Consider the following 72,089-nt stretch of genomic DNA (forward strand, 5'->3'; position numbering starts at 1 on the left):
ACTTTTCTTGGTAGTGATTTAATGGATTCTCTTTCTTTCACAGAAATTAAGAGAATAATAAGTTTGTTAAAGGACAAGGAACACTGCCACAAGGGCATGGAGATCAGTTATAGCTGAGTGGTTGATTGAAAGGGAAGAAACAAGAAAAAGGAATGAAGTTGAAGCTGAAGAGAGAAGAAGAAAGTATGATGAAGAAATCGAGATGTTTATAAAAAGATTAGAAGAGCTTAAGTCAAAAGAAATGAGCAGAATCTCTAAGGATGGGAAATTTCTAAACATCAAAACTGGTGGATTCTCAAGATTTATAATAGATTTTCTAGACAGTGGTTATCCCAAGGTAGCAAGACAAAAACTTATAGAAGCTCTAAGTGGAACACCTATTATAAAAGAATTGGAAATTCTTGATCACTTGAAGGATGTTCTTAGGGAAGAAGCAAATACAAAAATTGTCTTTACCTGATACTTGTAACCATTGAACTTTGTAAATCTTATGTTGTACAAAAGTTGTAATTCTATCAAGCTTTATGTATTAATTTTATTTTTCATCATTTTAAACTTGGGGTTAGTCTTGTTAACAGGCATGAATTTGTGTTAAGCAATCTTCTCACAAATTGGGGGAGATTGTTGTGCAAGACATGCCTGTACTTTAACAAGACTAAGACAATTTGTCAACCCTAAGTAAGTTGTATTGTTATCTTAATCTGTATTTTGTATTTGTAACACTTAAAGTCTGTAAAAATGTCAAAGGAGCAGACTGGAGTCTTTTTCTATAAACAGTGTCAAGCCTAAAAATTCTATCTAGAAGAAGAACAAGAAGATCATGCCTCAGAAGAATTATGAAGAAGCTTGGAGTTGAATAAATCTATTTTAGGAAAAATATTCTAAGTCAAGATCTCTACAAGTCACGGATTTAGTGTTATAGAGAAGTCATTCGAGAACTCAAGAATGACTTATAGAGAACTTAGGAAAGCTTATAGAGAACTCAGAGATATTGACAAGCCAAATTGAAGACATGAAGATTGGAGATATCGACAAGTCATTTCTTTACTAGAGAACTTAGAGTTATCGACAAGTCAATATTCATTAGAGAACTATGAGTTATCGATAAGTCAAATACCACTAAAGAACTCAGAGATATCGACAAGTCATTTCTTCACTAAAGAACTCAGAGTTATCGACAAGTCAACATTCATTAGAGAACTCCGAGTTATCGATAACTCAAATTCCACTAAAGAACTCAGAGATATCGATAAGTCAAAATTCACTACAGAACTCTGAGATATTGACAAGTCAAAATTTGACTAGAGAACTCTGAGATATCTAAAAGTTAAGAAGCCACTAGAGAATTCAGAGATATCGATAAATCAAAGTGAAGATATGAAGACTAGAGATCTCGACAAGCCAAATTTTCTTATAGAGAACTGGGAGATCTCTACAAGTCAAATTAACTATAGAGTACTAGAGATCTCGATAAACCAATATACTTATCGAGATGTCAAGTTCTCTAGACCAAACTGGAGATCTTGAGGTAAAATCTCAAAGTACAAAATTGCAGATCAGTTCAATATCCAAGATTAACAATCAACAAAACAATCCAACCAGCTGGATTGACAAGTCTACAAAAAGCAGCTTGAAGGATGTGCAAGATCACTGGTGAAGATTAACTGACAAAGGAAGATCAAAGTAAACACAGGATGCTAAGATATGCTAAGCCAGAAATGAAAGATACATTTTTCTTAAAATGGAAATGACACGTGACAGTTTACTAAAGTTAATAGCATGTCTTATTGTACACTGTGTAAACCGGCAGTTAACCGAATTATAAAGTTAACACCGGTCCATTAGTCAGTTGTAACAATTTAGATAGAAAATCTTGTAACTCTCTCAAGAAGAAGCTAAGCTCTTTATCAACAAAGAGCCTAGAAATTTTGTAGCAAAACATTCTTAATTTTAATATAAAATTAAGTGAGTTTTGAAGATCTGTGTTCTTTATTCTTGCAAGTTTAATTTCTGCTTGAACACAGTTTCACTAAAAGATTTAATTTACTTTGTTCAACCATAAAAGATTCAAGAAAAGCCTAAAAAACAGTAAAACACATTCACCCCCCTCTTTGTTTGTAATTCATTACCTAACAAGCATAATTTCTAACTTCCTCATCTTCATCATTATCAGAATCATCCCAAATCTTTCCCTCTGCAATATAGGTTTTGCTTTGCTGTTTATTCAGAAGAGCTTCATACTATACTTCTAGTTCAAGATAAGCTTTGTCTTTCTTTGCTTTCTTGGGTTTCCTGCATTCTGTAGCAAAATGGCCTAGCTCATCATAGTTATAGTATCTTATCTTTGATCTGCCAACAGAGTCAGTTTTGTAATCATTTTTGCTATTAGATGTGGACTTCCCTTTTCCTTTCCAGTCGTTGTTTTTGTTGAATGACTGTCCTTTACCCTTGAAAAATCTTGGCTTCTTTACTCTAATGTTAGAGAACTTTGTTGCCAGATAGGCCATTGACTGATCAAGATCATCAAGTTCATCCAGGGTGTAGAATTCATCTTCTTCCAATTCCAGTATGACTTGTTCCTGTGAATTATTATTTCTTTGCTCACTAGCTGAGGCAACTGGAGTCTGGGATCTTGGCTCATCATTAGTGGTCTGGATTTCATTGACAATTAGAGCACTTGAACCATCTACAACATGCCCTGACCAGCTCTTAATGATTTCCTTTGAATCATCTCTAATACCTATATTTTCAAGATACCATATAGAATTTCCAGAGTTATTCTACTCAAATCTCTCACTTATCTGATTGCTGAAATTTTCTGTTCCAAATGGTCAGGGAGTGTGAGTAAAAACTTCAAGTTTACTTCTTCAGCTTCATAGTATTTGTCATGCAGCTGCAAGTCATTTATCAGCACGTTAAACCTTTCAAACACATCAGTGATACTTTCTTTTGGCTTATCCATGAAGCCCTCATACTGTGAAATCAGTATCCTTCTTTGATTAGATCTAACTTCCTCGGTTCCTTCACAGAGTATTTCAATCTTTTCCCATATCTGCTTAGCAGTGTCATAGTTGACAATGTTTTTGTACATTACATTGTCAAGTGACTCTATCAGGATCAGCTGCAAGCCACTATTTAGGGAAACTTTTTCTTTCTCAGGCTCAGTGTACTCAGAAGGGTCTTTAGGAGCATAATGAGCTGGGATGACCATATATCCATCTGTAGATTCCTCAACTCTAACCATAGGAGTGAAGGGCCGATTTTTGAGAATCTGAATGTATAGTGGATTGGCCATCCTGATTAACAAAAACATTTTCTTCTTCCAAAGAGTATAGTTAGTTTTATCAAAAGTAGGGATTTTAATGCTACTGATTTTATGTGTATTCATTCTTCCAAGATCTTGAATCCGTTTACTTTCAGATTTTGCTTTGATACCACTTGTTAGATAATGAATTACACACAGAGGGGGGGGGGGTGAATATGTTTTTGTGTTTTTATGCTTTTCTTGAAGTGTTTATGGTTATGAACAAAGTAAATTAAATCTTGCATTGAGATATGTTAATACTGAAATTAAACAAGCAATAACAGTGAACACAAATATTTCAAAACTCACTTAATTTTACATTAAAATTAAGAATATTTTGCTACAAATTTTCTAGGCTCTTTGTTGATAAAGAGCTTAGCTTCTTCCTTGAGAGAATACAAGATTTTTCTGATCTTAATGTTACTTCTAACAAAGGACCAGTGTTAACTTTATATGATAGTTAACTACTGGTTTACACATTGTATAATAAGAGATGTTATTCACTTTAGTAAACTGTCACTAATCATTCCATTTTAGGAAAATTATATCTTCCAATTCTGGCTTAGCAAATCTTTGCATACTGTGTTAACTTTGATCTTCCTTTGTCAGTTAATCTTCACCCTTGATCTTGCACTCTTCAAGCTGCTTTTTGTATACTTATCAATCCAACTAAGTGGATTATTTGTTGATTGTTAATCTTGGATATTGAACTGGTCTGCACTTTGTACTTTGAGTTTTACCTCGAGATCTCCGGTTTGATATATAGAGAACTTGACATCTCGATAAGTATATTGGCTTATCGATATCTCTCATTACTCTATAGTTGCTTTGACTTGTAGAGTTCTCTGAGTTCTCTATAAGAGAATTTAGCTTGTCGAGATCTCTTCACTTCATGTCTTCACTTTGGCTTATAGACATCTATGAGTTCTCTAGTGACTAATTGACTTGTAGATAACTCAGAGTTCTCTAGTGGTTTTTGACTTGTCGATAACTCAAACTTCTCTAGTGATTTTTGACTTGTCGATAACTCAGAGTTCTCTAGTGATATTTGATAACTCAGATTTCTCTAGTGATATTTGACGTGTCGATAACTCTGAGTTCTCTAATAGCTTTCCTGACTTCTCTATAAGTCATTCTGGAGTTCTCGAATGACTTCTCTATAACACTAAATTTGTGACTTGTAGAGATCTTGACTTAGAACATTTTTCTCAAAACAGATTTATCAACTTCAAGCTTCTTCACAATTCTTCTAAGACATGATCTTCTTGATCTTCTTCCAGATAAAATTCTTAGGCTTTATACTGTTTAGTCTGCTCTTTGCCATTTTTACAGACTTTAATGTTACAATACAAAATACAAACTAAGATTACAATACAACTTACTTAGGGTTATCAATTTGACTTAGTCTTGTTATTGTACATGCATGTCTTGCACAATATAAACAATCTGGTCGTATGTGGTATAACAGACTTAGTCGTTATTTACAAAAGTATGGGTATATTAGTAATCAAATTTCTCCATGTGTTTTTATCAAAAAATCACAATCTGGTTTTGTGATTATTGTCGTATATGTGGATGATTTAAACCTTGTAGGAACGGCTACAGAGGTTGATGAAGCTGCCATATATCTAAAGATAGAGTTTGAAATGAAAGATCTTGGAAGGACAATATATTGCCTTGGTATACAAGTTAAGCACTTGTCATCAGGAATTTTCCTCCACCAATCTACATATACAGAAAAGGTTTTGGACAGATTTTACATGCATAAATCTCATTCGTTGACTATTTCAATGGTGGTTAGATTTTTAGAACCTGATAAAGATCCATTTCGACAACGAGAAGACGGTGAAGAGATTTTGGTCATGAAATCCCATATCTTGGAGCAATTGGTGCACTTATGTATCTGACAAATAATACAATACCAGATACTGTATTTGCTATAAATTTATCAGCTAGATTTAGCTCTGCTCCGATGGACAGACAGTGGAATGGGATCAAGCATATATTTCGTTATCTTCGTGGAATAATTGATTTTGGGTTATTCTTCGCGAAAAACTCAACATCTCAGCTGATCGGATATGCAGATGCCGGATATTTGTCAGATCCTTATTTAGACAAATCACAAACTGGATATGTGTTTACATATTGCGGTGCAGCCATTTCCTGAAAATCCACGAAGCAAACTACAGTGGCAACCTCAACAAATCACTCGTAAGTCATTGCAATTCATGAAGCCAATTGAGAATGTGTTTGGTTGCGATTTATCATCAAGAATATTCAAGAATCATGTGAATTATCGGACATCACAAGAAGTCATACTGTCATGTTTGAGGACAATACTGTATGCATTGATCAACTCAAGGAAGGATATATCAAAGGAGATAGGACGAAGCACATTTCACCAAAATTCTTCTACACTCATGAGCTTCAAAAGAATGGTAAAATTGATATACAACAAATTCGATCATGCGACAATCTTGCAGATTTATTCACGAAATCATTACTGAATTCAACATTTTGGAAGTTGCAACATAGTATTGGAATGCGACGACTTAAAGATTTGTTACAACAAAACTTCAGAGAATGATTAGTTTTTCCAAGGGGGGATTGTACTCTTTTTATTTCGTCAAAGTTTTTATCTCACTGGGTTTTTTTGACAAAGATTTTAATGAGGCAATCTATGATCCATAATGACAATTAAATGGGAGTGTTATAATGTGATTGTCACACATGGTCAATATTGTGAGTTTGTAATAGTAGGGTTATGAACTAGCATTTGAAATTGTATACATGCAATTAATATCTTGTTCCTTGCCTTGCCTATAAAAGCCATGCACTTGTGAATGAAAAATACACCAGCAGCAATCTTTTCTTTGCTTCCATTTTTCTTTATCACCTCTCCGCCCATTTTACTTAATCCAGCTATCGTTATAATATAGTTAGTATTTTACAACACATGAACTTTTTTCAAACTTGCAGAATGCAAAATGAATTTAAAAAAATATCTCTTATATAATAGGAGAATAAGGGTATAATATTCATGAGATTAAAAAGTCTCATTGAAAAGACTAAATTACCCATGTTTTTAATATTTATATAAAAGATGTGGTTTGTGAGAATCGGACTCGAGTTATTTCATTCAACTATACAATCTCTTACCACTACACCATATTGTCACATGTGTTTTTTATCATACACATAATATGTAAGTGTGCTAAATGAATATTTTAATTAACTTTAAAGATACTTACTTAAATTTCGCAAAAAAAAAGATAGTTAGTTGAATATTTGTACAGTTAATTTTAAAGAATTAAATTCCATATATAAAATTAGGCATAGTACATAAATGGATTATTATTATATTTATTAGTCATTTTTTAGTTTGAAAATATATCTCATATATTTTTAACATATTTTTTATCATAAAAAGTAATTAAAATGTACATATATAATTTTAAAAAAATATTGAAAATAGAATCGCTTATATATAAATAATCTATATTGGTATTACATATTTAGATAAGTTCGAATTATGAGTCAATGCATTTTAGAATTTGGCCCATTATTCAAAAAATACTAGAAATTTGACTAAATGACCCGGCCGAAAAACATCATCACACTCAACGTTTAGTAAATTTAAATTACAAGCTCGGCGAGAATATCTTACCAATAATGTGAAATTTTTTAATATCTTGCTAACTTATAACCCATGCAATGCACGGTTTCTTTTTAACACTCGATAATTTTTAATAATATATTTTATAATATAATTTTCAATAATTGAAAAATAAATTGAAGAACATAATAAGTTATAACAATATATGTTTTATAATAATTTGAGACTTGACTGAAAATAAATAATATAATATGTTGTTCACCGGATTCGAACCTTAAACATGTAGAAATTGTTAAAAATGAAGAATATAAAAGTTTAAATATAATAAGTTGTTGACGGGATTCGAACCCTGAACTTATGAGAGCAGTTTAAATATTAATATAATATTATTTTATTATTATATCTAACGGTTCCCATCTATCTGTTTTTCCATCTGATGGTTATTATTTACCGTATCAAACAACTGTACTGAGCAACCAACCAATTAAATAGAGGGTGTTCTGCTTATAATAGTATAATATAGATGTTAAATATAAATTAATGTGTTTGAGGTCTTTATAGGATCAAGTCAATTAATTATTTATATTAATATTACCAACTTCACTGGTAACGCATTATTATTTTTGGGATTTGTCCGGATTTTAAGAATATTTGAACTTTGAAATGAGATCTCACGAGACTTGTTAAACTACGATGATATATTAAATCGATTTATTTTTCATTTTTCACTTTTAAAAAAACTTGTTTTTTAAAAAGAATTCTTTTAGATCAGTAATATTCATCGATCAAGATAAGATTGTACAAATATTTTAAATTATTCAAATAAAAGTTATATTTATATTATACTGTAGAATTTGATTCAATGCATTTTATATTATTTTAGGAAAAAAATCATATATTGTTCAATAATTTGAAGGAATTAACCAGTTCAACTTATATTTATAAAATTTTATCGAACTGAATTTTTTTAATTTTAGGAGAATAATATACAATGTTATCAAATTATTATATGAAGAAATATTAGAGTCTTAATGAAAGAAACTTAAAACGGTTTAAATAACGATATAATTACAATTTTTCTATCAAAATCTTGGAAAAAATCATGAATATCAATAATAAGTCTTAAAAATATATAATTCATTTTTATGTTACAACCATGATTGATACCCGGTTGCGTAAAAAATAGATATGGATTGTTTGTCAGTGATTACGTGAATACTATACATAAATTATAGGAATGTATTTATTACATAATTTTAATTTTTAAATATTATAAATGCATGTTATGTAAGTAATCGATTGTCTTACTAGATGTTAATAATGATTATACATGTACATAAATCAGATATTTAGCATATAAATAATTGAAACAATCATAATTTAATAAGAGATGTAACATACAATAATTTACATGCTAACACACACATACATATAACTTAATCTTACTTTGTTAACATTAGTATAAATAAAAAACTAACATTTTCCCATACATACATACATTAAATTTCAAAAACTAATATTCTTCTTTAAAATCAACTTTAAAATTAACAATAATGTAAATTTTACATTATTGTATATTATGATTGCAAGTCATTCTGATTTCAGTTATGTATTTTTTTATCTTTTTAAATTGAATAATTTAATTGTAAGTTAGTAGTGAACTCGGTAATAATATAGAGCAGTACATATAATTTATTTAAATAAAATTCAAAATTTTTGGTCATCTCTGTATTCAACATATATGTTAATTTTTAGTTTTTTATTCGTAAATATACTAACTGCATTCTACAGATTAAGTTTAATCGTTTCGTTTTAAATGTACACTTACTACCCTGTTTATATTTATTCACTAAATATAAATTAACGGGTAAGAAAAATATAATATAATAGTTGAGGGGATATTTACTCCTAAAAGTTAGTAAAAATTCGAAACCCCTAATGTTAGAGAGGGGACATGGAGCTTGTTTTAAAATTTAACTCAAGAGCCTTATTGTTGGAGTTTCTCTAAAAACATTATAATTGCATGATATATAAAAAAAATTCATTCTAACCCACGGGTTATTATGCTAGTTATATACGAAATTTAATTATTTTACTAAAAATAATTTAATATTGTTTTTACATATGAATATTTTTAATATACGTAATTTTTTTATTATTTTAAGTACACAAAAATTATTATTCTTATATATTTATACAAATATATTCAAAATATACAATATTATTAAAGTAAATATATTTTTAACTGATTAACCCGATTTTGACCGAATAATATGATTTTCGCCAATTTTTATCGACTTTTATAAGAAAACGATTTTGACCCGCTTTTAGATTAAACGAGTCGATCACAACAATTAATTGGCGATTAATCCCAATTAACTTAATCGCAGCTTTTAAAACAGTTATAATGCCTCTCCGGGTGAATTTCTAAAATTAAAAGACCTCCCAAACACGGAAGAAGGAAAAATTGAGGATAGGCAACTGTATACATACATATAAGATCGTTTCTATTCTAAAAGGGAAACTAGGCAACTGTAAATACCTAATTATTGGTTATGCAGGGGAATTTTGTAAACACTGTGTAATATGCAACTCGTTCAGGCAAACAAGATTTTGGCTGTATAGTTTCTACCTCCAATAGATGAGTTGAGCCTTGTCTGATGCATAGCAAAACTCAACAGACAAGATGACTGAGACCCTTTCTGTTTTTTATTTATTTTTACACCTTTAATATCCATTCTATTAACTACCAAAGAAAACAATATAAACATTACGGGAAAAAATGGTCCCCGACTCTTAAACAGAAAATAATAAATTTAAACCTCTACATAACACTCTCAAATAGTAGCCAGACATGTTTCTTTCTTATTCATCCACCTCTGCAAGTACGATCTATTCAGCCCATTGTCTACACTAGGGTGTAATAAACACAGGGGTGATGAGTTGGATTGATGTGGGGTTAAACCTGTCAAAATTCCGTGCCAGTTTGAATATGATCCAGATCAAAACTACTAATGTGTAGGCATTATGTTTGATATGTAACTTATTTGACTCGATCAGGCATGATTTTAAGTTGATGGTTCACCTCTGCCCACTCAATCAGCTAACAAGTTGTGTCTAGAAATTAAACATTTTTTACTAAATCACAAAACCAGATTAACATGTCTAACCTTAAACACTCTGCGGAAACACAATCTAACCTATTTCACTCAATCGGACATGATTTTACGTTTATGGTTCAACTCTGCTCACTGCCTCACTCAATCAACTAACAAGTTGTGTATAAATGCAGCATTTTCTACTACATCACTAAACCGGATTAAGATGTCTAACCTGAAACACTAAGGTTTGCGTACATATTACCCTCCGAGACCCTCTGCTCTTTGTGTGGGATACACAGCGCGTGTTTGGTATGGTTACCTAAAACACTTTAATTAACAAACTCGACTTGTTCGGACCGAATCAACACGTTAAACCTACAATTTAAACTTGAAATAGATGTAAATGTATACAAGAAAGATACACAGAGGATCTCTTTCCCAACCCCTTCTCAGCAATTAATTCATAACCTGATTTTGTTCATTTTCGATTACAGTTGCTTTTAACATACTGGATGACGACATGAATCTTCTAGATATCTATATCCGAGCATTTTAGCGAATTAAAATCTATAAGCGAGACCCAAGGGGGATACGGGACGAACTCTTGCAATCGTCACAGCTGTAGAGTTTGTATCATCAGAAATCTCCGGAGATAACCTGCAAAATATGACCCATTATTATAAATCTTATACTATGTTACTTGGACTCTTCATTTTACCTTCGAGTCCCTGTGTCGGACACTCGGACTTGGACACTTGTTTTAGGCTAAAAACATGTATATTTTTCAAAATGTAGCCGAGTCCGATACTTGGACACGTATCCATGTCGGACACTTCTATTTGAGTCCGAGTAACATAGATCTTATATATTGAAACATAAAGAAAGCTGAAGTAAAGAAGTTGAACTTACCTTAGCTATTAAGGGCATTGCATTTGCTTCCCACTCTGTTTCCCAACTCACAGAAGACCTTGTTTCTTGTACACCTCTTTTCAACAACTTCAAAGCATCACATTCATCTGGAAACCCCTTAAATAGCATCTGCATGGTGTTTCTAAACTCATTAGACATCACAAACACAAATTTAAACAGCACCACCTGAAACTGTAGAGAAACCAATTCAAAATTTTACAGAAATTTTTGGAATACAATATATCATTATCCGATCTTACCATTAGCTCATCAGCTAGCTCTGACGAGGATGAAAAAAGCAGACCATTTTTTTCAGCCTTTACCAGCTCCTTGATGCTTCAGATTATTAAAAAAACGGATATAATGAAAAGAAGAATTGATATGTAGTTTATCATTCATGAAATCTGTTGCAAAACTGGCAAACTGCACATATCAACAACTTTACCATGAGTATGAAACGGCACAAACAGGCAGCCCACAACCAAACATATCCACAACCTGATAAAGGAAATTAACAATGATAAGAAATTGTTATAGACTTATACTGGTGAATACTGAATTGTATCACTCATAAATTTCAAGTACCAAGAGGAATCAGAAATTAACAAAATTTTACCTTCATTGGAAGATCCAGCCCGGATGATGAGGTATGCAGGCAAACACCCAGATCTGCCGATCCTACACATAATGCAAGGTAGAAGGGTAAAGAAGCAGTTACCAGATGATCGGACACATATTTAATAAAATACTTACCAAGAAGCAATGGGTAATCTTCAGCTGACAGCCACATAGTACGAAATGCTACACGCTTGAGTTTTAACTTCCGTAATTTTCCTTCGTATTTTTGTTTCTCAGGTCCTTTACCTACATAATACTCCAAAAGAGTTACTTCCAAGACTAGCAAACAGGATACATTATCAATACCATGAATGACATATAACACACGAAACAAAATCATATACCAGTTATAATGAATAGCAACCTAGGGTACAAGAATTGCTTTCCCTCACAATATTCCCTGGAAAGTACATCCTCTGGGGTTGAGTCATCCTCGTTTAATATTGCAGCAACACGTCTATCATACATAAGTGCTGCTTCGAGAAGTATATTAAAATCTTCATCCGGCGTCCTGAAACGAGCATCATTTTTACCGTAGTTTAGTTGTGTAAAAAAAGTAGATACTAATCAGCAGTCTACATAGAGGTATCATGGTAAATAGCTACAACATTTAATGTTGAAAATTTACAACATAAAATCGAGAGGGAGCAAAAGCTCAAAACTTGTTAAAATTTACAAAATCTGATACAACAGAACAAAGTAAAAGAAAAACATAAAACTGCAACCTAAAATCATAATGAGAAAATTGATATGGTCATAGGCCAAAAGAAAATATTTACAAAAACAATTTAACTTTCGAATTTTGGCTCCAAAATTGATGTGGTTTACAACTTTACATAGAACATAATACTCCCATCATAGCAAGACACCGTAATATAGGGCTGTCAAAAAAATTCAAAAAATCCGATATTCGTCCGAAAAATTCGCATTGGTATCCGAAATAAAACGGATATTATCCGTATCCGAAACAAAGCGGATATTATCCGTATTCAAATCCGACGACTGCGGATACGGATATAGCCCATATTCGTATCCGATAATATCCTAATCCGAATAAATATATTTTATTTTTAAATATTTAAATAATTTAAAATATATTATATTAAATTTATAGTGTGTGTGTATATATATTAAATATTATGTTTATACAAATTTTATAGACATATAGAAAAAATCATTTGAGTTCAACAATTTAAAGATAACGATTATATTGAAAAGATAAATAAAATTAATTTTTTGAAAAATTTAAGTATAATTAAATTAGTTTATCTCTTATTTTAATTTTTAAAAATGAATTTTTAATTTTTACTATTTTTTTCAATTTTTTTTCAATTTTTTTCAATTCTTAATATAAAATAAGAAATCTGATTGAAAATCGGATTCGGATCCGGATATTATCCGTATCCGAATAGTATCCGTCGGATCATTCAGATATTATTCTCTAAATATTTCCGGATTCGGATACGGATACGGCTATAGGCAGATCCGTATCCGAATTATCCGTTTGACAGCCCTACCGTAATATCCTGTACAAGAGTTTGAAAGTAATTATTTTCCATCTATTACCAACAATTCTTATTTCTTTTTCTCCTCATTATATCACAACACTCTTACTATATGTCGTTGGACAATACTGCCTCCATCCCATTTCTACATGTCCTTTTGACTTTCTTCATTTTTTTTAAAAAAAAATCATTTTATAAATAAAAGTTTATAATTTATACTTTATTCAAAAAAATAAAAATTTGAAATTAGATGAAAGTGTGGTTTTTAAGCATCTTCAATTACATGCAAAAAGTCGAAGAAATATGTAAAATGGGATGGAGGGAGTAATTAGTTAACATTAATTTACATTGTTTTTGTACTCGGTAATTGCAGAAATTTAAAACTCAGACACAAATGACACCATTAAGGCTTGAACCTTCAGTCTCTTGTTACCACTAAAATCCACTAGGTTACACGTGGAAAACATAGGATAGTGCTTGGCCAAAAAAAAAGTATTGCTAGCAGCCAAGTGAGAGGGTGATAATATATGTCCACAATATAAAAAATAACATGACAAGCTGCTACAATTAAGAATATATATTATGATGTCTTGCTAAAGCAAAAAGGACTTGCAGCACATGCTGATATACCACTGACAATGTAAGTACACAACAGAGGATATACATAAACTTAGACGTCAGTGCAACATCAACAACTCACCAGCTTGTACTGCTAACTATGAGTGCTGGACGATTCTGATTCAAGATTATATCAGGGCCAACCTGGGTAGTAAATAAAGTTGCATTCGGATTATTTTCATCTTTACCTGTCAATTATACGTAGTGTACAACTTTTAGTTGGATTCTATCTTGCTCAAGCTCAGCCAGCACTGAACTAAAGACTGGATAAGTTGAGTACATTACCATTGCTGAAGCAGTCTTGATGACCACAAGACTCGTTCAGAATTTTGTCAATCCTACAAAACAGCTAGAATCCAACCCAATCATAATCGGTTAAGTAATGTACTCTTGAAGAGGTATGAGATAAAAAATATGGCATACCTTGTGTTTCTCCTCGAGTAAAGTAGGATGAAAAAACTCAGGAGGCTGATCATATAAGACGGTAGCTCTACACATAGAAACACCACCATAACCTAAATTTAATATCATTACACTGAAAAAAAATGTAAACAGGCAAACTGCAATGGATTTTAAACTTTGAAACTTATGAGCTGAAACCCTCACTTAATTCCCCAATTTTGAGCCAATTCAAGTTGCATTGCCTGTGTCACGCATAGGGAACCATTTGCCATCTTTCCATAATGTTTTTCAAACCTAAGAGTATAGCAGGTCATGTACATAGCACTTAAAGCCTCAAAATCAGAAGAAATTTTGTATTTGAAGGAAGTTTTACCAACGATATACTGCCACAAAAGGACTACTTCTACCAAGAGACAATGCAAGCAATGTATATCCAAAATTATGCCAATCGACTACGAATTTGGAGCGCCTCAGCCAGCTGGCCCATTTTACAGCCACTAAAGTAGGAACAGAAGGAGGATTCTACAGAAGCAGAAAACATGTACAATAAACTAGATCAGGATTTAGCATAAATAGCATGTCCATTGTTGCAAAATAAAATCAAAAAAGAAATGTCTTAAAAGAGTACATTACCAGAAACACGTCACAGTATTATACTCAGAAATATTTGAAACCTTACAACATTAAACTCACCTGTACAATAAAAACATCAGGAGCGGGTATTTTAACACAAAGAAACCAGAGCAGCATCATAAATTGAAATACGGGCTTGAATAAAAGCATCAAAGGCTGAAGTATCTTTGGCAAATGAGGGATTGCTGGCCAGGGTTTCTGCAGAACCAGAACACAGTGAATTCAGTGACAGACAATAGAACATTCAATAAAAATATAAGGGTATCGGGTTAACATGGTATAGTTATTAGCTAAAAACACTACCATTTTATGAATATGAATAGATTGGTGCTCTAATACAGCAGAGTGAGGATCTGAACCTATTCAAACATCCAGGACAAAGGCAGAAAAAAAAAAGATTAGCACAACAAAATTATTGGACGTCCCTAAATTTCCAAAAAGATGCAGATTTTTGAACAGATGCAGAATTTAGTGAGTGAAACACCAATTTTCACCTATACCAACTTTATAATGAAAAACACATATCTTAGCATCCAAACTTGTACACTATTTCAATTGCGAACATGAACAAATTTAGTAAATAAATACAACACCCAACTATACACACACTTTAGTCTAATGTCATCCACTAACAAAAATGTTAAATTTTCTAACGTTGTTTGCACATGGCTTTTAGGTGAAAATCCGATATCACTAGGTGAAAATCCGATATCACTATGTGAAATTTAAACTATGGCTACTTTGCGATTAAGCAACTCAAAATCTAAACATATAAAGTGTACATATATTCTCGGGTTTTTTTTTGCAATGAAATTGTGTCCAATGATAGTTATAAATTTGAGTTGCTGCTATATGTCAATTGTCAAGTAGGTTATAATGTTGAATAAAGCTTCCGTCTGGAATAATGACTTATTTGAGTTTGAAATAATGTCAATTGTTCATGTTATCAAATATGTACATATGTGTGTGTAGATTTAACAATAAGAAAGTGTAAAATTATTTAGTGCTCATGCTGGAACATGATTCATGTTACATATAAAAGATTTTGGATGGATAAACAACTTATATAATTCATGAGATGACAGACAAATACAATTATACAAGATGGGTGTTGGATGCATATATAAAAGATCTTGTAGTTGTATAGTAAGTATTGCAGATAACAAGGAGGTTCTTAATAACATTGCATCTCTAGAGTCTAATTTTCAGGATAAATTGATAAATGATTAGAGATGATCAAGTTATAGAGGATAAATATATACACACACATATATATACATACATATATATGTGCATATATACTTGTTTAGGGTTATTGGAGATGATCTGCGTGTATGCATATAGGTGATAGGTAATGTACACTTAGGTGCCACGTGGGAATCCGATTAGGGAATTTAACGTCTCTGTTGGCAAATGGCCAGTAGCACAAGTGATTGCTTTGTTGGGTGTTTTTATCTGAGGTCTCTGTTCATGTTTTATATCGAAAATGAAGTGCAGGTTTAGAGGTTATATGTTATTTTCCTAAAATGTATGATCCCCACTTCATATCCTAGACGTAAAAAATAAACATATAGCCCGTAGGGTTTACCTAGTGCGCACCAGAAGGGTAGCGGCTGCGGGTTAACTACGATAAAAAAAAAATTAAAAAAATAAATAAACTTATAGAACTATTGCATATACCAAATATCTCGGACATCAGCATACGGCTGCAAACACAAAATGAGAGAGAAAGGGCTAAATGTATATGAAAGACAAATAAATGCATCTAGGGAACTTTAGATACACAACAGGGTAGAATACATGATGTGAAATATCGGACATTATAGAGATGTTAAATTAAGATGTATGTTTTGTAAGAGCAAAGAGGTGGTCGAAAGGTGGATATAAAAAGAAAATTTTGATGGTGGCTTTAGACAATGAGTTTTTTTTGTGCCTTAAAAAATTTAATGCAATTCAGCAAAATGCCTAAGAGGCGACACCTATCCACAAACAGAAAGTATACAAATGAAAAAACAAACAATTTTCAGTTATAATTCATATTAAGTTGAACAAACTTTACCATACTACGCACATATTATTATCTTATTATACACTATAAACACCAAAAGTCTAATTTTAGTTTTTGTAACACTAAAATGTATTCTTCTTATTATTTCAAGTTTATGCAAAATACAAACTTTCTATCATTAAAATATATTTAGCAATTTTTAGAAACTCGAAAAACTGGGGTACATGACATGACAAATGGATATTATCAAGGTAATATATTAAGTTGCCTGTTTTGTTCATTATTAAGCCACTAGGATCACGTGACTTTATGCAAGAAAGAACATATGCAAGTAAGAACAAAGAGGCGGTAAAGAGCTACAAATATTAACATGACGGCAATGATTGTAGCAGCGGAAATCAAAAACAAATATTAATGGTGGCTTTAAATAACAAGTTTTTTTGGCCAAGTGTTTAGACAGCAACTTTGAGGAATGCTTACAACTTTTGCGGTGTGTTTTAAAATTTGATGCTACCCTGCAAAATGCCTAGGAGGTGAGACATTTTCACAGACATAAAGTTTACAATGAAAAGACAATACGATATCCTATTATTCAAATCAAGTAAATCAAACTTTACCATAAGAGTTTCCATACGAGAATTGTTGTATTCACTTTATTCCGAAAAACATTTGACATATCACATATAGTAAGAACATAATATAGACTTCCACATGTTATTGAGGTAAGTCAGTACACTTATCAATTATGCAATAAAATTTAATTATGACCTGTATTTGGCAAAAAAAAAATAAAAAATTATGACCTTTATAATGGTAAAACTTTTGCTTTGCTATCAAAAAATTAAACAAATAAGAACTCTTAAATTTTTATCTCGTTAAAATTAAAACTAAAATCTTGTTTGTGCAACTTTGATTTCTTTCGAAATCAAAATCAGCACATATTCAAAACTAAAAAAACATTTCAATAAAATAAAATTCAAATTGATGATATATTATACAGAAAGTAGATTGTTACATTTTATAGATACTGAAATAAATTATAACTTCCAATGATAGTATAGTTAACAAACGTGAAAAAATAGAAATTGTAATTTGATAAAATCATGTCATGCTGCCAGTTTTTAAGGAACGGGGAGAGTACTATTTTACAAAGGTACAATAATGGAACAGAAGTATAATATTATTAATTACTCAATCTAGTTGGACAAAAATCTGTCAACCAGTTCTGACTAATAAAACGAAATAATGTTTACGTGTGAAGGCCAACACCACCTTAGAAGATTGATATATGCTTTTGCATAGAAGAGTGTAGCAGGGCTAGCATGGTACAATCAAAATTTTGAACTCACATTTCAGAGTGGCTATGGTCTCCTATAACTAAACAGAGCAAAAAATATTGTCAATCAACCGGGAAACTTACTAAAATATCTTCTGATTTTAAAGGATCAAAGAAAACTCCAAGTATAATATATCATACCTCCGTATGCAACAATATCCACTTCTAAGCATGCCTGCATAAAAATATGAGGTCAAGACCTAATCAAGATTTATGATAATTGACCTTATAATTTAAATCAATTAAACTATTATACAGCTTTAGTTCAATAGTTCGTAATATTAACTAGATTGATGCAGCAAATTTATGCAGCCTTACATGGACACAAAACAAAATATCAATATGATAGCTTGTCATGTGAAGTACTGTATCTCTCAACCTAGCCATATTTTAAACTGGAATGTGGTAATAGCCAGCAGGGACTTTTATCCTTCATATATTCACCAAAAAATTGACTTCCTAAGTGGTACAAAGGCAAATTATTATATACAAAATCCAAACAGTAGTTAATGTGTTGAAATTGAAAAGGAGAACGGAACTTAAAGGAGAACAGTATATATACCTTTTTGCAGCTTCTCAAAACGATTTATTTATCACATCTAAAACTCCGCACAAACTTCCAAAAAGAATCTAAACTTCTCAAATTATCCTCAAAAGTCAAAAGTGTAGTGGACTGAAGTAGGATACCTCGACTTTACACACTGAGCATTTTTGGTTTGATTTCTTATTCAGTAATCTAATTCAATATCAATAAATTAGCATCCAAATAAATCGATCATAAAGTCTAGTGGTCACTTATTCGGATTCCAAATTAATCGAAAAATGTAGTTGTCAAGTGTGATTCGGATATAATAAAAACTACTACTACATTTATACAACTAGGGCAAGTATATGTAGTAAAAAAGGAGGTGAAAAAGGACCTGACGAGCAAGAGAAAGAGCATGATACTGCATACGAGGGCTGCGACCGATATCGCCGAGAACTACCAAAGCTGCCCTGCCTCTCCTCTCACCATTCCCTAAAATCACCATCAAGTTTCAATTTTTATTCAATTGATGGAATTAATTATCCACAAAAATGTAAAAAAAATGATTTGAAGTAAGCAAATTAGTATAAATAGCAAAGGGGCAGAACCTGGCATTGATTAACTAATGAACAAATGAGGAATTATAAATGTGTGTATTCAACGAATTGTGAGTGGTGTGCCAAGTTGTTGGACGGAGTTGCAGGCCTGAGAGCGTGATTAAAACAGGGAGTGATCGAGGGACCTGCAAAACGGGTCAAATATCCGCTTCTATTTTCTGTATTCAATATTTTATTATTTTATTACTTTTTATATAATTAATGTTCTCTTTTTTCGGGTATCGGCACTTTGTATAACAATTTTAATTAAAATGATATAAAATATCATACAAAATGGCCCACACTATCACGTAATAACGCAAGCCATACATTCGTTTCTACCTAATACAAAAGACACGGATTTTCATCGTGCGTTTATATCATTTTTTAAATTTTGTTTTTCCCAATAATGTAAAATGCACTTACGTTTTCAGTTATTTGCTTTCCAAAGACGCATTCAAAAAATTAGGGACTTTTGCCCGCGCTACGCAAATTTGTTATCCGATAATTTTTTAAACATCAAGTGTTATATAAATTAAACTAATTGGTTTATCGTATTCAGAGATGGTAAACTCTTAATTATAATAACTAACATATAAAGTTTATTAAACATGGAACAAAAAACATAAATCGTCTATTTCATAGAAACCTACAGGAACGTATTGATGGATTAAAAATCTCAAATCAATGTGAGGATTAATCGGCATTTTAAAAGAAAACTACAGGAACCTATTGTTTTCATTAAAACATAAAATCAATGTGAGTCTTATCTTCGTTTATAAAATTTATGCCTTAAGCCAATGACGATTATAAGAACTCCAATAGTGCATAATCTCAATGCCTAAATTGTACAGTGATGACAAAAACATGATATTGATGGTCAAGTTTAGGATTAATAAGGCGCTACTATAATATGAAGTGTAGTAATCAAGATATACAAAATGAAGGATTAACTATCATGAATTCTTTCTTAAAGGAATGGTCGCTATAATCAAATAGAGACCGCTTGAACAACAAATGTTCAAGAAAGTTTAGTCAGTACTAATATCAGTTTTAGACTCAGACTTTCATGATTTTGCTAAGGATATATCAGAAGAGTGCATCCAACCAAAGCATGTATGAGAATTGTATGATGAAGAAGATGACATGCCTTTGTTGAATTGTTGATACAAAAAGTGATATTGATGCAACCATTAAAGGTCCATTTCAGCAACCTAAGCTCCAAAACTGATAATAAATTTGGACTGAAGAATTGGCTGGAATCAGGGTTTACTACATCTTGTGGACATTTCAGAGTAATGAACACATGCATTCTTGATCAAGTTAATATTTTTTCAAATCATGTGAGACTGGAGAAGGCTGGCAACGGGGGATATGTTAGGATTTATTGAATTAGGGAGACCTATGTGCAGTATATTGGAACTTGTCAACAACATTGGACAACACAACTCTAGAGGAGGTAAAACATGAGTATGATTGTATGACATGGTGGAAGTTCTTGATGATTACTTTGAGCAGTTTGGAATAAAATTTATGTGGAACATGAGGCCTGAGATTAATAACTGTATACTAAATGAATGGTTGCTATAAAGCCAATCGTGCAAAGATATATGAAAAGAATTGAAGCATGTTACATGATTACAATTTTACAAACTATACATTGTACTAAAATATGTAGTTAGTCTTGGAAATATTCTACATTTGCAGATTGAAGGAAAAGTGGGATGGTATTAAATTGTTTACCTCATGAATTCTCATCATATGGTGCTACTAAGAAAGAATAAGGTGCCTTTAACATTAGTATACTTGTTTGTTAACTACTTCTCTTATCAGATATGATTAATAATAAAACTAATAGAACATGTAAATTGAAATACAATAAGCTGTCAGTTGTTCAATACTCCTACAATAGGCCTTGAAAATTCACAACAGTAGTTCAAACCATAACATGTCCTTGCATTGTACTTTAAAACACATGCAATGTATGAGAACATTTAAGAAGCTTAATCACTGAAACTACTTAGGAGAATCCTATACAGGATGAGTTGAGTAGCACAATGCTAACACTTAGTGCTCCACAGATGAGACATGTTCAAACTTTTGCTGTATAATTCACCATCAACATGAAAGTCAGGCTCAACAGTCCTATCGCAGAGAGATAGACATAATTCTTCTCCATAAGGATGACCATCTAGCTGGTACATTGGGTCTAAATTTTGTGCATTTGGGCAAAACTTATATACAGAAAAAAGATAGTCTCTGTCTGTAATGTAAGCATACATCTCTTCAAACAACCTAAAAATTTAATCAGCTTCGACCTCATGTCAGTTCTATTGAGCAATTCAAACATGGCATGTCTGACTTGTTTCAAGGCCTCTAAATATAGCTTTAAAGAAAACGTAGCCAAATAAAGGTGGAAAATGATTACCTGATATATGAGCCAAGACTGCGAGATGGTGATCAACATTTTGCCTCAGAAATAGATTCTGATCTGAGTTATAGAACATCGCTTGATCAACATTGTTACGAACTGCAAAAGCTATGAAACCATGAAAACGATCACGTGTAACCTCGAATGGATTCTGATGAAACTGATACAGTGCCTCCCAGTCCATCTTGTCCAACACTTATTTGATTCTCAGAGAGGTTTCCCTATTTAGCCAAGCCATTATCAGTCTTGCAAAACTGCTGAAATCATCTGCCTGGATGATAATGTAAGAAAATATCAAACTGATAATGTCCGATTGAAGATTTTCCATTGTTCTGTTTACTACTCTTCTCAGAAATGAGAGTTGTATGAAATTGATAATATGATGGAGTAAGAACAATGTGAAGGGGTATGTAAATGAGATAATGAAAAGGTTGTGTTAATAGTTATAATTATAGTTAATGCAATTATCATCAAATTGAATCTATGCATGTGTAAAAGTGAGGCCAAATAGACTCTTCATCTTCTATATTTATGTTTTTAAGTAAAAGATCTCACATTTAGATTTTCTAGTTGATGATGTAAGAATGCTCATCATATCTTAGTGTGTAATACGTGCCATAATAATTACACTTTAATACATTAGTCTTTTGCAAGATACTATTTTTCTTGGGATATGCAATATATAAAATGCTCTAGCTCTAATGTACCCACATGTTATGATGTGTTTAACAATACATGTTTGTTTAACTGTACAAAAAGTTAAATCTCTATAACTTTAACAAAATGGGTTTATTATATCTAACTTCGGTCAATATAAAATTAAGTAATATTGGTTTAATATAATATATGTTAGCAAAAAATACGTTAGGAACAAATATAAAATCTGTCAAACAACGAAAATATTTTATTTTAATTAATTAATAATAGTAACAAATTATTCCTTTAATTTATAAGCAATAATACAAACAAACTATAATAATGCTAACTAATCTTCTATATTTAATTTTTTTTTTGATATTTTATATTACATTTAAAATACATTTGATCGAAAATGGTAATAGTTTATCCATGGTGATAGTTAAGGCCAAACAATATTTAAAGGAAATTAATGCATTAAAAACTTATATTATGTACCTTCCTTACTTTATAAATTAACAATTTATTTATTCTTCCAAAATTATAACTTTAAATCTAAATATAAATTCATATATGTAATTTATAAGTAATCCGGGTGGAATTCCATATAGAACAGTAACATACATTTAAAACTAAACACTATATTTTTAGGTAAAATATTTTGAAATATATTTTGCTTTTAAAAAATTATGAATATAATGTTTTGATATTGAATTTATATTAAAGCTGAAAAATGTATAACTCTTGTTATTTAGGTGGTTTACAGTTGGGATACATCTGATATATCTTAAAACATAAAAGTAACTTTAGAATATAATACAATTTCTTTACAATTAGGCGATACATAATATCTTGTTGAAACAGAGAAGAAACCATTAAGAAACAGTCAAACATCCCATACGCTTACAAAATTGATTGATTATACAACACAATAGCAACAAAGTTCATCGATGGAGTTATGCCTCTTTTTTACCGAGAAGGAAGTTATTCAGTTATGTTCTTATTTAGATTGAGTCTTTAAGAGTTTTTTGTAGTTGAAACATGATTATGTTAAGTTTAGTTTACTTTGTAACTACTCATTCTTTCATGTTCATATTTAATTTGTACTCGCATTTAACATGAACGTTTGTCATATAATCTTCCGTATATTCAATGTCAGACAATGTTTATGAAATCATTGCTATGAATTACTTGTATTAATATAATTAGCCGTCCAATTTAGGTTATGAGTTCATATTTTGGAATTGGTATTTTCAAATTGGGGTTATGGGTTTAGAACTTGAAGTTAGTCACCGTAACACAAATCTAAGCAAGTTATATTCTCGACATTAAGACTTTGTTAATATTAAGGAATTAAAACTTTAAACTAAATTGGAAAAAAGATTTCATTGACACTAATGGGTGATCTTTATTTCCGCATAGGAGCAGGATAATTCTATGATGGTTTTGAAACAATACAACAGTCCTGCTTCAGGTAAGAACAAAAACACAAATATATTATCGAGTATAATGCAATATGCTTTTGTCTGATCGCAATGCAGAGTTATACAATAACTTGCGTTGAGGCCATTTTGTTTTTGGTTCAGAAAGGATAATTGAAGAAACTGATATGGAGCAACTTCAAGAGGTAATTAAAATTAATAACTCATAACACAATTATTGTACCTAATTTTAATTCTTAATAGATGTATGCCTTACTGTAAAATTATGTGCTAATTATCTTTTTAACATCTATTTGTCAATAGATAGAAGTAGAAATGCCAAAGACGATATGGTTTATTCTTTTCATTGATCCACACATGCGTGACAAAAATAAATTGGTAAGACAATGTTTTATTTCATTGATTAGTTATAGTAAATAATGTCATTTTAGCAAATTCATATATATATTGATTTTTTCTTACAGATTGTACCAGAATCAATAAGTTCAGAGATAGAAGGAGACATTCTGTGTAATGCACAAATAAGTCTACAAAACGGTCGTAAAAAAGGGCAAGTTTGATAATAAGACAAACAGTATTACTGATTTTTCACCTCTGTTCCAAGAACTTGTGAGAACTGGAGGGAGCATTATTGTTGTTTTATATCAAGGTTCTGGAAATTTTTGGGTTAATATATTATGTGACGAAGGTTCAGAAGTTGATTACGTTGTCCCAAAAAAACAGTTGGTGGGCAATTTTTGCAATAAAGGTATATCTGATAATTAGATCATAGTTATAAAAGGAATTTTGATATTTTTTATACACTCGTATATCTATCATAATATGTACTCGTGCTATAAATGTTTTTTGTAGAAAAAAAAAGATGCAAGCGGCCGAAAATTTCTTTCATTAGTTACACCTTACGCAATTTCTGATGGAGAATTTGTAAGTTTCGTCACATGGTGCACTAAGGTTCTAAATATATGCATTTATTCATTCACAATTTATGTATATAGTTTTTATATGATTCAAATTATTTGCTATATCAATAATTTATCCAGAAAATTCCTTTCAATTTCCATATGCGTTTTGAATTTAGCATACCGCTAGTAGTTTCGTTTTCATTTAAGAATGGAAAGCGTTTTAGAGGATACTACTCAAGTGTGAAGAGAATGTTGTTTGGTTTGCGAGAGCTTGCACATTATGCAAAATTTAACGAAAAAGACATTTTACTTTTCACATATTTGGGAAGTGATGAATTTACGATCAATGTTTTTGACAATGCAAGGATTGAGAAGGAAGTTGAGGAGGTTACAATTATTAGAGGCCATATGCTAATTTTATATCATAAAATGAATTTAGATGATGTAATGTATTATATATACAATAGGGATTTCCTGTATGAAAACTCAAATGTATACTCTGTTTTATATGCAGAGATTACTGACGCTGATAACATCCACAATGTTGTAAGTGCGGCAAACGTGAATGTTACAGAACAACATATTATTGTTCAGATAAACGAACCAATGCCTAACGTTGTTCAATTCAGTAGAATTATGAGAAAATCTCATGTCAATAACTCAGGTCATGGGGTGGTACGGCTCTCTTGAATCAATCACTATTATTCTACTAAGTTTGCAATATTAATTATCTAACATTAATTCAAAATCCAGTATTTTCCTAGATATATTCATCCTGAAGTACGTGAATGGGCTGCTGGAGAAGAGATAGTTTTAAGGACGCAAAATGAAGATTCTCTTGTTGGACTCTCAATTGAAAAAAGAAAAGTAAGATGCTCTGCAGGCTGGAACAGGTTTGCAGAGGACAATCATTTGACGGAGGATCATACCATAGTGTTTACAATGCTGCCTAACGAAGATAATAAGATTATTTTCCAAGTTGAATGACATTAACAATCTAGAATTTCTGTTTAAACATTCACATCAATGTAAATTTATGAAATGCATGTTTATTTCTTTTCACCGCCTAAATTATGATATGTAACTTATTATATCCTAATAGTTTAGGATATGGATAATAATGGGGGAAATGGTTATGGTCTAACGTTATATCGAATAGTGCTTTCTATGTCATAGTCTTTTAATTAATATTTTCCTTACACAATATCAATACATATGGCTTGTTACATGTATATGTACAAAACTTTAAATTTTAAACTGTTTACATTTTTTACACTTGAAATAACCAATTCTTCTTATGAGAAACAGTGATTATCGACCTGAACATATAGAAAGTAGCTTACAAACAAAATTAAATATGATATTGAATAGCGTATGACATGTAATATGAAAACATGCATTTGATATTGTATAAAAATATCATATGTTCTTTCCAATGATAGGACTGTTTTCTTCAATCTCTTAACAAATAAGATATGGTTTTAGGCGAATCTTGACATGTAATAGGACAACATGAATTGAAACTAATTAAGAAACTGCAGGAAAAATAAACTAAATATACTTTGAGAAAAAACATTCATTGTTTCCAATAAATAGTGAATAACATTATTTATCAGGTCTTCAAGCCTCTGCTATTTCTTCAATATCGCGTTGGCGAAACGTGTCATATGTAGAATTTTATTATTGAAATTTAGGACCAAAAACACCATCTTCAACCCTGCAGCAACAAAAAGCTGGATACAATTAGTCATTTTAAGAGTTTATGAAGCTCTACATCTTGTATCTCTTTTTAGAGCAATTGTGTACCTCTTTCTCATATTGATTATATCAACATTCTCAAGATTAATGTAAATCCTTGAAGATTCAACAGTACCAATAACTGCTTCACCTATAAAACAATATAAATAGATGATTTTCATGTGAATCAAACATTTTTAACATATAAAATTCAGATTATTGTGAGGAATGTAACTTACTCACCGTGCAACCAAAGGGGTCTCATACTTGCCAAAATTACTATAACCGGACTTTCCAAAACATCATTAAACAACGAATCAACTGATTTAACATGCTTACCCCATACTGTAACTCTAACAACATTCATGTTTATCTAAAGTAAAGGAATAGTGTATGAATATTCGAATTTTGATATGTAATTTTTATATTCTAATATCTAAAGATGTGACAAACAGATTCTCAAGGCAAAACCTTCCATCAGTTATTCTAAAGCGAATAATCGTTTGGTCACCAATCATAGAAGAAATAGCCTGAATAGGTTCAAGATCTTCAACAACTCCAATAACATCTGAATAATTGTAAGAAACAAAAGTTTGTTTAATAATAGACCTAGGTGAAGGGTAAAAATACATGATAAAATTTGAGAATCATATAAAACCTGTAAGAATATCAGCAATATCACCAGTTCGGTATCCTTTTGCATTTACTATCATGTCACTGATATCAACAAAGTCAAGTTTATGAAGAGCTATTGTAGTGTCATCTCCCAATAAAGGTTTAATCATTGTTTCACTATTAAACGTGATGTATATTCTGGAAGAAATAGACCTATGCTTCCTTGTATCCTTTTTAGTTAAGAAATCAGAAATCTCATACACTTTTCCTTCATTTATAACTTCTTGAAATATATCCCAGACATTAGAATCAATGGTGGCTTGAACATGAAAATTCCGAAAACAACTATATTCGTCAAATTAATAGTTTCATGTCACAACATATTGCATATAAAACATAGCAATTATTAATAGATTTGTTATACAGGAAAATTACCTCAGCATCCAGAAGAATTAAATTATACCGATACAATGAGTCATCGTTGGAAGTATTTGATGGCCACATTCTAGTCACCCTAACCTTAATCTTCCAGTCATTGTGAAATTCATTGAGTGTTCTGAGCTTATCAAACATAACTAAATTTGTAATATTCTCACGATTACTGATTAAGTGTAATGATGATATAACATCGATTTTAAACATAATTATGTTATAAATCTAACTTTGTTATTATTATATAAATTTACTACTTCTCCCATGCATGATAAATTATAATCTTTCAAAATCCCATAATAGAAGACATAAATAACTGATACTAATGCTTATGATAATATTTCTTAATTTAAAAAATGTAAGATAATGTGGTATTTATTTACAATGATTGGTGGTAATGGAAATACCTTCATTCAAGTACATCTTAATCATAATCTTAATGATAATCATAATCTTTATCGGTGTAATGATTGACTGATTCCTTGAATTATGATTAATCAAAATCAATATCAAATTAATTATTTGTCTTTCTATATCTAGAAAGTAAATGTAAAATATGTGTGTAGTTTAATTAAAGTAAATTTATTGAAGAGACTTAATATTGATCTGAATCAAACTGTATTCAAATACTTCGAAACTCTGTTATTATATGTCCTGAGGATCATAATGATTTCCTCCCAAAATTAATAAATATATTTAGGTTTATTTTTCATGTCAAATACATGTTCATGATATCTATGGTTCAATTAAAATTTCAATGTGAATGATGTAAATAATTTATGTAAGAAAAATGTTCAACATTCAACATAACATCAATAATCAAATTCATCAATATGACATAACAACTAGTATAATTTATGAAGAGAGGAACATTAAGACGTAAGTGAAATAATCTTGGAAAATTCAAATTAGTCTTGAACATAACACGGAAAAGACTTGAAGAAAATTAAAGCAAAAAGTTTTATTCTTGAGCAAACTCATCAACTTTGTAGCAGCTTGGGTTCACTGGAATGTCTAAGCATTAGGCATGCTGCAGCACAAAGTGTAATGATAGTTAGAAACAGTTTAATGAAAACAAAAATTGATGTTCATAATCTTCTTTGAAGGATAACAATAACTTCTGTAAATAATAAGGACTTACGGTCTTTGGCTTCTTGGTTACAGACTTTGCAGAATCTGGGCTATCAAACAAATGACATGATTCGCTGGCCTAAAATATAATTGGGATTGAAAAAAACTTAGTATGTAAAAATTATAGTTGTTACATATATCATGTTTACAGGGAAATACTCACAACTCTGTCAAAGGATGGACATTTTGGAACGGGAGTCTGCAATGGATGAGCTTGCGACAGAGGAATCTAACAAATCCACAGCCTCATACAAATTGATGTCCTCAATGACATTGGCCTCGTTAATCTCAATACTAACAGTTAGTTCTTTATGAACAATTTCATTCAGAATATCAGGGATATGAATATCCTCCGCTCGCTGCATAGGAGGTACATTGGACATTCATAATTTATAATAAATAAAAATAAAATTTACATATTTGTGATCAAACTATAAATACAATACCACATCTTTCTTATTCAAGTAATGTGTTGCGGTGTTGCCAGCTAGCCTCTTCAAGACACGATCCATGAGGATAATATTAGTAGTCAATGTTGAATCCTCAGCTAAGACTATTAAGCGAAACCTATATATTTGGACAAACAAACCTCTTCTCAGCAAATAAAAAATGTCACAAATGTACAGTGTATAAGTGTTGCAATTCATTACTGATCCAAACAAACCTCTTCTCAGCAAATGTCCAGTTTTTCTTACAATTTTCACATCTGAACCTCTTCCCTTCTTTCTGAACATCTGCTTTAAATTTGTAACAACTATAATACCACCAATTATCTACATCCTCAATCTTAAGAATTTTGAACGTGCAACAAACCTTCTTCTGAAATATTAGTAAAAAATGGAGTTAGTGAAAAGATGTTATCATTTCAATTGTATGAAAATTGGAAAACGGTAGTACATTGATGATAAATATGAATAACAAACCTTAACACTTAAAGTGGAACAACTGTCATTCAAATCTTTTAGACTTAACCTTTCAATGGAAGGTATAATTGCATTTTTTGTTGACATCTTTTCAGGATTTTCAGGACTTTTGAACCCTTCCTCGAACAATCTTATTTAATGACAAAATGATGTCAACATAAAAAGTGTATAATTAATTTCCTAAAATCCTAATTTTGATATAAACAAAAAATACCTTTCTCGATAACCGTCTCAATGTTCAGGTTTATGTAGACCTTTGAAGATGGCAATGAACCAATTTGTACGGTTTCTAACAAAATAATTTATTCAACAAAATTGAAATCTATTAGGAATATATGCATTGCTTTATATTTGGATGATTAAAAGTAGATTAATTAAACAACAAAAATGTTTAATATATTACAAAATATGATCATAATGATTTTAAAAAATACCCCTGAATGTAGATAGTTTGGTACTGGTTACAATTGTTATGATTGGTTTCTCCTCGGCCTTTATAAAAGCCTCATTCGTGGCTATAACCAATTCGCCCCAGATGCTCACTTTGTGAGAAACTCTGCATTTAAAACATCAAACAATAAAGTTATATTTGTGTATTAGTCTTTATATAAAGAGAATTCATTCTTATCAGGCAATTATAATTTACCTGCCATCCGTAAGCATAAATCTAACAACATCTCTTGGTCCATATTTGGTAGATATTCGATTAACTTTCTCATATTTATCAATTACTCCGATTAGATCTACAATTGTATAATTCAGACTATTAAGAATTATAAATGTTTCTCTATATGTGCGTTTAACATAACATATACAAAATTCACACAATGCTTGACATTAAAAAAAATCTTTTAACACTAAAAAGTAGATAAAAATATAATCATACTGGCGGCAAACTCAGGATTCTCGTTCTCTCCCAAATGCTTTATTTCTTCCTCTAGGTCACCCAAGTCCATGAATTCAAACTTATAATGCGGAATCATACCATCATCCTTAACACGTTGAATAATAGTGGAGCCCAGTAGCCTTATACATAAATTAGTTGACACAGGCTTGAGCTTGCCAACAGTATCCCTTACAGTATAGTTTTCAAATCTGTAAACATGACCCTCAACCACATCTTTTCCAATCGCCTTCCAATTGTCAGGAAACACGTAGGCGTGTACATGAGAATTCTATTTTTTACAATGAGAAATAAAGTTAATACGTATAATATAAAATATACTGCATATATAGTTAATGTGCAATAGGTACATGGAAATTTAGTTTCAAAGAAAGATTATTAAGAATTATATACATCATCATCTAGAAGAATGAGATTGTAGCCTCTAATGGAACCGTTTTCAGGTGATATAGTCTCCCAAATTCGTGTCACTCTAACTTTCAGTCGCCATGTAGTTCTGTTCTTTTGGAGATTTTCGATGTGATCAAACAAAAGACTCTCCATGACTCGTGGTGAGTAAAAAAATGACTTGTGAAGATGAGTGTTATTTTGACAGATTGATTATAGTATATATTTAAGGTAGAAGAATTCTGTTATGTGATTGAAATTCATTTTGCAAAGTTGACTTCGATTATGGAGAGTGATTGAAGCAGTCTAAAAAATAGTACATTAAAATCTCAGGGAAAGACTTATCTATTAAGAAATATTTATCCTGATTGATATGATGTTTAAAATAAAAAATACATCAACCAATAACTAACTCTAAACCAAGGCTAACAAACTTAGGCATTTCGATATAGTATCATAATAATGTGAACAAATATCCTCTTCAGATCATTTATCATAAATAATATATCATGACCGCTTCTATTCTTCAAAAATGATTCCATTTTATCCTTGATATGAAATTTAATAATTGTCACTAATAAAGATAAAAATTATTTAAAATCGTAACAAATAAATCACTTTGCCTTAATTTTAGGTAATATAGTTGAAGACTCAAAGTTATTTTGATGAGTAAATATTATACATTCGATTAACTTATAGTTATCACAAAGCAACATGGATTCTGCAAAAGTGATTACAAATAAGTTCTTGGCATGTCCAACATAGGAAAACTACGAATCAAGTGAACTGGTAATGTTTTCTGCATTTGTTGCTATGTAGTTTCTAAAGCTTGCATCTTTGAATCTATTTGGTAGGTTGTTCCATACGTGCTGCTGAACGAAAATGGAGAAGGAGTATATTCAAGCGTAAAAATATTCTTAACAAATAGATCTAATTTTGTGTTGGGATTTGACAAAGAAAGGAACATGTTGTGTGGATTTAAAAGCTTGTTAACAACTGTGGATTTACAAATTGGAAATTGGATGTTGTTTGAACGTTTTTCAGAAGATTGTTTCTATCTCTACGTAGTAAACCCCGAAAAATGTTTAGTTTTCAATTCGATGGCTAATGAACTTGTTGATTCCATGTTGAAATATCAAGGTACGTTCCACTGCATTTTAATAGTTTATTTTGGGTACCATTTTACTACATAAATTCCACTGGATTCCAAAAGGTTGAGCATTTCTAATATAGGATGGTGTTCAATCAAGGGTGTTGCAAATTTGTGTGTGATGTTGATTGTTCAAGAAAGTTGATAGATATCGTAAGTTTCTTTATATATTTTATTAATGCACGACTTTGATGAAAATATCATGACAATATTGTTTATAATTTGTAGCGTCTGCCGCATTGCTTCATGGAGAAATATGCTTATAGGATTCCTTTTAAGATATTTATAGTACTGAACAATGGTCAGGCCTTTGATGGACGTTTTTATGAGAAGGATGGCGAATTGCATGGACTTTGTGGTGTTATACACTTTATAAGCCTTGGCAAAGAAACTCGATTGGTTTTCACATATGATGGCGATTTTATGTTCTATGTATCGGCATTTGGTATGAACGGAACCGAAAAGTCACTGCTTAATACCGAAATTGAATATCTGGGTAGAGGCTACTTAAATTATATAAATTATGTGATATACACAGCCTCCTATGATACTTAATCTGACTAATGGTAATTATTTTTATTTTTACATTCAGGATACAAAACATCCATTGAATTGGATTTTGAGATTGATATCAAACAGTGTCACACAATCAAAAAGTTCTATGGAGTCGTATGCATATCTTACTCTAATAACTCTCCAATTATGACATGTATTATTTGTTGTGTCGTGTGCGTTTATGATAAGTATATCATATGCAGTATGTTAAATCACTGGATGCGTGGATTAACGTGGCATGTGAAGGTGAAGAAAATGAGAAAAAGAATCACGCTTATGGATGGGTAGCCAGAATTCTGTAGAGAAATGCAACTTGTAACCGGTGATTCTTATTTTTTCTTAATACGAGAATGTTACTTGGAATTTGATGTTGAAATCCTCAGAAAAGCTGAGGTCAATACATGAATTTGTAACTTGGGAACAATGAATTTCTTTTCTGAAATATCAAAGTTCTAAATCTGCTTTGAAGGGATTGTTCATTACAAGTGCATTTTGTGGATACCAAAGTTTAACATTGCAGAGTTAAAAATAAAATAGAAATATCTCTAAATCCAACCTGATTCAAAAATACTTGAATTATAAAGCAGCATTATGTTGAGAAATAAAAATATGTTCTTTAACAACTATAAAGACTGTGGCAAAATGTTGATAAGAAAAGGTTGGAGCCTTCTGATAAAACAACATAAAGGAGAAACATAACAGACTGTCATGTACTACTAATTCAACATTTTTAGAACCAACAATAATCTTTGATGACAATTAAAACATAATAATAGTAAGATAAAACTGCAGCTACATCAAATCCAGCTAATACATGTTACTTAATACTAAATTCTGATAAGAAAATACAGTTTACTTAATTACTTTTCAAAATGATCAAATCCTTTTTCATGGCCTTCACATCCTTCTTCATGCGCTTCACATTATTGGTCAAATAAGAATGATCTGTTCCAACTTTCCAGATGAGCAGTTCAACAGTTTTTGTCAAATTTTTAATATTGCGAGAAATGCGTCTGATTTTGGATTCAAGTTTTGATAGAGTCTTCCCCATCCTCTTCTTTCAGCATTTGTTCCTTGTTCCCTTGTAGCCCGAACTACTAAAACTCCTGCTTGTTTCAACACTTTCACATACTGGTTTCTTAGTTCTGCAAAAGCAACAAACAAACTTATATAACATACTACTAATATAGCATGTATACACTAAACAATGGTATGATAGCATACCCTAAAGCAGTCATTTTCTCAATCGGTGGAAATTTATTCTTCTGTGATATGCCAACCTATTCAACATCTGATTTATTAATTCTGCAAAAAAATAAAGCTAAGTTATAAGACATATTAATCAAATGTTATATATACATGCTATAATGGTATGTTAGCATACGCCAAAGTAGACCTCATTTCCATAGGTGGAAACTTATTCATTGCTGCTCAGATAGTTGAGTAGAGAAGTATGGTGGTAGAAGACTAATGCTTTTTAGAATATGAAATATGGATAGTAAAGTATGAAACCTGTGGTAATATAACACAACCCCTCCAATTTAATTCCTAGATGCAAGATAAGCAGCAATGCTATTGCTTTAATTTAGATCTATTTGTAGTTGAGATACATTAATTGGAGAGTTGTTAGAGTACATTGTTAAAATAATGAAGAATGCAGTGTTTGAAACCTTGGGTATACAATAAGCATTGTTTATTCTTCCTTCAATCTGTCAATTGTCCTCTTACAAAAACAATCCTTTTTATTATTTATATTATTTTATGTTGCATATTTAATGGAATTTAAATCAGATCAGAACTTCTGGAAAATAAATGACTTATTGAAGTTTTAATATAAGCGTAGAGTCAGAAATCCAATTCCAAAATATAGAATAAAGCAGAAAGAGAGCTAGATATTCCAAGAGTGATAGATACTCGGATCTTTTAAATTTAATTGAGAAAAGCCAAATATGGAACAATTTGTTTAAAAAGGAAATGCATATGCAATCTTCAGGTCTCGACCATAGCTTTCACTTGAAATATTTTACATTTACTCGATCGGTGGTACTTCATCTTCATTGACAATTCTGTAATACAGTGACATGTAAAAATAGGTCACGTGGTCAATGTTAGATCAATTATTTATTTATGATTAAATATAAATGTGTAGTTGCAAATAATATTTGAAAGTAAATTCTTTTTTTTTTCAGTTTATTTATTCACGTACTTTATTTTGTGTCATTATTAGCAAATTACGGTCATACGTACTTGTTGGAAATATAAAGTATCTTAGTGAAAAAAATCACATTGACATATACATTGATATATGATAACAAAATCTACAAATTCAAGGGTATGTGATCATATAATTAACGAAATAATGTAATTTTATCATTAACAAAGTGGAACTTTACATTTAGAAAACATATATATATATATATATTAAAATTTTAATATTTTATACAAAAAATAACAAAAGGGACAAATATTAAATAAATTTCCCAAAAAAGTTAGCATTCATATACAAACATTTTAAAATTCTAAACTTTAATAACAATTTTTAATTATATCAATAAACAGGCATCACCGGATTAGTCATGTTATACATAGTTAAATTATTTTCCTCTTGAATATATGGAAAAGTATTGAAGACCATAAACTAAATTTAAATTATATGTCGTATCATTACAAATAATGAGATATTACAATCAGTAAATTAAAATAATGGTTATAAAGTACGTATTCAATAAAATAATATAAAGGCAAGTACAATTATATAAATACAGATATTGTAATTATATAAGGTAATACAATATTATATTGATAATATATTGATATTAGAGATACTCAATAATTGAAATATGGTTTTCCAATATTTTTTTTAATTTTTTAATTAGAAAGTTAAATGAAAATTAAAATATCTATTGTATCATTACAGATAATCGGTTCGGTTTCAAATCAGATCAATTTTGGATCGGGTCTACATTCAGATTATGATATATTTGAAAACCATTCGGATCGAATCAGATGTGATTTGGTACGGGTATAATTCGGATTAAAATTAGAAAAAATTGGATTAAGATCGAACAAAATTCTGTTGGGATTAAATTCGATTCGGATATTTTCAGATGTTAACTTATTTATTTTTTCAATTTTTGAGATTTTAAAAATATATATTTTACTTAATTTAGTATTTTTAATATTATATTATGTACTTTTACAAAAAAAATATGATTAAATAAGTATGTTATCATACACATAAAATTGTTTAAAGTATAAATTTTGCTTATTTCGGGTCATATTCGGTTCAGGTATTTTTCGGATCTGTTTAAATTAGTTTTTTAGATAATTATCAGATTATATGATTCAAATCTCGGATCGAATTTCGGTTTCATGAATTTCGGCTTGGTTTCTCGGATCCAGAACAATTTTGACAGGTCTATTTACATATAGTAATACAATTCGGTCCTTCTAAAATAACAGATACTTTAAACTAGTAAAACTATAGTATGCTAGATGGTGTCATATTTAAGCTCCATAACAGATACTCGCTCCGTCCTTTGCGATTGTTTGTATTTTTTAGAGCTCGTCCGACACGCTTTTTAAGGTGTATATAAATTAGAGTTCTTTTTTTTACAATACTGATTTTTTTGAATAAAAATTGAAACTTTCAACTTTTTCTCGAAAAAGGAAAATTGTAAAAAGTATAATTTTTATATAAATTAATTTTTATGCATATTAAAATACATGTTGGACAGTTAAGCGGAACCGTAACCAATTGGAATAGACCGATGGAGTAGAAAAAATTCATGTATAACAATATGTTTCTCCCTTTTATGTAAATATAAAAATATTTAGGTAAACAATTTTAAAAAAAATATCGCTGAAAAAAGCAGATCCTTGCGAATTTTATTCTTGAATTGCATATATTACATAGTTAAATAGTTTTGTTTTAAATATATTTTTAAAATAACATCTGTTATCAATTATCATACAAAACTAATTCATGACTTGAATATAAAATAATTTTATTATTTAATAATGAATCATGAATTATATAATCACCTAAAACCAAAATAAGTAAAACCCAATTATTAATTACAAAGAAATATATAGTGGATACTTGGCTAAAAAGGGGGAAACACAAATTGTTAGAGAGCAGAAACAGTAGAGTGAACTGCTGAGGAGAAGTGAGATTCTGAATCAAGAAGAACAATTAAAAACCAAGATCAGACATAACAGGTTTGCAATTTCGTTTCTTCTGATCTATATACATTGATTTACAGACTATATTGAATGCATGTAGTAGAAGTTATGTTTTGACTGACATGAACTCTTCATTGTATTATTCTTCATTGAAGTATTAGATCCAATATGAACTTGTAATTAGTAGCCTAATCGATTGTTCACTATCATGAACAACAGATAACAGACAATGTCGAGTTCAATTCCAATGTACTCAAATACAGGTGCACAGATCTCCATAAATTAGCATGATATTCTATTTACATGTAATGTTTTTTGTTACATATGTCATATATCTGTTTCAGTACTTCAATTAAATGATTATCATTGATAGGTGAACAATCAGACATCATATTCCATTTTACTTATCAATGTAAATGAGGTATCTTGATAACTGGTACTCCTGTAAGTAAATCACAATTTGGTTAAGGATTTACATCTTAGAGTGAATTATAAATTGATATAGACAGCTTGTTTATTTTGTAGGCAATGCCTTCTTCACTTGCACAAAGGTCTGGCATTAATATCCCGAGTTTTGGTTTCAAAAATGGCGAGATTTACACAGGAACTTACACCCGAAGTGATGAGAGACTTGGTAGACTAATGCCTTTAATAAGGAAAAACTATATACAACCTTATGATAAGGTCACTTTCTATCATACGGGAGCAGGACATTTCACACTTGAAATTGTTGATAGCGACGACATTGAGAGATTTATGATTAATGGCAAGAACCGCCTAAAACCATGTCTTATTTGTTATATTTTTTATAAACATGTTTATAATATGTTTTGATGGTTATATGATGAAATTATAAATTTCATGATGAATTAGGAAATGGCTTGGTGGATATGGAAGCTGAAATTGAAGAAGGTACTCATGTTCGATTCATATCAATTATGAAGCCATCAAATGTGGATAATAGCTCACACGGAGTGGTACAATCTCAAATTACTTACAAAACTAATTATTTGTGACATGCTAATAAACACTCTTTCTGCATTAATTTAGAAACTTCTCATAAGTTTAATCCAATATTATATTTGTTTCATTTGTAGCACATTCCTAAAGAAATCCATCTATTCCATCATGTGTTCAAAGCTAGTGATGAGATAACATTGGTCAGAAATGCAAAAAGTTGGAAAGTTGGCATTGTCCTTTCTAATGGGATGCCGAGAGTTTCAGCAGGATGGAATAAATTCAGCAGCGATAACAAACTAAAGGTTGCGGACAGATTGATTTTTTATTTCTTAGACAATGTTGACGATGCTGTATTCAATGTTGAAGTTTAAAACTACAGATATTACAATCATGTTATTAAACCACCTGGAATTTTTGTTTGAAGGAATATTCATGGCTTGATGCCTTAAACTTTGATGCTGTTTTGTGAATTAATATGCTATATTTGATTTAATGCTAATGATTTGTAGACTCAAAGGTACTGATCAACATGAACATAATGACTGGTTGGGTTTAAGTGCGACAATAAGGCCTAAATATACAGACGACATGTATTATGAGGCTACCGCCATATTTAAATAGTTTTTTTATTAGTCTTCGTAAACTGTTATATATATGTGAAACTGTAAGCATGCTACTTGTTTACGATAATAAAAATTACATTAAAATTCGACATAATAAACTTAGAATAACAAATACAATTTCAATAGATTCCATGATTACAATAATAAATTATTTATTATTGTAAATAAATACCTACATATATTATAGTCACTCATCCTTCTGCTGTTCTTTAACAAAAGGTTGAAATCATTTATTCAACATTGCAAATACCTACATATAACACAATACAACAATAGGGGAAATTAAATAATTAAGTAAACAAAAGAGAAATTAGCATTAATAAGTATATTAGTATGTATACCGATTCCTCACTGCTTCCACCTCTGGAATGTCAGGGTTTACATAAATTGCAGAAAATGGCAGGTTTGTGATGAAAGCACGTCCTGTATAAATAAAGTATGTATTAATTATAATCGTTTTCTTATAACCTGAATGACAACAAATAAGTGTGTATACCAATAGAAGCATCAAAATAAATACCAGAATTATTTCTTGTCTAAAGAGTGATAGTATAACAACTATCGGTTGTTGAATATCATGGTAAAATAATTTATTCGCCTCTTTGGCTAAATCTCCCAAAATTTTTACTTCAACTTTGGACATGCCATCACTAACATATAAATTGAGGCATTTAATTTCGCCATAAACTGTCTATACAGTCGTAGAGTGGACCTCTTGGTACACAACTCCGATTATATCTAAAATACAAAAAAGTATACCAAGTTTTTTACTAATAACAAATGTATTTCGTTGTCTGTAAAAAACATGTGTAAGAAAATATCAAATTACTTTAATCAAATGATATTTTGAGAATAACATTGGTGACATACCTGATGCGGCAAGAGGAGAGTCATCAAGACCATCATGAGAATAATTATTTCCAACATTATTAGTAAAGTTTTGCAAGCTCACAAAATGATACTTCTGTAATGGAACACTCCAATCATTACTGATGACATGTTTTACTATAGTTGACTGTGAAAAGTATATTTTAATCGGTGATGAATTTTCACTTGCTGTTTTCAGACCTCGTACGCATCGAAAGTGTACTATTTCGTATATATTCCCTTCGGCAAAGGTTTGTGAAAATACAATTAGTAACTCCAAAGGGATAAAAGCATGCAATCGTACATTCTGAAATAGTAAGATTGTCACGACTTAGACTAAAATGTGTAAATAATCGGCTTTTCAATAAATATATTTTCATACATTTAGATCTTACATTTATGTCAAGAAGAATCAAATTTAATCCTTTTATACTATTTTCTATGTTGCCAAAGGTACACCAAACTCTAATCACGCGTACTTTAAGCTGCCAGTCACTTGTTGTATGATCAAGAGATGATAGACAACTGAAATTAACTCCTATAAAACAAACACACCAGAGATGATATGTTAGTCATCTTTGTATTTCTTATCAATTGTGACATGTAATTGGTACTACTCATACACATAACATTAACATCGATGTAATAAATTCAAACATGATTGTCATACTCACCCTCAGACATGGTTTGTGATAGTGGGATATCGAAGGATTAAGTGTTCAATACATTATGGTTTTATGTATGTTGATTATGAGTAATGGAGGTAATATGAACGTGTATGAAAACAAAGATTTTAAAGTGTAATAAGGGAAATGATTGATTTTTGTTACAATTATAAAGATTTCCAACTACTATAAATTAAATAGGTATTATATCTCTTAAAATTTACAAAAACAAATTCGAATAATCATGTTATATGAATACACAAATGATACTGTTGATCATGATGAACAATGAAATTTCGTTAAAAATGGAAAAACGGATACAAATCTTCTTGATGAAACAGGAGACAACTGTATAATACATATCTGATTGACATTATTCCATATATGGATAAGTTCAAAATGACAACATCAAAATGTAAGGAATTACATCTGCTTAGGTAACTTCATAAAAATAAAAGTTGTTATTAGTAACAGATATGGACATGGATTATATCAGGTAAAATCAAACGTTAAATTTGTATACAAATAATCTGTATAGAGGAGGAAAAGCCAAAGTTGAATTTAAATAAGATCAAAATATCGTCAAGCTTTGATAAATTATAGAATACTTTCTCATATACAACATTAGACGTAACGTTTGAATAACATCCAATATCATCTAATATCAGAATATGGAGTCCTTTTGGAGAAGTTACTCTTGAAACATCTACATACAGTTGACCATGCGAGAACACTGATCTCGGTAAATACAATCCAACAGTATCGAGAGACTGTCTTTGGCTTTTGTTAATGGTCATGGCAAAATAGAGTTGCAAGATAAATTGAGTTCTTTTGAATTCAAATGGCCATTTGGTGCGGTTGGAACCATGTCAATTCTTAGTATAAGGTGTTTTGATCCAATATTGGAACCGCAAAGAATCTCACATTCTACAAAATATTTTTTGCATGTAGTGACTATCATTCGTGTACCATTACATAAACCAAGAATCTGATTCAAATTTCACATTAACATCACGGTACAACCAACCTTAATCTGTAACTCATGCTTTGACAAGCACGTCATGTTAATTGAATTCAGGTATTCTATTAGAAAGGTAGTATTAAAATCATTATCTTCCCCTCCATTGTCATCTATGGAATCCTGAATGAAATAGGTATGAGTTTTACCTGGAATTTTCTCAATCACAAAGTCATTTATATCATCCACCAGACTGTTTGTAGGAGTAAGGATTGCTATAGATCTAAGATAATCATAAGAAGACATGTTTGATAGATTATCTGGATAGGTTATGTCAAAGACTGAATTGCATTATCTGTTTCACGAACAATAAACTGCTCTGGAATTTCAAAATCTACCAAACCATCTTCTCCAGGATTCTCAGTAATGCTATGGACCTTGCCATCTCCAATGGCAAGCTGTCATTTAGCAAATTCAGCAATTATCTTATTGCGCTCATCAGAAAGTCCCGAATGAAGTCTCATGTTCTAGAGTAAGGTGAAGACTTTTCAGAAATCCCACAGCTTTATCGATTCAGTGTTGATCCAACGGTCTCTCCTCGGAAAGCTTTTGGGATAACCGGTAGTGTTTGGCGATAATCTCCACCAAATACAACTGTTATTCCACCAAATGGCCTTGATGATCTACTGGGATCAATAGGAGCCATAATATCTCTTAAACATTTATCAACACTCTCAATACCATGCCGATGTTGCATGGGTGCTTCGTCCCAAATGATTAAACTTGTGTTCTGTAATAATTCAGCAAGATCTGTATAGAGCATTGGTCTACAATGATAGGTATATGAAAGTGTGAGTGAGCCGTCCTACCACCATCTAGAAAAACAACTGTAATTCCTGATGAGGCTACTAGCAAAACAATTTTATGCTCAGAATGAAGGCGACATAGAACTGTCTTCCTGAAAAATGTTTTCCCACATCCGCCACTTTCATAGACAAAGAACTATTCGCCTTTGTTAGAATTTACACTTTCGACAACAGCCTCATACACTTCCTTCTGCTCTTTATTCAACTTGATATAATTCTCATCATGTTGCCTTTTCATTTGCTCTGTATCGTAACCTGTTTCTTCAGCAATTAAACCATTTCCATTGTTGTAAAGAAAGACTTCTGGAGGATAGGGCATTGTCGGGAAATCTTTTAAGCTCTTTCCAATATCATTCAGAATTTTTTCAATTTCTGCAAGAATAATTATAAAATAGTTTAACGTTTTTAGTCAAATTATGTATTCAAAATTTGTAATTATGGAAAATACAGATTGTTTTATACTCTGTTCATCACAAACTAAAAATAACTTAAGAGTAGAAAGAGATATAAGTATTGAGAATGAAAGCCAAATTTAAAGATAGTCATACCCGCAAGAGCAAAATTTTGAATGTCACAATCTGGGAGTTATAAATTCCCATTATGACATTCTTTTTGTTTTAGGAGGATGATATCGTCAAACATACATTTCCACTGAGCATTCCATAAAAATAGCGGATCAGAGATTGAGCAATATGCCAAAATGTTAACAAACATTTCACGGAGCTGCTTCGCAAGAGATGAGTGCGAATTCTCAACCATTGCTTCATGCCATTGACTGTCATTCTGAAGAAGCCCCATAGCAGCACATGCTTCCTTGAAACTTTCAAAAACATGACCTTCAACCATCCTTAGCTCGTCAAATGAAGTACAACCTTTTCTCCGCATAAGTAACATGCGGAGATACAACAAATCACCGCCAGTAGCATGTACTTCTGTTAATCTGCCAACTACATCACCTCTTTAGCGAGGTCTCCATTTACACTCTCGGGGTAGCCACGTAAATGCGTAGGAAATTCAGCATAGGTAAAATCTCGAGCGGCTGAAAATTTTTTATTAGCTTCAAACCAAGCCTCAAGTTTTGTCCTTTTACTATCAGCTTGCTGAACAACTTCGGATAGTGTTGTCCCTATTCTAAAACTGACGTACTTGTTGCCAGGTAAATGAATAGGTAATCTATCAACAGATGGCCACCGAGAATGTACATCAAAACTAAATATTCTCCATGCTGCTTCAGAGGCACAAACATAACGACCATCAAGATATTGCTTTACTTCATTTAAATTGGATTGCTTATTCGATACACTACTATCATGCGTTGATTTGTTTTTTTTTGGACCATAGTAGCAATATCATGACCTTTAAGATAATACTTGAATAGATACTTAAGGGACCGAGCACTTTTACATACCTCGAGATTTATATGGCATTGAAAAAGAACCAATAAGTCTCTATTAAATGGAACAACAAACCTATTGTCCAAAAACACCTTTCTTTTTTATACTTCTTTCAGTGTTGCGTCTGCGATAAATGGGAAAACCACAATCATCAATATACGTGCTACCATTGAACCTGCAATGAATGTACCGATATTTCCTGTTAAAAAATAATCCAATTCTGTATATAATTACATGGAAACGATCCTAAATATAGTAATATGATGTTGGTTTAAATTGATTAATTTAAACCATGTAAATATAAGAAATCTCTGTTTATAACATTGTATGATACCTCTTAGGAAAGTGTCTCATACATCTTCCTTTAACCATGCAAGATGAATAGGTGTTATCAACTCCACAAGGCCCGTAAATCATGTAATTGCTGACAACGGCATAACCAACATGATCTGTATCTTTGTCAGGTATTTCAGCACAGGCCAGAGCATCTATTTGAGCAACTATTTTGGGTCTAGAATCCGGGTGTAGCCAAATCAACATATGCATGTGTGGAAGACCCCGTTTCTGAAATTCTATTACATGCATAACTGTATAATGCGTTAGAATTAAATGCTCAGAGTAAATAGTTTCTAAACTGTCTTAAGAGGAAAGGTTAATAAAAAAATACCTCCTATACATTTTCCAAAGTAGTTTTTCTTCTTTATCAAATGCATTAGCTGATCTAACTTGAGTTTAAAAACTCTGGACACTATATCAGGTGCATCACACACATCAACACCTGGTAAAGATTTCATTATCTCGGTTATTTCAGGCCACTTTGTATTACATGTCATTGTCAGGAAAAGAGAAGGGTGTCCAATAGCCCTACATAACGCAAGTGCATCCTTAAAATGTTGTGATATATACCTTTGCGAACCTGTGAAGGATGCAGGTAATACAACAGCTTTCACAACATAATTGGGATCGTGATCACCTTTACGCAAAGCATCTCAGATGGAAGTATACAGATCCGACCTTATAGTTGTTTGGTGAGTAGTAACCCAATCCAACCGATATTGTTCAATTGTACAAAAGGCATCAACAACATATTATTGCCACAAATGACCTGATAAATGCAGAGTGAACCCTAACATAAAAAAATGATTTAGATAATTTGGCCATTGAATAAATTCTGATCAATTTCATGAAGATAGTAAACATATCCTGGAAAAAACTAAACATATGAGAGGTTACAGTATACCTTCAGAAAGGCGAATCATCAACTTATAGCAATAATATTCTTTCATGGAAACATATTCTTGATGCTTCTTTTCAAAATCATTATCAACGGGATTTATATCTGCTGATTTCGACATTTTTGTTTTATTCAATGGAATCTTTGTATGAAAACCTTCATCTGCATGGGGGAACAAAAGTGGATACTGGAGTTGCATAAAAAAATGTCAGTTTCCCAAACCCTATGAAGCGATTTTGTACGCGTCTCCACAATTGTATCCTGAAAACCTAATGAATCTCCATTAGTACTTACTATCAGACCTCCAACCTCATCTGTAGGTCCAATTATATTAGGACGACCACTCGCTGATTGAGAATATAAGAGAACCGATCTAAACTCATCCTGTTCATTGTCTTTGAAGCGCTCACGTGCAGTATGAAATTGCCTAACCAATTCATTATGCTGATTTAACATGTCCATCAAAGCTTCAACAATGCTCTCGTCAATTTCATCTCTGCATCCACCGATTAGATTCATCCTATTCTCAAGTTCATTTTCAGTATCATAGATGTATACTTGACAAAATTTGGGAGATTCACCATTTGCCGGAAGCATACTACCAAGAAGATGAATATTTTGACCTTTGACCTTAAAGCAATAGGGTGCTCCTCCATTGTTAATTTTGTGATATATTTTACAACCACCGAAACACATCACAAATAATGGATTGTAAAGACGATGGTTTAACTTGAAGTGGATTGTCATGTCGTTTCCATATAGTAATGATCTTAGTGGCTCAGGAGGTTGTTTCTCTGGTGAGAGCTGAACCTGTCCATTCTTGCAGCATAGAGAGAAGGTAGGAGAGCTGTTTTTGTTGGATTTGTTGTTCCATTCCATGTTCCACATACGGGCACCACACTTAACACATGTTGAGGTTGGCGGACCAGTATTTACATAACCATCCCAAAGATCAATCCCAGGCAAATCCACGGGTCAGCTTCTGCAGTTTTACCAAAAAAAGTGCATTAATTAAACCATCTTTAATTAAGTGCGACAAACCTGCATAAATTAGCAACAAAGTAATGATAAAAATACCCTCATCAAAAAGTTATTCTTCCATATGTGTTCCATCATATGCGTCGTCAAAATTATTAATCAGGTTGACAGCGACGGGAGAAGGTAATCGACTGTCGTTCATATCAGAGTTCTGCCTAAGTGAAACATCTAGAATTAAATTGGAAAATCAGAATATTGATAATGATGGCCATGTTAGGGATTCGAGCATAAAACGTAACGGAAAAATAAAAAATTTCGAATCCCTACCGCATGATCTATGTATAATGAACGGATAATTACGGAGAATAGATGTTTTACCTTAAAGAACTTTACGATTATGGTTGTCAAAAGGAGATCCTAGCTTTAACCGAACACCACATATCCCGCCTTGACGATCTACGCCGTAGAGGTATCCACACGAAAACTGGTACGGAGGAGGCGTGTACTAGCACCAAGAACGGACCTGTTTTCCCCTCTATCTCTCTCACCTTTAGCTGCTAGGGTTTTATGTTTTTATCTAATAAAAACGTATCCTAATTTTATCCTTAAGGATATTTATATAAAGAGGCCAAAAACAGTCCTAACCCTAATCCAAGTTAGAGTTTATTAAATATGAAATTCTATTTATTTAATAATTAAGTTTAAATCAATTACTAAATAACAACTGAATTTCAGATTTAATAATATACAAATTCGAAATTCATTTATCCCATTAATTAAGTCCAACTTAATTAATAATAAATAATTCAAATTTCCCTTTTTAATTCAAATCCAAATTTGAATTAAATATTCCTCCATGCTTTCTTTGTGCGATCCTATAGGTTATTATTACGTTGGCAATACTTTAAATATCTCATATTTAAATTATAAACAATGAGTGGCATCTAGTAATACATCATTACTACCCAAGTAATAATAATTAAATCGGTGATCAATTAAACCTTTCGTGAATAATGTACAATATAATATAATCCCTCTAGCCTTATATTATAGATCAAACTCGAGGCATGCATTGTGTCATCCTCTGTTAACGTTTAATTTTTTTTCCTTTATCATTGAGTAAACTATTAAACAAATCAATATTTGAGCATGACCATGCATTTTATAGTCTTACTCAATCAAGAGACCAATAATATCACTCCTTTAATAAAGGAGGGCTAAATCCCATCTAGATCATTCATATTTCTCATACGATTCCTAATGTACCCAATGTCTACTTTTATTATTACCCGGTCAAGGATAACTTTCAATAATATCAAAGTATATTAATTTTTGTATAGAAATATAATGATTTCAGGTCAAAGGACCAATACATCATTATCACTGTGAGATTAACTTATGACACTTTAAACATGTAGTATCTCACAATAGGTCAATCCAGCACCATGTATTTAATACACGTGCCTGTGTTTTTGTAATAACCCCAAAATTTTGAACTTTTTTTGTAACCCTTATGAATAGTGTTTTTATTGATATTGCTGAATAAGAAAACTTTTCATGCCACACTATGTAGGGGTTCTTTTATTGTTATTCTGAGATCGTAATAGTACTCTTTATGATAAATAAGTGTATGTAAAGATCGTCAGAATCCAAATCCGAACACTTTGATTTTTCCCGAAAATCCACCAGATATCGAAAGAATTGAGTATAAGGTAACATGATAAAAAGGATTTAAATTCAAGGATTGTAAGAGAGGATCATAAAAGGAATATAATGTATTGAGAAAGGTTAAGGGAACCCAAGTAATAAGATCCCGGGTATGATCCCTCAAACGATAAACGAAAACGAAAGTTAAGCGAACCGTATAACAGATCAGTGGTCATTAGCCAAGTAATTAGAAGCTAATCAAAGAGATTAGTGGGGATGATGTCATCAAACCAATGAGAAGAGGACAAAGGTGGGAGGGTGACATCACATGGTGACATAAGCATGACCAAAGCAAGTGTGTTGTTGGTTGATTTAGAACCACACAAAAGTTACCATGGTAAAAGGTAAGAAAACAAAACAAAACAAATCAAAATCAACCAACCAACAAATCATTTCACCAAAACACAAAATTATTTCATTACTTCCTCCAAAAAGCTCTCGGCTTTTTTCTTCTTCTTCAAAGCAAGAAATTCAAAATCTTAGTTCCAAGCTTTGTTAATTAGCAAGGTAATTATCCAAGACTCCTTATGCATAGATATAGCTATCCTATAAGTTTGAGCTCCTAAATCATTCAAAATCTCTTCCTAAAAATCATGGAAGAAGATGGTGAATAGTGTTTTTCAAGAACTAAAATTTTTGTTCTTGAGTTTTTATTTAGATTAAGCTTGGATAAGGACTTTTAAGGGTGATTCCAAGTTAGTTACTTGATTCTCCACTCTCCAAGGAAGGTATAACCCCTCCAAACCCTAACTTTACTTGAGTATTAGGTTTAGTTATGTTGTTATAGTTCATGAGAGGCTTGTTTGTTATGAATGTAGAGGATAGTTGGTGTTGTAATGTTTTGGAGTTGTAATTCTTGGAGTATTGATTAATGAACTTAAGTATAGTTTAAATTCATGTTTGAGAATAGTATAAATTGATAATGTTGAGTTGTTGGGGCTGTTATGGTGAAGTATGGATGGAGTTTTGATTGGGTTGTGATTGTGGGTTGATTGTGGGTTGGTTTGGAGTAGAATAAAATTGGTAATCGCGTAAATATAGCCGTCGTAATGTCCGACTTACTTTAGACTATTTTTGCTCTTAACATTAGGACCCGTGAACTTACTGCTAGGTTTTGACCATTTCCATAATTAGATAGTTCATGTTACGAGCTTTGTTTTGATATGTGGTTCGTTTGATTCCGATGTACGGTTTAGGAGAAACGACCGTTTTAAGTAACGGCGTTTCGCGAAGGAACCATTACCCCTCGCCTTACTTTGAAACATAGGTTAAAGACCTTAAAGGACTAATTGGAGTATGAAACATTTATGTAAAGTGTAATAGGCAGTTGGTAAGACACTCGCGAAAGAATCGGCTTAAAACTCGTAATGGTTAATTTATTAAAAATGGTGGAGCCGAGGGTACTCGAGCGACTTAAGAGAATTAGTAAGCGCAAAGCGAGCGATAGAGTCTAAATTGGTTAAAGTATAGATTTATAAGTGACTTTGGTTTAATTCCAACTTATATGTTGTTTATAGGTTACCAGACTCGTCCCAAGCCATTTGTAACCCTCAGTCGCTCAGGCAAGTTTTCTACCCGTATAACTGTTGTTGTGATGTATATGTGTATATGCATTATCTTGTGATAGATGCATAATTGTTATTAGCAAATTCTTGTGATATATTGGAGCATGTGATATGGTATATATGCATGTCTGTTTCGTAATCTTGATATATATCTGTTGGTTCAAATGCTTATAGTTGCATAATACCTATGCTAGAGATAAGCAGTAGTTGCTTATACCCTGAGGATAGGGGACCCAAAGGTGAACCCTTTTCTAAAACCGGGAGTAGATGTTCCCGAATATATGATATATATATATATATATATATATTTATATATATATTGATATAGTTTTCAAAACTATTAATCGAATAAGGTTTATTCGATAAGTTTATATTATTTAATGAATATTACTTGAATATTCATTCTAGGACTTATGACTCAGTTTATATTATTTAATGAATATTACTTGAATATTCATTCGAGGACTTATGACTCAGTTTATATTATTTAATGAATATTACTTGAATATTCATTCAAGGACTTATGACTCGGTTTATATTATTTAATGAATATTACTTGAATATTCATTCGAGGACTTATGACTCAGTTTATATTATTTAATGAATATTATTTGAATATTCATTTGAGGACCTATGACTCCAATTATTTACTGAATAATATTCTTTATTTTATTAAAGAATAATGTGTCGATAATCAAACTTACTTTTGATTATTCAAATAAAGATATTACTTTCGTATAAGTATATCTTTGGTTATTTACTATTCATTTCAAGTATAAGTTTTACAACTTCTACTTCAATTATTTTTATAAAGATTATTCTTTATGGGAATATTATTTAAATAATAATATTCAGATATTTTCTAATATATTGAGACTGATTTACTTTATTAAATCAACATTACTCCAAACACTCTTTAAAGTGTTTTCGAGTCTTTAAAATGATTTTTAAAAGTTAGAGCGAATCCCAAAACTCATTTTTTTATATATTTAAGATCTTCTTTTTAAAGGGGATTTAAATACTCGCTCAAAACCGGAGGGATCCAGCTCTGTGGTGTATTTTATATTCGTAACAAGGTTGTTGTTTTGGTAAATGAATTGATTACTTACCCAACGTTCGGGAAGTAAGTCCATCTATCGAGTCGGCATAAGCAACATGGGCTCAGTGGGCATCCACGAAAGTGTAAGTGGCTCAGTGGAAGTCCATCAAATGCGTAAGTGGCTGAGTGGCAGTCCAACATAAGGTCCTATTGCGACCAGGGTGATGACCAGTGGGGAATTTGTCCATCTACTAGTAGAAAAGGTTACTTATTGGTATCTTTGCCTGATCAACAAGATACCGGGTTTATGCCACAATTCTTTTCCTTTCCAAAAATTCATTGGATGTTACAAACTCTGTTCATACTTTACATGACAGAGGTTTTCAAGAAATGTATAAAGAGATATATATGTGGATATATATATCGGGACTTAATGAAGTATATCATAACTTCATTTCATTCAATAATACTTCAAAGATTTAATCTATTCAAATCTTGTCTTGTAGTCTCATCTATGTGATGAACTGTTGAAAGCTCATTATACTTTGAACAGTGGTAGTTCAAGTAGCTTTATAAATGATATAAGTATAGTGTAATACCCCCAAATCCGGGGTCGGGGATCCGGGTTGTCACGAGTTCCATTTCCCTTAATAACACCCAATCTTAATAAATAATCAACTACTCTGTACTGTGACCCCATAATAAACACACACACCACAAGTTATAGTCTCAGAGATGAACACTCAAAAATAACACAAGTCCTTATATTCCACAATTATAAACCGTTACACCTTAAAAAGGTTCTGAATAAATTTACATATTCCTTGCCATTATTACAATTCATATTATACATAAGTCTGGTTCATCAATAGTTGAAAATCTAGCCTATTGGTAGCTCCTACCTCAGCTACGGTGGCATCAACGCTTCCAGAAAACTGCGCAACATTTTCTAACCGCTTGCGAATTAGAAGCTTGGTCCTGTTCATCTTGTCTATCTGATGTTGTGTGATGAAAGAAGAAAGCAAGGGTCAGCAGCAAGCCCACCAAAATAATATGTATAATGATTTACAATATGCGAGCCTTCTCATGGTACTCATGAAAGTCTTGGTCAAAAGAAATTAACCAAGTTTGATATCTTAATGCGATGAAGTCGCAAAATATTCAGTATATATACATATACACTTTTCAAAATCTTGGAAGTCCTCTTCCATGTATAATATACACAAAGTTCCAGTTTATAACTGTATAAAAATATCGTTGCAAGGTGATCTCATATATCTAACCTTGTCTCAACGTTTTTCTGAAAGTCTTTGATATGCATAAGATAATCATTTATTAGATATAAGTTTAAAAGATGAAGTTACCAGATACTCCAATATACTTATATCTTTTCCAAATACTACTTGAACTACCACCGTTCAAGTTATAATTAGTTTCAAAAGTTCATCACATAGATGAGACTACAAGACAAGATTTGAATAGATTCAATCTTTGAACATCATTATAAATAATGAAGTTATGAGATACTTCATTAAGTCCCGATATATATATACACCTATATATATATACATTTCATACACTCCTTGAAAACCTCTGTTATGAAAATTATAAACAGAGTTGCAATATCCAATGAATTTGGAAAGGAGAAAACCTTGGCATAAACCTGATATCTTGCTGATCAGGCAAAGATACCAATAAGTAACCTTTTCTACTAGTAGATGGACGAATTCCCCACTGGTCATCACCCTGGCCGCAATAGGACCTTATGCTGGACTGCCACTCAGCCACTTATGCATTTGATGGACTCCCACTGAGCCACTTACACTTTCATGGACGCCCACTGAGCCCATGTTGCTTATGCCGACTCAATAGATGGACTTACTTCCCGAACCTTGGGTAAGTAATCAATTCATTTATCAAAACAGCAACCTCGTTGCGAATATAAAATACACCACAGAGCCGGATCCCTCTGGTTTTGAGCGAGTATTTAAATCCCCTTTAAAAGAAAGATCTTAAATATATAAAAATGAGTTTTGGGATCCGCTCTAACTTTTAAAAATCATTTTAAAGACTCGAAAGCACTTTAAAGAGTGTTTGGAGTAATGCTGATTTAATAAAGTAAATCAGTCCCAATATATTAGAAAATATCTGAATATTATTATTTAAATAATATTCCCATAAAGAATAATCTTTATACAAATAATTGAGGTAGAAGTTGTAAAACTTATACTTGAAATGAGTATTAAATAACCAAAGATATAATTATACGAAAGTACTATCTTTCTTTGAATAATCAAGATAAGTTTGATTATCGACACCTTATTCTTTAATAAAATAAAGAATATATCTCAGCAAATAATCGGAATCATAGATCCTCAAATGAATATTCAAATAATATTCATTAAACAATATAAACTGAGTCATAAGCCCTCGAATGAATATTCAAATAATATTCAATAAATAAAAAAAAAGGAGTCATAAGCCCTCGAATGAATATTCGTAATAATATTCATTAAATAAAATAAAAGGAGTCATAAGCCCTCTAATGAATATTCGTAATAATATTCATTAAATAAAATAAAAGGAGTCATAAGCCCTCGAATGAATATTCGTAATAATATTCATTAAATAAAATAACAGGAGTCATAAGCCCTCGAATGAATATTCGTAATAATATTCATTAAATAAAATAACAGGAGTCATAAGCCCTCGAATGAATATTCGTAATAATATTCATTAAATAAAATAAAAGTTATCGAATAAACCTTATTCGATTAATAGTTTTGAAAACTATATCAATATATATATATATATTTAAATAAATAAATATATATATATAATATACTCGGGAACATCGACTCCCGGTTTTAGAAAATGTTCACCTTTGGGTCCCCTATACTAAGGCTATACACAACTACTGCTTATCTCTAGCATAGGTATTATGCAACTTATAAGCAATTGAATCAACAAATATATATCAAGATTACGAAACAGACATGCATATATACCATATCAGCATGCTCCAATATATCGCAAGAATTTGCTAATAACAAATATGCATTTATCGCAAGATCATGCATATACGCATATACATCACAACAACAATTATACGGGTAGAAAACTTGCCTGAGTGCTCCCGGATAGACTTAAGCTTAGAGTGGGTCTGATAACCTATGAACAACAACATAAGTCGGAATTAAACCCCGGTCGCTTAAGAAACTAGACTTTAACCATTTAGAGTCCTAACGTTCGTTTTCGCGCTTAACGATTCACTTAAGTCGCTCGAGTACTCTCGGCTCCACCATTTTTAATAAATTAACCATTAAGGGTTTTAAGGCGATTCTTTTGCGAGTGTCTTACCAACTGCCTAACACACTTAACATAATTGTTTCATACTTCAATTAGTCCTTTAAGGTCTTTAACCTATGTTTCGAAGTAAGGCGAGGGGTAATGATTCGTTCGCGAAACATCGTTACTTAAAATGGCCGTTTCTCCTAAACCGTACATCGGAATCAAACGAACCACATATCGAAATGAAGCTCGTAACATGAACTATCTAAACATGGCAATGGTAAAAACCTAACAGGGAGTTCTCGGGTCCTAATGTTATGAACAAAAGCAGTCTAAAGTAAATCGGACATTACGACGGCTATGTTTACGCGATTTCCCAATTTTATACCATTCCAATTCAACCACCAATCAATCCCAATTCATTCATACAATCAACATTCATCCAAAACACACTACAACAGTCCCAACACCTCAAGTTCTTCCAATTTATGTTATTCTCATCATGAACTTAAACTATACTTAATTCCTTTAACAAATCAACAAGATTCAACATTCATACCACTACCACTCCAACCCAAACTCTAAACAAACAAGCTTCATGCTTCACATGTACTATATTACTCATAACCATTCCTAAATACTCAAAACTAAAGATAGGGTTTGGAGTTTATACCTTCTTGAAGCTTCTTAATCAATGAAAGATCCTTGGAATGCCCATGGAAGCCTTGATCTATGCTTAAGCTACCTTGAACTTTCATAAAAATCAAGAAAACCAAAGTTATTTCTTGAAGGTTACTATTCACCATCTTCTTCCTTAATTTATTGGAAGAGATTGTGAAGGAATTAGAAGTTTAAACTTATAGGATATCCATATCTATGTACAAGGAACCTTAGATAATTACCTTGTGATTTAACAATGCTTGGAACTTGATTTTTGATTTTTCTTCCTTTGAAAAAGAAGAAAAGCCGAGAGCAAGATGATGAGAATGAAATGATTTTGTGTTTTTTTGATTTGTTTGGCTTAGCTTGGTTGTTTTTTGTTTTGTTTTTGGTTAATTACCTTAATAACCTTATATTTGTGTGGTTATAAACCAACCACACCTCCTCCTTCCCTATGTCATGCTTGCATCACCTTATTGTGTCATCATCTCTTACTTGCCCTCTTCTCATTGGTTGGATGACCTCATCATCCCTATCCTCCTTGATTAACCTCCTAATTGTTTGCCTAATGACCGCTGATCTGTTATACGGTTCGCTTAACTTTCGTTTTTGTTTATCGTTTGAGGGATCATACCCGGGATCTTATTACTTGGGTTTCCTTAACCTTTCTCAATACATTATAATCCTTTTATGATCCTCTCTTATAATCCTTTTTATCCTGTTACCTTATACTCAATTCTTTCCGTATCTAGTGGATTTCCGGGAAAAATCAAAGTGTTCGGAATTGGATTCTGACGATCTTTACATACACTTATATACCATATAGAGTACTAATAAAATCTCACAATATCCATAACAGAACCCCTACATAGTGTGGCATGAAAAGTTTTCTCATTCAGCATAATCTGCAAAATCACTATTCATAAGGATTTCAAAAATTTCCAAAAATTGGGGTTATTACAGTCTCCCCTCCTTAAAAGGATTCCGTCCCGGAATCAGATAGAAAATGAATAGGGATACTCTCTTAGCATTGCACTTTCTAACTCTCAAGTAATTTTCCCACATTGTGGTTCTACCATCAAACTCTGACTAGTTTGATAACCCTTCTCCTAAGCACTTGTCCCTTTTCAATCTATAACCCTTCCTGGTTGCTCCATATAGGTTACGTCGGGTTGCATGTCTATGCGCTCATATGCCCCTATTTATCTGACATCCGAATTACACTTCCTTAATATTGATACGTGGAACACGTTATGAACTTGTTACAGGTTCGGGGGTAGGGCTAGCTCGTATGCTAACTTCCCAATATGTTTTAGTATATCCAAGGGTCCAACAATTCGTGGACTTAAACTTTCCTTTCTTTCCAACCCTCATCAATCCTTTCCAAGGGATACCTATAACATCACTAGGTCCCCTATTACATACTCTTTGTCCTTTCGAGTCTAATCAGCATACCTCTTATGTCCATCTTGGGTTACTACCAGCCGTCCTCTGATTAGATCTATTATATCCCTGGTCCTTTGGACTACTGCGGGTTCGAGCATCTTGCGCTCTACAACTTCATCCTAACATAAGGGAGATCGACATTGTCTTCCCTCAAGGATCTCATAAGGCGATATCTCAATACTGACATATGATCTATTGTCGTAAGAAAACTCAATCCGTGTTAAGTGATCATTCCAAATTCTTCCAAGTCTATTGCACAGACTCTTATTATAGCTTTTTGCGCTATAGGTTTTGCTTCTCAATACCCACTCTTTTCCAGTTCGTAATCGCTACTACCTTCCGTTCCTAATATTATACTGGTTATACTTTTGCTCGTTAGCTTTCTATAACCTTTTAATAACCACGTCAACCTTAGTATCACTAACGCGTTAGAATCGGAATACCACCATACTTGGTACCACTTCCTTTCTAGCTGCCTCCATCTTCGAAAGCTTGATCCATCATATAGAAGTAAAGGAATTTGTTGAAAGATCACTATGATCATGAACACTTGTTATATTGCATCGTTAGTACAGAAGGTGGCCAACCTTTAGTACTTGACAAGCAATTAAACAATATATGGTATCCTACTCGGCTTCTATCACACAGATAGATAGTCATTCGGCAATACCTCCCCTTCTGGAAGGGTTGTTCTTCTCAGCTTATATGAAATGAAAAGAAGAGAAAAGAACGAATTAAAGAGAATTGTATATATAAAAAAAATATACTGCCACCAAATATCTGGCTTGGAACCTACCTCTGAACTATAGAGGTTTGTCATAGGAGAACAAAACATATATGTATTTATATCAACATCAAGTATTATAGCATCGTATTTCACATGCCTAAATATTTTTGCTATTCCGTCCATCATTCTATGGACCCATGCTCTTCCTCGAGCTTATACACAATCACCTTTGAAACTCCCTCGATATCAAAAATCGAATCTGGGATCTCATTCTAGACTTCATCGTTACTAGAATTCTATGCTTGCACCGCAACCTTCCTCATATAGTAATACGACTCTCTTTTCATAAGAGGGAATAAATATTCAATAGGTAGATACTCTACTTAATTAGTCTATCAATGATAACTTATACACTACCATGACCCGATTAGTGGTACTCAATCTCAACATCCATTCCAATACAACTCTCACGGTTGTAATTAATTGGCTCATTACCCGCAGAATCATTCCTGCACTACTAGGGTGCATCGTTGACCTACTGTAGTCATTCATTTTCCATGAAATCTTAATATCTAACCATACGGAGTCCATACATGTCGTATCAAATCCTTCTAAGGAGGTAACATAATCACCATTCATGATTCATGAAGAACACTCCTGATCCTGCCATACATACATGACATGAAGCAGATAAAATTGCAGAAGAGTTTCAATCAAAGCAACGATAGCAGGTTAATACCATTCTTAATCATATGCCTTCGATAGAAGACTTAACTCAAAGGTTCGTTTAGTCCTTTTGAAACATGGTCCAGGCTCATTCTCAAGATAGTACCTTCTAAGATAGATAGCCCGCTCATGGCGATTACACGAATTAAACCTTTACCAACTACTATTACGGTTGGGTATTGCACAGTCATAAGAAGGAATGTCAATCTTCCAAACCATAATACAACCTTCAGCTTTAACCATCATCACTGTATTCCTTTGGCACAAGTGCCTATAATTATCCTCTTACCTTTAAAGTGTCGACCACCTCTTTGGCCCTTCCTGATAGTAAAATTTCCTTACAGTCAATGTCATTTTAACCACCTCCAAATAAATTTTCTACCTCATTTCAATCACAGCTTATGTGAAGATGTTTTCCTTAAAATCTGATGAGTAAAAAAAAATCACCATTTTTCCATAAGTTATTGCCTCAGTCTTTAGAGGTTAATCACTGTCACGACTGACTCTCAATCATACTTAGAACATCTGTAATCTTAGGTCTTAATTTCCTGGAACAAATTCGACCTTTACTGGTTCGATCCATACTTTCTCGTGGTTTAACACGTGCCCCACTTGGCATCATTATAATTACGTCATATTTCCTTTATCAACATTTTTATTCTTGAGAATTTTGAATATTACCTTTCTCCTTGTAAAACCTCTAAGGTTATCCTCGAATCGTTCCTCCTGTATTCCCTAGATACAGGGCATATCAAGATACCATTTATTAATACCAGAATCATTGTCTATATACTTCTGAAAAATTTCTCCACTGATTCTTAAAGGTTGTTATTACCTTAATCCTTTCCAATTCATACTGTCAAAACTCACACTATCCCTATTAAGGGTGAAATTCCAACCTTTATGCATTCCCCGAGGATTCATTTTAAGTTACCGATGTTCTATCCTTAATTCCACCTTTAGAAAAAGTACATGCATCCTTCCATGGATAAATCAAGTCATATATCCCTGATGAGGGTGTCTTATTCGATCATTCCTACCTCGATAGTATATGCCTAATTTTATAATAACATCTGTATTCCAAATGAGGTCAATCAATATGGCCTCCAAAAGATAACAACGGTTATCCGCTTGTCTTGCCTAATTTGATAATGATAACAAGGATGTTCTGGAAGATATTGGTCGTGTTCAACGTGAACCTCTTCTTAATAATTCCTTATTTACTTTTGTTGTTTACCTCAACAGTCACCTCAATGTTGGGATATCTTTCATACCTGGCGTCTCCCTTTCTGGGTATCAAGCCACCGGTCTTACACTTCACATTCTTGAAGGTCACTTCCTTCATCCAATTTTCCTAATTTCTTACTTCCTTGTCTCCTCAGTCTATCCGCGTCTCATTATTTATCCTTCGAACTATTTCAAGGTTTCCTCGAATCCTCCCAACTTACAGGGGATAAAATATATGTATCTCTTATTCCTTCAATCATCAACTTTAACTCATGGTGAATCACCCTCATCCTGACGATTACATACTTTTCTATTTCTATTGCTACGAGTCTTTAGGGTTTCCTCATACCCAACTCCCTTATCATTCCTCAAACTCTATTGCCTTTATATTCCTTTCCACTTCAGTTTCTTTTTATTTTCCTTTCTCTTATCATTATTTCATGAACCCACTAATCATTGACTTCAAGCATCACATCATTCTGGGATTCTTGTCATCAGAACGAATCTTGACAACTTTTACAACTTAGCTTCATATTTCATCATACTCGTCCGCCTTTGTTCTGACTCTAAAGCTTTTACACTATCTCCATAGCCTTGGGAATTACTTTCCCGAAAACAATTGACTGAACTTTAATCAGTTTATTCTAACCTCTGGCTCCGTGCCTTTCTTGGACTTTCACCAGCGGGTGGCCTCTCTCTTAGGAGGGTAAGTGACAAAATAGTCTTTTGTGATTCGTCCATCATTTAGAATCTCAAATGATTCCTATATTTCCTTTAGCGAGGTTCTTGCCTCGACTGGTTCAGCTTGTTCCTTGGAACTCTAAGGGCTTAGTGACTTAAAGGCCCTGAAAGAATTTCTCACCGCATTGTTTCCTCAAGGTGGTGGTTGGGGATAAAAGTATAAGTTCTGTTTAGACAGGTCCATGAATTTCCATATAAGAGTACCGTCTCGGGTCTCCTTATCTTGCTCGACTTCTATTTTCTCAGTATGAAATGTTTCATCCTTCTCCCATACTTGGGGTTATCTTATACGTTAAAATCCTCATTTTCCACTTCATTATGTTATGGGTTCCTTCTATCTTGATGGCGTCCTCCCTGACTATCACATTCAGGGTTTGCCCTAAATCTTATTCCTTGAACTATGACTTTCATCTAGGATCTCATCTTTAAGCTCTTAAACATTTGGAACCCAAATTCTATAGGAATACCTCATTATTCCCTTATCATCTTTCTCGGTATTAATCTCATATCTATTTGTTGGCTCTCTGCCTTCATTCATCACTTTTTCTGGCACAATATGTTCTTTTCCAATAATTCGGTCTGTCTTGCAATCTCAAACAGCTTTTCGGTACCGGCTCCGGTTACCTTCACTTCTATTTCCATTTTCTCAAAATCTCTTATAAACTCTCTCAAAGACATTATCATCTTGAGTCTCTCCTTTTTACTAAGGGCATCAGCCACCACATTGGCTTTTCCCGAATGATAAAGAATCTCATAATCGTAATCCTTGATTAGCTCTAACCACCTCATTTGGCGCATGTTGAGCTCTTTCTGCGTGAAAATGCACTAGAGCACTTATGGCTTGTGTAAATCTCGTACTTCTCTCCATACAAGTAGTGCCTCCAATATTTAGGACAAAACTATTGCCACGAGCTCAAGCTCATGGGTGGGGATATCGAATTTTATATTCCCTTAATTGTCTTGATGCGTACGCGATTACCTTGTTGTGCTGTATAAGAAGCACCCTAATTCCTTATGCGAAGCGTCACTACACATCACAAAATCTCCTTTTCCATCCGGCAACACCATCATAGGGGTCGTCACCAATCTTTGCTTCAGTTCTTGAAAGTTGTTCTCGTATTTCTCTGTCCATTCAAACTTCTCAGTCTTACGAGTAAGCCGCGTTAAAGGGGGCTACTATCTTTACAAACTTGAACGAACCTCCAATAGTGACCGACCAATTCTACCTCTGGTAGTCGACCTAACCATGGTCATCAATTCATCAGTGGTCCTTTATTCATTCTTGTCAGGATCCTCCATGAGATCCTCCTCAGCAACTATCCCTTCTAGGACAACATCCTCAACATGAACATCATCCGATCCCATGTTAGGACGCTCTATCGGATCCATAATCTGATCTCCAATAAGTAATAAAACATCATCGCGTTGTTGCTCCTCAACCTCAGGGTTCGGAGTCCCGCTACCATAAACGATAACGAACTACGCTTCTATCACGATATTTATAAGGGTTCCCATAAGGGTTTTAACTGTCAGTACTACGTTAGGTAGCCCAACTAGGAACTTGGCAAGAGTTCTTATTATCTTAGTGAACTTATTATCTTAACGTCACATCATCTCTGAGGTTTATAACGCTTAGCTCTGATACCACTTCTGTAACACCCCCAAATCCGGGGTTGGGGATCCGGGTTGTCACGAGTTCCATTTCCCTTAATAACACCCAATCTTAATAAATAATCAACTACTCTGTACTGTGACCCCACAATAAACACACACACCACAAGTTATAGTCTCAGAGATGAACACTCAAAAATAACACAAGTCCTTATATTCCACAATTATAAACCGGTACACCTTAAAAAGGTTCTGAATAAATTTACATATTCCTTGCCATTATTACAATTCATATTATACATAAGTCTGGTTCATCAATAGTTGAAAACCTAGCCTATTGGTAGCTCCTACCTCAGCTACGGCGGCATCAACGCTTCCAGAAAACTGCGAAACATTTTCTAACCGCTTGCGAATTGGAAGCCTGGTCCTGTTCATCTTGTCTATCTGATGTTGTGTGATGAAAGAAGAAAGCAAGGGTGAGCAGCAAGCCCACCAAAATAATATGTATAATGATTTACAATATGCGAGCCTTCTCATAGTACTCATGAAAGTCTTGGTCAAAAGAAATGAACCAAGTTTGATATCTTAATGCGATGAAGTCGCAAAATATTCAGTATATATACATATATACTTTTCAAAATCTTGGAAGTCCTCTTCCATGTATAATATACACAAAGTTCCAGTTTATAACTGTATAAAAATATCGTTGCAAGGTGATCTCATATATCTAACCTTGTCTCAACTTTTTCTGAAAGTCTTTGATATGCATAAGATAATCATTTACTAGATATAAGTTTAAAAGATGAAGTTACCAGATACTCCAATATACTTATATCTTTTCCAAATACTACTTGAACTACCACCGTTCAAGTTATAATTAGTTTCAAAAGTTCATCACATAGATGAGACTACAAGACAAGATTTGAATAGATTCAATCTTTGAACATCATTATAAATAATGAAGTTACGAGATACTTCATTAAGTCCCGATATATATATACACCTATATATATATATACATTTCATACACTCCTTGAAAACCTCTGTTATGAAAATTATAAACAGAGTTGCAATATCCAATGAATTTGGAAAGGAGAAAACCTTGACATAAACCTGATATCTTGCTGATCAGGAAAATATACCAATAAGTAACCTTTTCTACTAGTAGATGGACGAATTCCCCACTGGTCATCACCCTGGCCGCAATAGTTACTTATGCTGGACTGCCACTCAGCCACTTACGCATTTGATGGACTCCCACTGAGCCACTTACACTTTCATGGACGCCCACTGAGCCCATGTTGCTTATGCCGACTCAATAGATGGACTTACTTCCCGAACCTTGGGTAAGTAATCAATTCATTTATCAAAACAGCAACCTCGTTGCGAATATAAAATACACCACAGAGCCGGATCCCTCTGGGTTTGAGCGAGTATTTAAATCCCCTTTAAAAGGAAGATCTTAAATATATAAAAATGAGTTTTGGGATCCGCTCTAACTTTTAAAAATCATTTTAAAGACTCGAAAACACTTTAAAGAGTGTTTGGAGTAATGCTGATTTAATAAAGTAAATCAGTCCCAATATATTAGAAAATATCTGAATATTATTATTTAAATAATATTCCCATAAAGAATAATCTTTATACAAATAATTGAGGTAGAAGTTGTAAAACTTATACTTGAAATGAGTATTAAATAACCAAAGATATACTTATACGAAAGTACTATCTTTCTTTGAATAATCAAGATAAGTTTGATTATCGACACCTTATTCTTTAATAAAATAAAGAATATATCTCAGCAAATAATCGGAGTCATAGATCCTCAAATGAATATTCAAATAATATTCATTAAACAATATAAACTGAGTCATAAGCCCTCGAATGAATATTCAAATAATATTCAATAAATAAAATAAAAGGAGTCATAAGCCCTCGAATGAATATTCGTAATAATATTCATTAAATAAAATAAAAGGAGTCATAAGCCCTCGAATGAATATTCGTAATAATATTCATTAAATAAAATAAAAGGAGTCATAAGCCCTCGAATGAATATTCGTAATAATATTCATTAAATAAAATAACAGGAGTCATAAGCCCTCGAATGAATATTCGTAATAATATTCATTAAATAAAATAAAAGTTATCGAATAAACCTTATTCGATTAATAGTTTTGAAAACTATATCAATATATATATATATATATTTAAATATATATATATATATATATATATATAATATACTCGGAAACATCGACTCCCGGTTTTAGAAAATGTTCACCTTTGGGTCCCTATACTAAGGCTATACGCAACTACTGCTTATCTCTAGCATAGGTATTATGCAACTTATAAGCAATTGAATCAACATATATATATCAAGATTACGAAACAGACATGCATATATACCATATCAGCATGCTCCAATATATCGCAAGAATTTGCTAATAACAAATATGCATTTATCGCAAGATTATGCATATACGCATATACATCACAACAACAGTTATACGGGTAGAAAACTTGCCTGAGTGCTCCCGGATAGACTTAAGCTTAGAGTGGGTCCGATAACCTATGAACAACAACATAAGTCAGAATTAAACCCCGGTCGCTTAAGAAACTAGACTTTAACCATTTAGAGTCCTAACGTTCGCTTTCGCGCTTAACGATTCACTTAAGTCGCTCGAGTACTCTCGGCTCCACCATTTTTAATAAATTAACCATTAAGGGTTTTAAGGCGATTCTTTTGCGAGTGTCTTACCAACTGCCTAACACACTTAACATAATTGTTTCATACTTCAATTAGTCCTTTAAGGTCTTTAACCTATGTTTCGAAGTAAGGCGAGGGGTAATGATTCGTTCGCGAAATGTCGTTACTTAAAACGGCCGTTTCTCCTAAACCGTACATCGGAATCAAATGAACCATATATCGAAACGAAGCTCGTAACATGAACTATCTAAACATGGAAATGGTCAAAACCTAGCAAGGAGTTCTCGGTTCCTAATGTTATGAACAAAAGCAGCCTAAAGTAAATCGGACATTACGACGGCTATGTTTACGCGATTTCCCAATTTTATACCATTCCAATTCAACCACCAATCAATCCCAATTCATTCATACAATCAACATTCATCCAAAACACACTACAACAGTCCCAACACCTCAAGTTCTTCCAATTTATGTTATTCTCATCATGAACTTAAACTATACTTAATTCCTTTAACAAATCAACAAGATTCAACATTCATACCACTACCACTCCAACCCAAACTCTAAACAAACAAGCTTCATGCTTCACATATACTATATTACTCATAACCATTCCAAAATACTCAAAACTAAAGCTAGGGTTTGGAGTTTATACCTTCTTGAAGCTTCTTAATCAATGAAAGATCCTTGGAATGCCCATGGAAGCCTTGATCCATGCTTAAGCTACCTTGAACTTTCATAAAAATTAAGAAAACCAAAGTTATTTCTTGAAGGTTACTATTCACCATCTTCTTCCTTAATTTTTTAGAAGATATTGTGAAGGAATTAGAAGTTTAAACTTATAGGATATCCATATCTATGTACAAGGAACCTTAGATAATTACCTTGTGATTTAACAATGCTTGGAACTTGATTTTTGATTTTTCTTCCTTTGAAAAAGAAGAAAAGCCGAGAGCAAGATGATGAGAATGAAATGATTTTGTGTTTTTTTGATTTGTTTGGCTTAGCTTGGTTGTTTTTTGTTTTGTTTTTGGTTAATTACCTTAATAACCTTATATTTGTGTGGTTATAAACCAACCACACCTCCTCCTTCCCTATGTCATGCTTGCATCACCTTATTGTGTCATCATCTCTTACTTGCCCTCTTCTCATTGGTTGGATGACCTCATCATCCCTAACCTCCTTGATTAACCTCCTAATTGTTTTCCTAATGACCGCTGATCTGTTATACGGTTCGCTTAACTTTCGTTTTCGTTTATCGTTTGAGGGATCATACCCGGGATCTTATTACTTGGGTTTCCTTAACCTTTCTCAATACATTATAATCCTTTTATGATCCTCTCTTATAATCCTTTAATTTAAATCCTTTTTATCCTGTTACCTTATACTCAATTCTTTCCGTATCTAGTGGATTTCCGGGAAAAATCAAAGTGTTCGAAATTGGATTCTGACGATCTTTACATACACTTATATACCGTAAAGAGTACTAATAAAATCTCAGAATATCCATAACAGAACCCCTACATAGTGTGGCATGAAAAGTTTTCTCATTCAGCATAATCTGCAAAATCACTATTCATAAGGGTTTCAAAAATTTCCAAAAATTGGGGTTATTACATATAGTGAAGTATTTGGTAACTTCATCCCTTGTTTTTGCTTATATCTAGTAAGTAATTATCTTACACTTGATAAAGGATTTTAGTAAGTTATCCATTTAGATACTTGCGTTATTGTTTACACTATATATTATCTTGTGAGCTGTAATGCTCACTCTTGCTTTATTTCTTCATCACACAACAACAGTTAGGAAAGATGGCCAGACTCAAGCAGACCCAGCGCAAGAGCGTGGGAAGCGCCCCGCGCCTTCCCGTTGAGATCATAGCTGCTATAGCTGCAGAGGTAGATCTATCTGTAGATTAGACCTTCTACTTTTGGGAATCAATTATGTATAATTATAACTTGTGGCAGATAATGGCAATTAATTGTAAACTTATCAAGTAATCATTTTGGGTTGTAATAACTTTTAAATTGTGGATACAAAGACTTGTACTTATTTCAATTTCATCTCTGAGACTATAACGGGTTATGGTGTGTTAGTGTGGGGTCACAACATGAGGTTATTTATTATTAAAAGAAAGACCGTGACGACCCGGATCCCTGACCCCGGATCTGGGGGTGTTACAGTTTTGACTTTAGTATCACCATACCTATAATCAATGAGATGTGATCATCAGCCAACAAACACATTAGTCTCAGTGTATTTATTATCATCCCTTAACAATAATACTTGACTAGGGACCTTTAGGAATATCAATACTATTCTCATAATCTCATTTCTAAGTCACGTACTTAGAGATATAGATTTATATATTATATTCCAAGGACATTTATTAATCTAACATATTATCACAAAAAATAAAGATATAATAAATTACTAAAGAATAATCCATATAATCATAATTAATAATCCAAATGTTTCATAATATAAACATAATAGTGTTGTCTCTAGGGCACAAACACTAACAATCTCCAACTTGCACTAGAGCCAATCACCCATATATCTTATACCCATGGAACTAGTATGACCTTCGTGCTTTTGTTGCGACAAAGCCTTAGTCAGCGGGTCTGCAACATTATCATTAGTATGCACTTTACATATATGTATATCTCCTCTTTCATTAATCTCTCGAAGGAGGTGATATCTCCTAAGTATATGCTTTGCCCGGGAATGGGACCTTGGTTCTTTAGCCTGCGCGATGGCTCCATTATTATCACAGTAAAGATCAATTAGATCTGTGATCGATGGAAACACACCAAGTCGCGTTATGAATTTCCGTATCCAAACAGCCTCCTTGGCTGCTTCACTGGCAGCAATATACTTAGCTTCTATTATAGAATCATCTACTGTCTCTTACTTTGAACTCTTCCAGCTTACAGCACCTCCATTAAGGCAAAACACAAAACCTGACTGAGATACTGAATCGTCTCTGTCTATCTGAAAGCTGGCGTCAGTGTAACCCTTTACAACCAGCTTCTCATCTCCTCCATACACCAAGAATGAATGTTTAGTCCTTTTCAAATACTTAAGAATATTCTTGACAGCTGTCCAGTGACCCTCACCAGGATTAGACTGGTATCTGCTCGTCATGCTCAAGGCATACGAATCATCAGGACGAGTACATATCATCACATACATTATAGATCTAATTGCCGAAGCATATGGAACTTTGCTCATACGACCCTTATCATCTAATAATTTAGGGCAGTTGTCTTTTGAGATCAATATTCCATGAGACATTGAGACATATCCCCTTTTTGCCTATTGTATCCTGAAATGATGCAATACTTTGTCAATGTATGTACTCTGACTTAGGCCGATTAATTTCCTTGATCTATCTCTATAGATCTTGATCCCTAATATATAGGTAGCATCTCCTAAGTCCTTCATCGAGAAACTATTTCCCAACCAAGTCTTAACAACCTGTAGAGAAGGTATGTCATTCCCTATTAGTAATATGTCATCTACATATAGTACTAGGAATGCCACATGGCTCCCACTAACCTTCTTGTAAATATATGGTTCATCTTCATTTTGAATAAAGCCAAATTCTTTGACTGTTTCATCAATATGACGATTCCATCTCCTTGAGACTTGCTTCAATCCTTAAATAGATCGAAATAACTTACAGACCATCTTAGCAAACTTGGGATCGACAAAACCCTCAGGTTTTATCATGTATATATCCTCTTCAAGGCTCCCATTTAAGAAAGCGGTTTTGACATGTTATTCCTAATGAACTAACAATGAGATTTACAGAAGGGGGGTTGAATGTAAATCTCAAAACTTTTTCAAGTTTTGAGCAGTTTCAAAGGCTATGTGTTTAAGATAAACAAGTGTATGAATTGCTTTAAGCTAATACTGACAGATATATATTCAAACACTAATGTAAAGAACACAACAGACCTTAAAAACTTTTCTGGTGGATTGTTGTTCCACCAGAGATGGTATTTCAGAAAATCTGTGATTCAAGAAGTTGATCACAGCTGCGTCCTAGTACAAACTAGATAATTTTTCTCTCAAGATTTTTCTAAACAGCTCTGGAAAAATTCTCTCTAATTACTAGCTGCTACTTGGTTTATATATCACCAAGTTTACAAGTGAAGACAAAGATAAAAAGTACAATAATAAAATAAGTTCTCCACTTGTTTCTTCTCCATTTTACTCCAGTGCATTGTTGACTATTGCCTCTTTATACTAGAGTAGAACGGCTGCTTTTTCTGATGTTCCTGAAATAGGCTACCACATCTCAGTTGTCTCTGTCAACCCATGTGCCTCTGTTTGTAGGTACAACTACCACTTGTCAACTGCTATTTAACAGAACATCCGTTGAAGCCTTCATCCGTTGATGGCTTTATCCGTTGATGTGTTAGCAGTTGAAGCTCTATCCGTTGATGCACTCATCCGTTGAAGGATGTTATCCGTTGAAGCTTTAGAGACATCCGTTGAAGCTTTGTTTCTCATCCGTTGAGGTCTTTAAGTTATCCGTTGACACCATTTCATTTATACAAAATTACAAGGCATGAAATACTTACAATTGGCCTTCCTATCTGCATATCCTCTAGTAGTCAACATGACTTATAATTTCCCTCAACATTTAAGAATTTATATCTCAAATTCAAAGACTGAAATGTGCTACAACACTAGACTTATTTCTAAGTAAAGCTACACCATCAACGGATAGCCAAAATGGTCTTATCCGTTGAGGCTACAAACACTAGATTTCTACTTAAGTGTTTTGTTAAACATATCATCAAACTAATGCACATATATTCCTAACATGACATTCATTTTCTAAATCTCATAGTCGTAGTAAGCAGCTATTGCTATCAAAATCCTGATGGACTTGACCATAGCAACTGGTGAAAAGGTCTCATCATAGTCTATACCATAAACTTGTTTGAAATCTTTTGCCACTAGTCACGCTTTATAGGTCTGTACTTTACCATCCATGTCAGTTTTCTTCTTGAAAACCCACTTGCACCCTATAGGGTTTACCCCTTCAGGTGGATCAACTAAAATCCATACTTTATTTTGATACATGGATTCCATTTCAGATTTTATGGCCTCTAGCCATCTTTCGGAGTCTGGACTGTTCATAGCATCTTGGTAGGTAAGAGGCTCATCATTATCTAGCATTACACCATCATCTTGAGTCAAGAGAAATCCATAATATCTCTGGCTCATGATGAGCCCTACTAGATCTACGAACAACCCGTGTTTCCGGAGCAGGAACATCTTGATATACTTCCTGCCCATTTTCCAACTCTGGTTTAAATTTATTTTGTACAACTCGATCTTCATCGAGATCTATAGTCCTCCCACTAATTTTTTTTGGAAGTAACTCTCTTTCAAGAAATACAGCGGTTCGAGCAACAAACACTTTATTCTCGGTAGGATTATAGAAACTATACCCTTTAGTTTCTTCAGGATATCCCACAAAATAACATTTATCCGATTTTGGTCCCAGCTTATCAGACACCAAGCGTTTCACAAACGCTTCACATCCCCATACTTTCATAAAAGACATGTTGTGACGTTTCTCAATCCATATCTCATATGGAGTCTTTTGAACTGATTTAGTTGGAACTCGGTTTAGTGTATATGCAGCCGTTTCTAGAGCATAACCCCAGAAACTTATTGAAAGATCTGCTAGACTCATCATCGATCACACCATGTCCAACAAGGTACGATTTCTCCTTACAGAAACTCCATTCCATTGAGGCATTCCGGGAGGAGTAAGTTGTGATACGATACCACACTCCTTCAAGAAACCTTTAAACTTGAGGCTTAAGTATTCTCCTCTACGATCTGATCATAGAACTTTTATACTTTCCCCTATTTGCTTTTCCACTTCAGCCTTGTATTCTTTGAACTTTTCAAAAGAATCGGATTTGTTCTTTAAAAGATACACATATCCATATCTACTGAAATCATCGGTAAAAGTAATGAAGTAGTAAAAGCCACCTCTTGCCATCATACGCATTGGACCACATACATCACTATGTATAAGTCCTAATCGTTCGGTGGCCCTTTCACCTTGTCCGGTAAAAGGAGCTTTAGCCATTCTGCCAATGAGACAAGATTTGCATTCTTCGTATGATTCAAAATCAAACTTATCCAAGTAACCATCTTTATGTAATTTGGAAATGCGTTTCTCATTTATGTGACCTAAATGAAAATGCCAAAGGTATGTTTGATTTGAGTCTTTCATCTTAATACGTTTATTATCATTATTTATGTTATAGACATGAGTATCTATATCAAGAACATATAAACCATTAAACAAACGTGCAACCCCATAGGTAACATTATTGAATGAAAAGGAACAACTATTGTTCTGAATCAAAAACGAAAAACATTTCTTGTCCAAAGCCTAAGCAAAACAAAATAAATTAAAAATCTAATTAACTAGAAGACCAAACCCATAAATCATGACCACACATCTAATTTGAATAGAGCCGCATAAGGTGTTATGCAAACATGGTTAAATAACGTATCTTAAATTGGGGGAGAAAAAGTATGAAGTAAGTTTGAAGCTAACATACAGGTGCTGGCATTGTGAGATCTCGATGACATAGTTGGTGTATTATTGCTTGACGCGGGATATGATGATATATTTTTGGTAGGAGTTGATCCTACAAATTTCAATTCATAAACAATAACAACAACTTAAGTAAAATATTTATTTATATATAAGTTATCTGGATTGACAGAATATTAACAACTGAACACTCACGATTAGTTATACAGGATAGTATTGGGCTGTTAATGCAATTCAGACTATACTTCAGTTGAGCTTTACCAAAGCCTGATAAAAAAACAAAGTAGAAACAAACATTTTTAATCAATGTAAAATAATAAATGTTTACTACATATAATCTACATAACTTACGGCTACTGGCAAGGTGAGATCTCGATGACATTATAGTAAAGGTTCTGCTAAATATAGAATCAGTTCTTATATCACTTTGCTGAGAGCCTGATAATTGAAGAATGATATAAGATCAAAGATTAGTTGCATCAATAATTTATAGAATATATATGATAACACAATGTCATCAAGAAACATACCCAGGATATTTGAAGCAAAATTCTCTTTATCTGTAACGGCTGATTGAACTGCATAATAATAAATGGATATGGAAAATCCAACAAAAAAATACGTAATATGCTAGGTAATATGTTAAGAGATGCTGCAGATACAGAATACCTGGATTTTCCAGCCTAGTACGATTTATGTTGAGCAACCTATTACGAAGAAACCTGTCCAAAGCTGATTCACGACCTCGACAAACTGTGCTCATAAATTTAATTTATACATTATTAAACACAATCGTTCTAAGCTACATTACAGATCTTTCAATTGTTGAAAAAAATATACATACTGTAGTCACCAGACATGACAGATGCGTGGGTCACCGTCACAGGCTGAGAGATATTTTTTCAGCTATCTGATCAGTTCTCATCCAGAGGTTGGAGAATCGGATCGCATATCTGTCCACGACCTCATCGCTTAACAGCTAAAATGAATACTAAATGTGAAAACGATGACTACAAACTATCGATAACAATGTTTAAAGAAAACAAAGGGATAGTATGAATATACAGACTCGTACCAGGACCATTGTCATCAAAGGTAGTAGAACGTTTGCTCCCGTTCATAGCTTATTTGGTATGTGATTAGTCCTATCAATACAAACGTTTAAGAAAACAGAGAAGAAAACCCTTAATTATGCAGATTCATACCAGGACCGAGGTCATGGAAGATAGTAGATCGTTTGCTCCCGTTTAAGAAAACAAAGAAGAAAACCCTTGATTACGCGTCTGTCAATACGCGATGAGCCCAACTTCTGTCATTACTGCAAAACAAACAAAATAGGTTTGGTTAAACATTATCAGACAAAACCTTGAACAAAAGATAACAAAAAATGTGTAACACAAAATTGATAGCAGATGATGATGTATACAAATATTCATGTTCATGTATAATCATACATCAATAGCAGAACAAAATTGATGTTCATCGATAGCATATGGCTGTAAAAAATGAAGAAGAAAAAGATAATGATTATCAAGGAAAGTAGTAATGAATTTTGAATTTGAATAACTGAAGACTATGGATCTGTAATTGATTGAGTATAAAAACAAATCAATTTTAATAATAGTGTTAATCTTTTTAAAATTCAAAAGTGATTTTTTAATAATTATAATTACCATTTAAGATATGGATAGTCCATGGATCTTTGCATTTTTATATTGGAATTAGTTGATTTAGGAATATGGGTCGACCCACTGGTCAAATTTTGAAAATATGGGTCAAAATAATTACAAAAGTGCCATTCTTAGTACAAATTTTGAGGAGCCTTCACTAGTGCTCATTAAGATATAATAGATGCATTTTCTAAAAAACGCAAGTTAAAGTTGCGTTTTTAAGCGATAAAAGGGCTATTTTTATGAATTATGATATTTTGGAGCATTTTATTCCAAACTTTTTTCTCTTTTTTTGTCTTTCAAAAAAGTTTCAAAATAAAATATAATAGTTTATATTGTAAAATATTAATTTTAATATGTTACTAATGAAAACCTAATGAAAACCTAATCTCGTACATTTATATAGAATTGAAAATTAACTATAGTGTGTTATCGGTGTAAATCAAATTTTAGACATTAGTATAAAAAAACAAATAATAAATATAATTGTTTTAATAAATTTGAATTTAAAGATCTATTGTGATTTAAAAAAAATGATGAGTTAACCAAGTTACAGATTATCTTATTATATTCAATTTTGTAAGGTGCACATGCTTAGAAGAAACTTCAATTTTATCAACGAAAATTGTTAATTATAACATTTTTGTTGTAGTTATTAACGTATTGTTAACACTTATCACATCTTTGAAAAGTTAATATTATTTATAACACATTATATTCACTAACAAATTTTTATCAACAGAATAATCCGTTGAGGAAAAAATGTGTCAGAATTATATGCCCAGCCAGCATTAGCAATGCCAAAAAACTTTTAGCAAAAATTACCAACATCCCACTAACGCATATATTTCTATTCATAGTTTCTAGTGGCAATGTTCTATCTAATGTGCTCAGAAAACACATACATTATTTTTATTTTATCCCAAACTTCATTGACAGTATCACAATTAATTACACATTCAAACATGTCTTGATTAATGTCATTGAACATTATGTTTATGGCTTTATTATCTTCATGAATCTCTTCAAAATCTTCATATTTATAGTCCTTAACCTCATTGGGAATAATCATATTCGCTCTAATGCTTTCACCAACTTCAACACCAGCAACAGTCTTCATGGGGACATGAAAACCAATTTATATACAACTTACATCGCTTTCATATTGAAAAAATAGGTGAAATTTTATTTTTACTTACCAATGAAAGTAATGATCTTTT

The 72,089-nt window shown here is 32.4% G+C and overlaps 4 protein-coding genes across 9 annotated transcripts; all 4 read right to left on the bottom strand.

Annotated features, from left to right (window-relative positions):
- Nucleotides 1–10,390: 10,390 nt before the first annotated feature.
- LOC141701159 (UDP-glycosyltransferase TURAN-like) lies at nt 10,391–19,348 on the bottom strand. 6 transcript variants are annotated; one of them, XM_074504813.1, is made up of 18 exons: nt 19,185–19,348; nt 18,971–19,068; nt 18,192–18,225; nt 16,295–16,330; nt 15,010–15,065; nt 14,767–14,904; nt 14,447–14,595; nt 14,278–14,367; nt 14,095–14,206; nt 13,957–14,020; nt 13,754–13,859; nt 11,893–12,059; nt 11,684–11,794; nt 11,547–11,608; nt 11,376–11,428; nt 11,191–11,266; nt 10,931–11,059; nt 10,391–10,678 (listed from the first exon to the last, which is right to left on the bottom strand). In XM_074504813.1, the coding sequence occupies exons 1-18, from the start codon at nt 19,189–19,191 to the stop codon at nt 10,658–10,660; spliced, it is 1,509 nt and encodes a 502-aa protein (XP_074360914.1). In that variant the 5' UTR covers nt 19,192–19,348; the 3' UTR covers nt 10,391–10,657. The 6 variants fall into 6 exon arrangements, with proteins under 6 accessions (XP_074360914.1, XP_074360916.1, XP_074360915.1 ...); XM_074504815.1 differs by having other exon boundaries at nt 14,095–14,161; nt 19,185–19,347; XM_074504814.1 differs by lacking the exon at nt 16,295–16,330 and having other exon boundaries at nt 19,185–19,346.
- A 9,320-nt stretch (nt 19,349–28,668) lies between these two features.
- On the bottom strand, nt 28,669–30,868 carry LOC141701155 (uncharacterized). Its single transcript, XM_074504810.1, has 7 exons — nt 30,719–30,868; nt 30,308–30,596; nt 30,068–30,164; nt 29,887–29,977; nt 29,163–29,317; nt 28,945–29,065; nt 28,669–28,857 (listed from the first exon to the last, which is right to left on the bottom strand). The coding sequence occupies exons 1-7, from the start codon at nt 30,866–30,868 to the stop codon at nt 28,669–28,671; spliced, it is 1,092 nt and encodes a 363-aa protein (XP_074360911.1).
- A 7,551-nt stretch (nt 30,869–38,419) lies between these two features.
- On the bottom strand, nt 38,420–40,981 carry LOC141701156 (uncharacterized). The gene is made up of 4 exons (XM_074504811.1): nt 40,745–40,981; nt 39,056–39,359; nt 38,527–38,608; nt 38,420–38,435 (listed from the first exon to the last, which is right to left on the bottom strand). Exons 1-4 carry the CDS (start codon nt 40,979–40,981, stop codon nt 38,420–38,422), a joined length of 639 nt encoding a protein of 212 aa, XP_074360912.1.
- Nucleotides 40,982–42,488: 1,507 nt separating this feature from the next.
- LOC141701157 (uncharacterized) lies at nt 42,489–45,048 on the bottom strand. Its single transcript, XM_074504812.1, has 6 exons — nt 44,472–45,048; nt 44,176–44,331; nt 43,603–43,851; nt 43,270–43,507; nt 43,043–43,110; nt 42,489–42,766 (listed from the first exon to the last, which is right to left on the bottom strand). The coding sequence occupies exons 1-6, from the start codon at nt 45,046–45,048 to the stop codon at nt 42,489–42,491; spliced, it is 1,566 nt and encodes a 521-aa protein (XP_074360913.1).
- Between the last annotated feature and the right edge of the window lie 27,041 nt (nt 45,049–72,089).

The sequence above is a fragment of the Apium graveolens genome, unplaced genomic scaffold, assembly GCF_009905375.1.
Source record: "Apium graveolens cultivar Ventura unplaced genomic scaffold, ASM990537v1 ctg342, whole genome shotgun sequence".
NCBI lineage: Eukaryota > Viridiplantae > Streptophyta > Magnoliopsida > Apiales > Apiaceae > Apium > Apium graveolens.

Bases quoted from the DNA above. Each gene is read 5' to 3' on its own strand.
- LOC141701159 (XM_074504813.1), bottom strand. The intron at 14,021-14,094 runs GTATGCCATATT...GTTGGATTCTAG, and splicing joins TACTCGAGGAGAAACACAAG to CTGTTTTGTAGGATTGACAA. The intron at 13,860-13,956 runs GTAATGTACTCA...TATAATTGACAG, and splicing joins TCAAGACTGCTTCAGCAATG to GTAAAGATGAAAATAATCCG.
- LOC141701155 (XM_074504810.1), bottom strand. From the start codon at position 30,868: ATGGAGAGTCTTTTGTTTGATCACATCGAAAATCTCCAAAAGAACAGA. The intron at 30,597-30,718 runs GTATATAATTCT...TGTAAAAAATAG, and splicing joins TCATTCTTCTAGATGATGAT to AATTCTCATGTACACGCCTA. The intron at 29,318-29,886 runs GTAACCAGTACC...CTAATATTTCAG, and splicing joins AGAAACCAATCATAACAATT to AAGAAGGTTTGTTGCACGTT.
- LOC141701156 (XM_074504811.1), bottom strand. From the start codon at position 40,981: ATGTCTTCTTATGATTATCTTAGATCTATAGCAATCCTTACTCCTACA. The intron at 39,360-40,744 runs GTTGGTTGTACC...TTACTATTTCAG, and splicing joins AGCATGAGTTACAGATTAAG to AATGTACGATTGCATGCTTT. The intron at 38,609-39,055 runs GTATGTCACCAA...TTATTTATACAG, and splicing joins CTCTCCTCTTGCCGCATCAG to GACGTGCTTTCATCACAAAC.
- LOC141701157 (XM_074504812.1), bottom strand. From the start codon at position 45,048: ATGGAATGGAACAACAAATCCAACAAAAACAGCTCTCCTACCTTCTCT. The intron at 43,852-44,175 runs GTATACTGTAAC...CATCCTTCACAG, and splicing joins GATGATTCGCCTTTCTGAAG to GTTCGCAAAGGTATATATCA. The intron at 42,767-43,042 runs GTATAAAAAAGA...CCTCTGAAGCAG, and splicing joins CAGACGCAACACTGAAAGAA to CATGGAGAATATTTAGTTTT.